This window comes from Vigna angularis, chromosome 2 (genome assembly GCF_016808095.1).
Source record: "Vigna angularis cultivar LongXiaoDou No.4 chromosome 2, ASM1680809v1, whole genome shotgun sequence".
Lineage (NCBI taxonomy): Eukaryota > Viridiplantae > Streptophyta > Magnoliopsida > Fabales > Fabaceae > Vigna > Vigna angularis.
Window position 1 is genome coordinate 24,176,939 of NC_068971.1, and position 72,089 is coordinate 24,249,027.

Genomic DNA, 72,089 nt, shown 5'->3' on the forward strand with positions numbered 1-72,089 from the left:
TCTTCACTCAAATGATTAAAGTAAAGATAAACCAAAATAAGTAATCTACTTGTTTAAAAGCGAAGATTTTACATTAATACTCTCCTTATAAGAATTTGATCCTTGAAATCACTTGGTTGCAAAGTGTTGAGGATACACTTCTTGCATCAATGTATCTTTCTTGGCTTCACAATCTAAAGCTATATCCTTTCTTTGAAGTCGTTTAATTCTCTTACCCGATTATCAAAATAAATATATCATATTTAAAGTCGTTTAATTCTCTTACCCAATGTTTAAAGTTTAATCACGTAAAAATAGTCAAGATTATGAAATTGGGATACATGAAATATATTATGAAGATTTGAAAGGGTGTGATGTAAATCAATTTAATAAGCGACGAAACCAATTCACATAAAGATTTTATTAAGATCAATTAATTTGGATAAAATTTTACTAAATTTGAAAATTCTATCAATCCTAATTACAAGTGAAGTTTTCAACAAACACATAATCCGTTTTGAAATTTAATGGGTTTTCTTAATTTGTTATAATATTTTTTTTTTGCCTATCTTGAAATATTTTCATCCTTTTCTTGGTTATCTTAATAATGTGAAATGCATGTTGAATTATATCTAGACCTAAAATCGAGAAAATTCCATTGTCATACCAATATAATTTATTCTAAATCTTCTATGTACATACTCACATGGAATTATTAAGTAAACTCTAACAATGATATTAAATTGTCCAACTTTTAGTCTATTTTAAGACACAAGCTCTTAACATGATTTTAAAGATTAGATAGTTTTTCCAGATTATCCATTTGCGTAAAGGTGATAAGTTAAATTAAGCCTATTTGTAGTTCTAAGGATTTTTTATTTTATAAACTATCCTAATATTTAGAGATAAAATAAGGATCTCTATTAGAAAATGATTCTATGCATCCTAATAATTTTTTATATTTATAATTTAGATGATTTTTCTAAGGAAAGTTTGACTTTAAAAGATAGAAAGTGAGTATATTTTGTTAATTTGTCTACTATTACCTCTATTGCATCATAATCATATATAATTTTTGGTAAACCTGACACAAATTCTATATATATATATATATATATATATATATAATTTTTCATTTCCCTTCTAGAATATTTAAAGACTTTAGTTTAACATAAGATTTCTTATTTTCTACTTTTAGTTTTTCAACACACTAAACAACTACTAACAATCTCTATCATTACTTTCTTCATCCTAGACATATTTTTCATGATTTTGACATCTCAATAAATACTTAAGCTACTCATGAGTTTTTCTACCATATTAATATTTTCAAATGTTACAAGTAAACAAATTTCATCTATAATGATAACTTCACTCGAATTATTTTGAAATTCAAATTCCTTTCTTTTTATTCTTCATGTCAATCTTTTCTTCTTGCAAAACAATAAATCCATTTCCAAAAGCCCAATTGGGATCTTTTAACATCTTCAAATAAAAGTCATTGTATTTTAGTTTCAAACTAAATTCCGGTTTACTTATTATTATATGAAATATTTTTTCCTTTTTTCTTTGGATAGAAAACAAAATCCAAAACTCTCCTGCTGAAAATCATTCATGTTATCAAATTTGTACCTATAAAAGCAATAACCCGTTCTTACCTGAATTTTTGATTAGGATGAAAAAGTAGAGTTCTGAATACGAAAGGTTGAAAAGCATAAAAGCATGATAACTATTGGAGTGAGATGATAACTTTTTGTTACAAAATAAGCCACTGTTTGTCGGTACTTTCTTCTCCATTTATGACCTTGCCTGTTTATTATTGTGAAGCCACTAAATGACTTCAAATTTCAACCATGTCTTGCATTCTCCTTTCTAATTAGATGCTGAAAATAACTGATCATGGTGCTACAATTTCTTGATGAAAAAGCTGGATCATATCAGAACATGTTTTATGATATCACGCATGACCATTTTTTATAGTAATTTCAATTAATTTCCGCATAATCCTTAAACTTTGGATATTTTGCTGAAAGAATTTAAAGTATCGTGGTAATAAAATAAATGTTGATAATTCTAAACATTCAGGATATTATAAAATATTTTAAAAATATTTATATTGAATATTTTATAATATAATAATTTATTATCATGTTATATCTTTAATATATTATTAAATGTTTTTAATATATTTACGGTTAATATTTTATGATATAATAACTTTTTAGTTATATTATCATATTTGTTTAATATATTTTGATATAATATTTTTAGTTCAGATTGATTTGAGACGACCTTAAATTTAAGTTGACTTAGTTTGATTTTTGGTATGGTCTAACTTAACTTGTTTCTTAGTTCGGGACGACACAATTTGACCTTTGACAATGATTGATTTGACTTGACTTTCAGTCTGATCGACTCAGCTCGACTTTCGATTTAGGCTGACTTAGCTCGATCTTCGATATGACCTGACTCGGCTTGTCCTTTAGCTAAAAACGATCAACTCGACCTTCGATCTGAGTTAACTCGATTCAAACTTCAATTCAAGTCAACTAGGCTCCATTTTCGACTCGAGTCGACTTGACTCATTCTTTGGCCTGATCGACACAGTTCGACATTCAACTCAGATCGACTTTGCTCAACCTTCAACTAGGCATGACTTTTAACTTGGGCCGACTTGACTCGACCTTTAATTTATGTCAAATCAACTCGACTTTCGGTTTATGCCTTATTGGCTCAACCTTCATTTTATGTCAAATCGGTTCGACCTTTGATTTATGCCAAATTGGCTTAAGTTTCGACTTATGCTGACTTGACTTGACCTATTATTTGATTCATCTAACTCGACATTTGGCACAGACCAACCTGACTTGACCTTCAACCCAGATTAATTCATCTTGAACTTCAACTCGGACCAACTTAGCTCGACCTTTGGTTATTGCCAAAACGGCTGTAAGACCTATGAAAAATATTTACCTTAATAGTAACAATTTTATTACTAATAGTAATAAATTTTTCTTTATGAATGAAAAATATAATTAATAAGTTTATGTAAAAATAAAATGTGGAAAGCTAAATAAGAAATTTTGGTAGCTTAAATGGTAGAAAATTGTGGTGATTTCAAGAACATGGGTTCAAACTCTTTTCTACCTTTTTGTTTAAAAAAAACAAATGGACAAAGAAACTTTCGGTGATTGAAATAGCAAAACACCAAAACATCTTTCGGTGATTGAAATGATAATATATATATATATATATATATATATATATATATATATATATATATATACATACCAAGCAAGGGGGAGGGGGATTTTGCACCAAGAAGTAGAGAGAAATCATAAGATTAGGAAGAATTTAGAGTAAGAAGGATTTTAGTGTAGAGATTCTGGAAGTTTTCCGGGAACAACCTCTGATCAAGAAACCAAGTCTGGAATAGAGGTAGGGGAGCTAACTTTTCTAAGCTTTTATATTATGATTTAGTATTGTTTTATTACTATTCATGTCTTGAAATTCTGTGTGAATACTGTTAATGAAAAACATATGTGCTTGTTATATATCTATCTATATTGAATTTCTGTGTTAATATTATATGTTGTTGTTTTGAATCTGTAAATAAGAAATTTGTTTAAAACTAGTTGAGGAACACTTTGGCTAAGGAAAGACTTGCTACTTAAGTTGTCCATTGTGACGCACCTCTCTTTCCTGGAAGTCTACTCGACAAGTTTTTAACTTAAATCTTATTGAATAGATTATGTACTGTTAAATTATTGTGCAATATATCTTGTTGGAATGAAAATTTCTGATGAATTCATGTTATTGTGGTGGATATGGAATTATGAATTTGAGCATGGTATGAGTTGATGAATATGAATATGACATGAGTCTCGTGGAGAGATTCTGTAATGATATGGTATTAGTGTATATGTTGATGTTGAGGGTCCTGTTGTTGGAGGTTATCCTGATACTCTAATAATCATCCAGTCTCAAGTAGAGAAGGATGAATTATGTTGTGAGAGGGACAGGAGGTCCTAGTCTATGTGCCGGTTTTGGACATAATGTTGAGGACTAACCTTGTGGATGGTATGGAGTATTTTGGAAGTGTATTTGTAAGAAGAAGTAGAAGTCATCATAAGTGCATAACCTCCCGTGGCCGCTCATCAACGTATCATCCGAATGAGTGTCTATTGGGTATTGTGGAATGAGTGTCTATTGGGTATTGTGGAATGAGTGTCTATTGAGTATTGTGGGATGATTGTCTATTGGGTATTGTGGGATGAGTGTCTATTAGGGATTGTGGTATGATGGGATGAGTATCTATAGTGCAATTGTTGTATGATGATATGAGGGTGTCTAACATAATTATTATATGATATTTGTTGAGTGTATCAAAGTAATTATGCATGTTTTATAAATTATTTGTTGCATGTTAGCTCACCCTACTTGTTTGTGTTTGTGTTTGTGCAATGATAGTATAATTCGTTATACTGGAGCAGATGAAGGAATGTCGTCTGATTCAGTACCAATGAAGAAAGAGATAGAAGAATAAATTAGAAGAATTCGAGTTATATTTATGAGTTTGTAGTTGAAATATGAGTTTAAAACATATATACATATCAACTATGAATTATCAAGTGTGAGATTATGGAATGTTACCTTAAATGTAATGCTACAATATATCAATTATGAATTATCAAGTGTGAGATTATGAGATGTTACAACGGCTCGACCTTCGGCTAATGCCAAAACAACTCGACCTTTGGATTATGCCAAATCATATTGACCTTATATTTATGCCAAATTGGTTCAACCTTTGATTTATGCGAAAATGGCTTGACTTTTGACATGTGCTGAGTTAGCTTGACCTATAGTTCAATCGACTCAACTCAACATTGTGCACAAGCCAATTCGGCTTGACCTTCAACTCAAGCCAATTAATCTCGAACTTCAAAGCCAAATTGATTTAACTTTTAGCTTAAATCAACTCGATTGACCCTTTAGCTTGAGTCAACTTAACTAAGCATTCAACCTAGATTGACTCGATTGAGCCTTCTGTTTAATTTGACTCCACTCGATCTTCATAAATAATGTAAAAGAATAAAATTTTAAATTTCTTATATTTTTAAAGGTATTTAAAATTCTTCCATTTTATTTATTTGAAATATTTTTCAATATTTCTTGAATTTAATTGTTTTATAGCTAATTTATCCAAACAAGTCGTGTCAAAAATTTTAAATTATTCTAAGTGAATTACCTTATCCAAATGACAAATAAATTTATATTCACAATGTCTCAATTCATTTTGGTATTTATATTAGATACATAAATTAAGGATTTGAATATAAATATAAATAATACTTAACATTTTAAATATAAAAAAGAAGTATGTATACATCCACTTGGTCTCATCTTAAATTACAAAAATTTGATACTATAGTTTTAAAATTAGGCAAATATAATTTTTTTTTCTTATTTGACATTGAAAAGAATAAAATGTATAGCTTTTTATGTAGAACTTTTTGCAATATCGTATTTCTTTTATTATAATTTTAAATTTTCGTAAAACAAATTTTAGATTTAGGTACAGGCATATGTTCTGTTAAATGCGAATCAAGCACAAATTTTATGTTTCTCAAGATTAACAACGAAGACTAAAACAAACATAGATATGTTATCATTCCTCTCCAACCATACAAAACTTGTTTATCAAGTAATAATTAATGCTACTTATATAATTTCTTTTAGACCCTTTCTCTCCTCAATGAGAAACTTTTAAGTTTTCATACATTTTACATTTAAAATTTAGTTTTCCCACTGTATTCATCATTAATCATTTTTATCTTTTATCACAAAATTTATAACCTATACCAAATTACTTTAATAATTTCTTAAAAGAAATTTATGTTTCTAATGTGTTATTTTAAGAACTCCTTTTAATTTTTTTCATCACTTAAAAACTAATTATCATCATACACAATTATTAAAATAATAATTATAATAATTTATATTCAACAGTTAATTACGCTACCCAAATCAATATTTATTTAATTTAACCAATTTATTTTATTATTCACAAATAAAAAATTAAAAGTATATTAAACATTTTCTATTATATATTTTAATTTTTAAATTTCTTCTTCCCATCCTTTGTTAATTTATTTTGCAAAAAATAAAAGTAAATTAAACTAGAATACAGTCTCTGAGGAAATTAATTCCCAATTGCGGTTAAGTATATTTTTTCATGATCTTATTTTAAGTTCAAAACAATTTATAACTATTTTTTTCCCTCAACCTCGTATAACTATTGAAAGAAAAAACATTTCCCCAGAAAATTTAAGCAAATCGAAACACGCTTGAACCAAAAAACATTCATATTCACCTAAAAAGAAGAAAACTAACATCCATGCAGTGGAAAATGTTTGCAATGACTGTGCTAAAGACTATAATATGATCTAGAAATGGAAAATGCCATTCACAAATGTTGACAATCCATCCATCAAATTTAAAACTCAATAGAAAAATACTTACACTGAACTAATGTATATGCAGAATTTTAGAGCTTCACAATACCTTAACTGATGCTGCTACTTGTATTTTTCCATTATCTTTCTAGCTTCTTCCACTGGATCATCCATAGGAGTGGAGGTAGTTTCTTGGTTCCTTCTAGGTCCTTGATCTTTATTGAATGCTAGGTATGCAAAGTATGAAAGTCCTATAGTGGCCTACAAAAAAGTAATTCAAATCTAAAGCTTAGAACCATCACCAAAATTTAGGATACATTCAGAGTTTTTAATTTTGTGAAAACACATTCAGCTTAAGAGACAATTTCAAGGGGAACAATCATCCCTTTTTCTTTGTAATGTTCGCTTCAAATACCTTGGTATGGCTTGTATTTAATTGTCAAAACTGCTATCCATAAACAAAATAACATATAGACTTTTGATACCATCAGAAGAGAACCATGTACTCAACCAAAATGGTGAAAATGGTGAATGATGGTGTACTGATGACAACATTTTTTTTTCTGGAAGACAAGACAAGAAAAATAAAACCTCAATTTGCCACTTGTATGGCATGGCTGAATAATGCAAGCTGCACAAATTGATAGATATCATTTTATCCGGAAACATATATAGCTGTACAAAATTGCACATGCAACTATACGAGTTCGGCTGCTTACTATTTAAACATTTTTTTTTCAATAGTTATTTATAGCTAGCTACCTATGTAATGGATGAGAATTGTTGAAAGTATAGTGACAAAATAGGTCATTAATTGTTGACTCCTATGCCGTAACTTGAGGGAGATTATTGAAGGTATGACTTAAAAAGATAACACATTGAAGATTGATTATCACTTTGACAAAAGGAAAGTGATGTCTGGGAAATATTTTCTAGCTTTGTCATTTTTTAATTTTTTCAGTTGGCTTCATGATCACTAACTCTCTCAATTTTTTATTTTATTTTTGTGTTGATGGCATTTGTAGCAAGCTTATTATACATATGCTATAGTTTGAGGGAGATTGTAAGAGAGATAATTTAATTAGGTTAGACTATGATCTGATTACATTTCATAGGAAGATATGATATTATTTAATAGGGAAATCTCAGAGTAGTATCATCCTCTCTTACAGTTTTGCCAGTGATCCTTTCATCATAATTGATAACCTCACCCAAAATTCTTAGACTATAAAACATGATTTTGGTAATGCTGAACCATGGAATTGATATTGTGAAGTGTCAGTGTGTTTGTTTATGAATATTTAAGCAGCAGTAGTAAGCAAAAAATGACTTCACCAACATGCATGAGCATGAAAACTGATTTCATGCTAAGAATCTTTATTATAAAATAAAATAATAATCTTCAATTTTAATTCAATAAGGAAAACAAGATGACTTACCAATATAAAGAAAGCCGTAGAGAGGAATGCCTTGAGTACAAAAAGTGTAACACTTAGAGCCACAATTGTTACTGAAATCCTAGCTATTGGCCTTGGAACAGAATTCTAGCATCAGAGTAGAGAAGAAAATAAGAGAAACATAAAAATCAGTATTTTTAACAAATTTGAGAGAATGGCTTGAATATATATAACAGTAATGTAATGTTTGAAGGAAAATTCTGACTTACAGGAACCAGATTAGTCCCTGCCTCAATTCCATCCCTTCCAACTTTCCATGCATTCTGCAGAACTATTGCATAATCACAGTAACAAATGAAACAAAAGAGAAATGATCAGACATCTTAGAAGAAAGTAGGCAAAATAAATTGACCAGAATTGAAACAAAACAGCCCAGCCAAAGGTCAATATTAGCCATTCAAAAGGGAAAAATAACAAGATACTCTAGACATGGAACAATTCATAACAAAATGCTGTTTTCCTTTCAATAAAGATGACACATTAGTTGTTCATCAACTTAAGACCATTTGCCAGCATCATGTTGAGACCTCATGAAATTACAAAAGGGCAATCAATTACCAGGTTTAATCAATAACAGTTGCTATCATAGAAGGATCATGTCATCCACTTAGTCACATATGTAGGAAAACTATGTGAAAAATCTCAGTAATAAGTTTTGAATTTTGAGCTACACCATTTTAGGGAAATTTGGCATGTCATATGGAGGCAATGCATCCTTTCAAGAAACCACAATGCTGTTATAAGGTAACCAGCTTTCTATATCCCAAAATCATCAATATATTTAGATTTGATAGTTTGGTGTCATTTAAGCCCAATAACACTTTGTCATTGTTATGCATATGCTTGACATTGGAAGATAGAGTATAACATAATAGATGAAATTTAAACCAAAACACCTATTTGTTGTTAAAATAGCTGCAACGAACAAAATAATCTGAAGATTATATTGATAGATGTTACTCAAATTTTAACCAGAAATTGGCGAAGGGGAAAAATCATATGCATTAGCAAACTCATTTAGTATGCCATTTGACTAAACAATTATCTCATTTTCAATATTTCTAACTTCAATAATAACACATTCTTCACTGACATGACATCCAACAATCATCTCTCTATCCACGAAACTTTCTGCTAACAACAAAACCCCTAAACCTAACTTAAAAATCACCACCCTTCACCTTTTCTAAACATATCCAAAATAATTCAATAAAAAACAATGGAGCCAACCTTTAAGAAAATTTGATTGTGCTGCGAAAACTACAAAAGTGGGACGAGGCTTCTGAGTTCTTGAACTCTTGAGATGAGTGTTTGAGTGGAAAGGTTGCTTCTTTAACCTCAAAAGGGGATTGCGTAACTGAAACTGATGATGGGTAGGAACCAAGGTTTGGTTTTGGCGGCAATTCGGAAAACCAGAAGTCACAGAACAAAAATTGCGAACAACACAGGAAGCAGACATTTTATTCACTCTCAAATATATTAACTGTGAAAAAATGAATTACTTAAATTGGTTTCAATAAAAAAAAGTTGTGGTTTGTTTCAGGTACACATTGTGGAAGAAGGAGTCAGTGCAAATTGAAATGAGATTTTGCAACGAAGTAGAAGAAAGAATACGGTAGCATTGTAGTCCTTTGTTCTCAGCCTCACAAAGTTGGGCCCATAAGGTAGTCTTGAAGCCCAAACATTTGCCTGCTTTTCATGAGTGAATGAAAACTGAAAGGTTGTTTTGCTATGCATTTCCAAGGTTTCATATGTATCTAAATTTTTTTGAAATTTTAAAATATGATTAATTTTTAATAAAATCAGAATAATTTTTTGACCAAGATTTTTTGACCCAGATTTTCAATTTCCATTAAAAATATTGTTTTTATAATTTTAAGATATATAATTATTTTTTAATGAAATATTAAGATTTTATAAATATATAAATATTTGAATTAATTAAATTAATTATAAATTAAATATTTTTTTGTAAATATTTAATATTTATCTTTAATTATTTTAATAAATTAATAATACTTAACACGACCTAAAAAATATTTTAAAATTTTCATATTGTTTTTAAATAAACTTATCAATTTAAAATAAATTTATTTTTTCATAAATTAAATTAGTTCATACAAATTACCTAATTAAACATTTAAAAATAATATAATAAATATTTTAAAATAGTATAATCAATATTTGCAAATAATATAATTAAAAAAATTATCAAAAACATTGTATCATATGTGGAAATTTAAAAGAAGAAACATTAGATCTCGAATCCGATTAAGGGAGAATCGAATTTCAAGATCTGATGTTTCTTCTTTAAGATATCCATATCCGAAATAGTGTTTTTGATAATATATGTCTTTTATTTATGAACATTAAACATACATTTTATTAGTTTCATTTGTCATTTATTTTTTTAATTTTCCAGGATAAATCAAAATAATAAACAACACAAATGTTAACTTTAATATATGATAATAAAGTCATAAATGAATGATAATAATAATAATAATCAATAATACAATTATTATAATATTGTTCATCAAACTTGATTAATTAGATGACAAATATGAAATTTGAAGATGTAGGGTGAAACCCTTAAAAGTGTAAAGTAAAACATCTAAAATCTAAAACATCTAATATATATATATATATATATATATATATATATATATATATATATATACTCCCATTTAAAAATCATAAATATATATCAAAGCAATTATCTTATACTCACATTCCTTTAATTTTTTAATACACGTTTATATATGCTAAGTCTTTAAGAAAATAATAATCACATCTTATATGTAGCTTTTAAAAGGTATTTACCTTTTTATATTTTAAATAAAATAAAATTTATTTTTCTTATGTTTTAATAAAATAATTTTCATCTTCATTATTTCATTTTAAAATAACATATTAATAAAAAGTTAAATAGAAGTTAATAAAATATAAATATTACACATCTTTATAAAAATTGAAGTATTTTATAAAAGTTAGATATTTTATATTATTATATATTTATAATTAGTTGTTTTTGTTTTGGACTTAATCTATATTTTCTTTTAATAAACAAAGTATTCAATGTGTATTTTCTATACAAGGGAGATTAATCTATACATAATTTTTCACTACATTCAATATGGTATTTAGAGTCTAAGGTTCTTTTGAAAACTTTTTGTCGTCCCTCTCCATTCTACACAGTTAGAGTTGTTGTTACTGTCACTGTCGTCAAAGCTGTAGTTTTGATTGACGACCACACGGTTCATTGTAAGTCACCATAACCAGAATCCATACACGCTCCCATGTGCTGGTTAAAGTTTTCAATCATCATCTTTTCCAACCATGCGTGCGTCCTCTTCTCTGACTCTAATCATCGTTGTTGGACCTCTTTGGATCTAGCTTTGTTGCCTTGTTTGGATAACATTGGACTTTTAGAGTTTCGCTCGCTCTCGTATTCATATATAGCTTCTTTCGTTGTTGTCTCTTTGTCTGACCCGTCCATATATACTAATTATGTCAATATGCATTTGTCTATTGGTAAGTTTGATGATTCTAATTATGTGACTTGGGTATTAAACATTAAACTTTGGCTTAAGAGTCAGGTGGATGTTGATCATATTACTAAAAAAGTTACTAGTATTGCTTCAATTGAGGTTTCCTGTTGGAAGAAAATTGACACTTAGTTATGTATCATTCTCAAGGATACTCTCCACTCTTTTCTAAAACAAACATACTCTAAAGTTTGGGAAGAATCCAAATTATTATACACCAATGATACTCAACGTTTTTATGATGTTTGTAATGATCTTTTCAATGTTGTTGCTTCTCGACATCAGGACTGTATGATTGATTATATGGGTAAGATTCATGATTTTTTAATGAATTTAATGAGTTATTGCCTTTTGTCGTTACTCTTGCCCAAGAAATAGAGTATGGTTAAAGTTTTTCATGGGACATTAACAGAATTACTGATAAATATTTCCATGTTCGTGATCAGATTTTTGGTTCACTTATTGTACCCAATTTGGCTTCTACTTTCCACTCTTTTATGCGTACCAAGTACACCCATCAATGATACACTTACTTCTATGGATTATTCATCTATAATAGCATCTCAATGTGATGATTGTAATCGTTCTCAAAAGCCTAGAAAAGGATGTCACAAGTGTGTCCATTGTGGCAAGTTAGGTCATAAGATTAACAGGTGTTATGCACCACATGAACTTCCTCCTCAAAACTGTTGTTATTGTTCAAATTGATCCTTCTTCACAATCACCTCCTATGAATCCTCCTTCATCTTATATCACCGATAAATCTATTATTATTAGTAACTTTCTCAAATGGTATGATGATCAACAACCTTTTAATTCCAATGCCTCTATAACACGCACATGTACATCAATTGTTGGTTTGACGCAATCTTCTTCTCTTGGTCCTTGGATTCTCGACTTAGGAGCCACATATCACATTATTGGTAACAAATCTTTGTTTTCCTTTTTATGCTTTCTTGATAATTTACCTTCTGTAACAATGATTGATGAATCTAGGGTTTTAGCTCGTGGTATTGAGACTATTAACCTTTTTCCTTTTTTATCCATTGATAGTGTTCTTTATGTCCTTATGCCTCCTTTTAACTAATTATCCATTAGTCGTTTAACATGTACTCTTGATTGTGTTATTTCTTTTACCAAATATTTTGTTTGTTTACAAGGTTTGAGTTTAAAATAGGTGATTGGCACTATATGTGAGTCTCATAGTCTTTATGATCTCCGTTCTTCTACACATGTTGGCACAATTATGGAATCTCCCCTTCTTCATCCTCGATTAGGTCATTACAATCTTGCTATCTTGCAACAACTTGTTCCTAACTTATCCAAGTTAGCCAGTTTGGAGAGTCATGTCAATTAAGCATAGTCATATTTGCCTTGGTTCACTCTAACATTTGGGGACCTAGTCGTGTTAAGTCAAATTTAAGTTTTCAATATTATGTTACTTTTATTATGATTATTCCAGGTGTACTTGGTTGTTTTTAATTAAAAATTGTTTTAAATTATTTATATATTTCAATATTTTTTTTAATGAAATTAAAACTCAATTTGATGTCTCTGTTAAACTTTGCAAAGTGATAGTGGTCGTAAATATCTTTTCCATTTTTTAAAACAATTATGGCTTCTCACGACATTCACCATCAAACTTCATGTGCTTATACACTTCAACAAATGGGGTAGTTGAATGCAAAAATAGACATCTTATTGAAACAACTCACACTTTTTTAATTCATAGTGAGGTTCCTCAATAATTTTGGGGTGATTTTATTTTTACTGCATGTTATCTCATCAATCACATGCTCTCTTTGGTTTTAAATGATAAAATACCTCATTTTATTTCCTCATGACGCTCTTCATCCCTTGCCTAAAAGTTTTTGGGTCCACATGTCTTGCTCATAATTTTAGTCATGGTCTTGATAAGTTATGTCATCGATCTCACAAATGTGTGTTTTTAGGATTTACTAGATCACAAAAAGGATACAAGTGTTTTTCTCCTTCTCTTAAGTGTTATTTTGTTTCTGCAACTATCATTTTCAATGAGTCTTCTCCTCCTCCTTCTTCTGATATGTTTCTGTCTAATATAGTCAATATTCCTAGTATAATTCATATTCTTGTTATTTGGGCTCCTTAAGTTGTACCTAGTCCACTATGAGATTCTTTTCCTCCACCACTTCAAGTTTATAGTCACAAACATCGTCTTCAACAACCATCAAGTGACTCAATTCAAGTGCCAATTATTGTGTCTCATCTAGCCCAAATAACTAAGTTTGGCCTCCCAATGGCCCTTTGTAAAGGCATATGTTCTCCACATTATATTTCTTTAAGTTATCATAGATTATCTTCACATTTGTATATCTGCCTTTCATCTATTTCTTTTATGAACATTCCAAAATATGTTAGTGATGCCTTAGCCTATCCTAGTTGGTGTCACGACATGCTTGATGAACTAAGTGTTCTAAAAAATAGTGAAACTTCTGAGCTTGTCCCACTACTATTTGATAAATCTGCTGCTAGTTTCATGTGGGTTTTTTCTAACAAAGTTGGTCTTAATGGTACTATCGATGACCTCAAAGCTCATCTTGTGGCCAAAGGTTACACACAAATTTTTGGGTTGGATTATGGTAATACTTTTCTCCAATGACATCTCCTAAATATGGGAAAAACATATTTATCACCATTTTTATACCAAAGATCTTGGAAAAATCAAATATTTTTTTGGTATTTAGGTGAAAAAATCCAATGATGGTATTGTTATATCTCAAAGGAAGTATGCATTGGATATTTTGGAGGAAACTTGGCTGATGAATTCAAAATTTGTTAACACACTTACGAATCCTAATAGAAAAAATCTATAGAATCAAGAGGGTCATATGTTAAATCCTGAGCAATATAGAAGATTAGTTGGGAAATTGAATTATCTTACAATTACTCATTTTAACATTTCCTTTACAGTCAGTGTGGTAAGGTAAGCGAATTTTGTAATTTCCCATGTGAAGATCATTGGAATGCAGACATTTGTATATTAAAGTACATTAAATGATCTCTTGGTGTTATATAGTTCCAATAACCATACACAAGTTATTTGTTATTCAGTTGCTGATTGGGTAGGATCTCCTTTTGGTATAAGATCTACTTTCGAATATGGTGTCTCCATTGGTGGTAACTTGATTTCTTGAAAAGACAAGAAACAAGATATTGTGGCAAGATCTAGTGCAAAAGTAGAATATATAGCTATGACCTCAACCACTTGTGAGCTTGTTTGACTTAAGCAATTGCTTAAAGAGTTACAATTTGGATATGCCACTCAAATGACACTTATATGTGACAATCATATTGCTATTAATATTAGTTCTAATATTGTATTTCATTAGAGGATAGAACACGTTGAGATTGATTGTCATTTTATTCGAGAAAAAAATGCATCTAGTGATATTAAGAGTGAGTTCATTAACTCAAGTGATCAACTAATAGATATTTATACTAAGTTTGTAGGAGATCAACAACTGATTATATTTGTAACAAGTTTAGTAGATACAATTTATATGGACTAGCTTGAGGGAGTGTTAAATATCTTATATTTATTACTTATCTTTTGTTACTTTATTATTATTATTTAGTTTGTATTTTGGAGTTAACTCATATTTCTTTTATTATAAATAAAGTACCTTATATGTATTTTTTATACAAGGAAGATTAATATTATACATAATTTTTTATTATATTTAATAAAAATATAAAAAATTATATTTTTGGAAAATGTTATTTTATAATATAATAAAAATAGTTGTAAAATATATGATTAGGTTTTTCAATACATTATTATATTTAAAGATGATTTTCATACAAATATAAATATGTTTTCAAAAACATACAAGCATAAATATAAATCAATAATAAAATAAAAAGTATGAATGTCATATAATTAATTAAATAAGGGGTGAGGACATTTATTTTAGAACTGAAAACAGATAAAAATATAATTTTAGAACGGGTAGATATAATATTTCTATAGTTAAATTATTTAATTTTTATTTATGAAATTCTTAATTTTAAATTAATTTATCTATCTTGGTAGATATAATTTTCAAAACTTGAGAATTGAAAATAGAGATGTTGATGGTGTTATTGACTATATATTGTTTGAAATCCCGTGTCGATTAGAGATAGGGCTAAATTATTATAATATATAAGTGAAATGCAAACCTGACCTTACAAGCCAATTTTGTGAGGTTGAGTTAGGCTTAAATTCACTTCTTAACATGATATCAGAGTCATCATGGTTGGAGTCTTTCCTAGTGAGATCTATGTGGGCATTCTGTTACACCTGTTGTCAGTCCATTATCGGACTACCCATTAATTCTACTCTTATCTTACAAGTCGATTTTGTGGGGTTATGTTAGGCTTAAAGTCTACTTCTTAACATATATAAAGCCAATAATTATTCACGTATATGAAGAATTGAAATGAAAAAGTAGTTTCATTTTTTAAAATCTAAAATAAAATATTATATAAATTATGTTGCAAAGTACATTAATTGTCTTGTATAATAGGTTACTAAGTGACAATTGAATCCTAAAGTCTGGGCTACTATATTATTAAGTAAAATATTTAAACTATTTGCTATGACTTTTATTTTAGTGGGATCGTATTCGATTCAGTAATTGATATGTTCCTTATTAAATTAGATGTACTTTTAGAGGAAAAAAAAATTCTCGACCATGTAAAACATGAGTTTATTTAAAGATAAATTTTAAATGGATAAAAAAAACAGAATGTTTATAAATAGAGGATGAAAGCTTATTTTTCATTTAATCGGTTATTTTATTTTTCTAAAACTCTTTTCTCTAAACTCTTTGTAAGTTAAAGAAGAATTTGACTATTATTGTTTTGTTGGTTACATTTAAGGAGACCATTAGATAAGGAGTAAAATAGACCGACCAAAGTTAAGTTTTGTTAAATGGTTCAATCCATACTAATGAATTTACTCTATTTCTTCTCCTCTTTGAATGCTTGGTAAATGAGAGATTATTTTGGTTTAGGAATTGATTGTTGGGGCTTTATTGAATTTTGGAAAGTATCAAGAAAAGTTTAAGCTTGTAGGCCATTACATTCAAATGGGAGAAGTTAATGATTATATAGATTAAAATATGAGATGGTGAGAAGCTAAAAAAATTTACATGTGTACATCAAGCTTGGTAACATATGCTTATACTAACTTGACACATGAAATCAAAATCAATGTTCAGATGACATTTTTTATGTGACAATTGCTTTGTATATTAGAAATGTGACTAAAATTTAATATCTTATAACACAATAATTCAATTGACATTATTTATCAAGAATATCGTTAAGGAACACTTTAAAATCTTGTTGACAATACAACCATGTAATTTATGATGTACAATGTTAATATTTAAGATGAAATGTGATACATACATACATGTATTTCATATCATATACTCAATGTTTAAAATTAAATTAGTACATCCTTACAATTTGGAGTGACTTGTTATAATCATACATGTTATGTTACAAGAGTTAGCAATAGACTTACCTAAAAAAATGGAACAATATTTTAATCCTTTATATTTTATTTATATTCGAGGTAACATTAATTATTTTAAAAAGTTAGATGAATCACTATTGATACTTGTGTTACTCTAATTTTGTTTTGTTTAATAATAAATGTTGGATCTAATAATTGATACCATAACCAAAATTTTGTTGGAGAACCTATATCTTTTATCATAGAACATACTTGCTTTGATTAAAAAAGTATTATAATACTCAAACTTTGGTTTACAAATTCTAAGAGGTAAATCCGTACTTGTAGTAGTTTGACTAATCTCGTTGATGAATAGAATTATAAGCATAATGAAATAATCTTTTCATTGAGAAAAAGATATATGTAAAAGAGTTTGAGAATAAAAATGAAATTGTTATAATTAATATTTGTGTGATGGTGTTTTTCAGAATCTGAATGGGAGAGACACAACCAACCTAAGATGTAAATGATGCATTGATAATTTGAAGTTGAAGAAGTGAAGTCAACATCATGTGTTAATGAGAAGGGTGGAATGAACAGTGAATGTTGGAAAATTGCCTCTGAAATCAAAGCATGAAAGGGTAACAACTGAAAAGACACTTCTAAACTCATCATGGGTAACTAACACATACTCACCGGTTCTCTGGCTTTTTTACCATCTAACCATTAAATGAAAAAGTAATCATAAGATAAATCAAATACGTTTCCATTTATTTTATGTATATTATAATAATATAATAATTATAAAAAGTAATTTTTTACTTTATAAAAAAAAAATAGTATCAAATGAATACAAACCATTTATATGTGTTAAACTATTATGTTAAGTGAAAAAATATTACTTTTTACACTCCATCAAATTTCTTCCTTCACTCTATTAAAAAGTTTTTCCATTTCCGAAAAAAAAATCAAAATTATTTATTGTATTCCAAAAGATAAATCTCGAAAATAATAGGAAGCTAGCAGAAATTTGATAGGTACAGAAAACAATTACCTAAATAAAATCCTCTGTTTTAAGTATATACCCACTCTTGATTTTTTAATATTTTTTAAAATATACTGATTTTAATAAATTAATATTTTTTAATATGTTTTAATATATTAGATTTAGTATATATTAATGTATTTTAAAGACAGAGCAAATAAATAACATTCAAAACTCAGTAGAAAACCCTAATTCGTATCATATATTGAAAATCATTATACTTCTATTATACTCTTACTCTTCTACCTCACTAGAGAAGATAGTTTTCATCTCTAATTATCTTATATAAAAAAAATATCTATACCCTAAAAAGTAGAGTCATATGGCCACTATTGCCTATAATAATTATTCTGATCTTGTTAACTGTGTTGAGAGGTTATGGTTCTTTGTTTGAGAATCAAACATTGATGATTAGGTTAAAAGGTGAAGAGGTGAGAGCAATGCATGTCCAAATCTACCTTAAAAATGTCACCTAGAAAAGTGGATTCCCTTATGAATGCCACTGCCAGTTATCAACAACACTCATATGCTTGCAATTATTGGAAACAAAAGGACACAAAGGAAATTTTTAAAATAATTTCAATCACAAACTTTCAGCATATATATATATATATTTAGGTCTCATAAAAAAAATGGATCCAGGTTGAAGATAATGTTTGTCCTAAGTTGAAAACTATTCTCATAGTGTGATAATTGGAGTGGAAGTAATAAAATTGAACTGTCACTATCCAAACTTCGGATTTTTTTTTCATTTAATTTTTTTTGTACATTTTTGTGGTACAAATTGTGTTATGATTTGAAGATATTTGTCTTTTTTTAATAAATATAGTTCTAAGCAAAAATAAATTTACGATGAGTGGTCATATCAAGACCAAGACTTCAAAGAAAAGAAAATTAATTATTAGGTGATCTTAAAATAATGCCATCTAGATTAATTACAATATGGTCCACAATTACATATAGTGTAATTCTTCTTATGTTACATACCCTTTCGTTTCCATTCTAAATGTCATATTAATTTTACAAAAAATTAACTATTTTTTAGTTATACATCTTATTTTAATTATATAGGAGAAAGGACAATCAGTAATGATAAAAAAATATATAATGACATGCAAATATATATTGAAATAAAAAGACTGAAAAGAAGTATGTTAATCACTTAAAATTATACTAAAAATAGAAAATTAAATAACTTTCTTAGTTAGGGTGAAAAATATCCTTCAACTCCTAAAACAAAGGAATAAAAGGAATATATGGGATGTTGATTAAGAAAAACACATTATCTACAATATATTACTATCTTAATTTTCTAAATAGGTAACTCATTGAGATTATATTATAAATAAAGTATTAAACAGTTTCTTTAGTTTTTGATGAAAAAAAAGTTCATATTATAAAGAAATAGAGTAAATAATTAAACTCAAATAGTATATGGTTTCATCTTGTAGCAGTAGCATTTTTTTATGTTGACGAAGATGCTTGAAAAACAATTGTAATAATCTGGAAAATGCAAGGGGAATCTGATTTGAATGAAGGTTTGGAAAGAAGGAGCAAATGGCAGAAAGTAGAGCAACAAGTCTTTCAAATTAAAGAAGAAGCTCGTTTATCAACACAATATATAAATGATGCAGGCCAAGTTAGTGACTAAGTTGAGGAAAACAATGCAATAACACATGGGTTATTAACTAGTTTAGTGCCAAACAAGTCATGCACAATTCAATGCCAGAGAAAATATTAGGCAAAAGAACAGAACCCCGAGGCAGAGGGGATGGTGCTTGTTCACTTCAAAATCGTATAAAATAATACCCTGTCTCCTTTTCTTGCTTTACTACAAAGCAAGAATAATAGTAATCCTAGAAACTATGGTGGCACAAGAGTTAGTGAGTCTTAAAAAAGAGAGAGAGAGACCCAATGCAAAACTAAGAGTTTTTGATGCTTGATATGATATGCTTGTGGTTGAGTTTTTGAGGGAATTGCCAATGTCAATGCCGAGGCAAGCCTTGAGCAACCAAAACCACAACCAAATGTCGAGGCAAGCTTTCATCACAAACCATCACCATCACCTTCTTCGCCATCTTCTTCTCTTTGCACTTCTTCTTCCTCTTTCATTTGCTGCAAATCATGAAGTTACTGCATTGTTTTCCTGGATGCATAGCTCTTCCAAAACTCCTTCAGCCTTTTCTACTTGGAACCCTTTGGACTCCAATCCTTGCAGTTGGTCTTTCATCAAATGCTCTTCAGCAAACCTTGTCACGGAGATAACCATTCAAAATGTTGAGCTGGCCCTTCCCTTCCCTTCGAAAATCTCATCCTTTTCTTTCCTTCAAATATTGGTCATTTCTGGGGCTAACCTCACTGGGACTATCTCCCCTGACATTGGAAACTGTTCTGAGCTTAGAGTCCTTGACCTTAGCTCCAATGGTCTTGTGGGTGGCATTCCTTCTAGTGTTGGGAGGCTCATAAACCTCCAAAACTTGAGCTTGAACTCCAACCATCTCACAGGGTCAATCCCAAGTGAGCTTGGTGATTGTGTCAATCTCAGGACCCTTGATATTTTTGATAACAGTCTTAGTGGGGATCTTCCTGTGGAGCTAGGGAAGTTGTCAAATCTGGAGGTTATAAGAGCTGGAGGGAACAGTGGCATTGTGGGGAAGATTCCAGATGAGCTAGGAGATTGCAGAAATTTGACAGTGTTGGGTCTTGCCGAGACAAAAATTTCTGGTTCATTGCCTGCTTCAATAGGCAAGCTAAGTATGCTTCAGACCTTGTCTATTTATAGTACTATGCTCTCTGGTGAGATTCCTCCTGAAATAGGGAACTGTTCAGAGCTTGTCAACTTATTTTTTTATGAGAATGACCTCTCTGGTTCCCTACCAAGAGAGATTGGTATGCTTCAGAAGCTGGAAAAGATACTGCTGTGGCAAAACAATTTTGTTGGGGACATTCCTGAGGAAATTGGTAACTGCAGAAACTTGAAGATTCTTGATGTCTCTTTGAATTCTCTCTCAGGTGGAATACCCCAAAGTCTGGGGAAACTCTCAAATCTTGAAGAACTTATGTTGAGTAACAATAACATCTCTGGTTCAATACCACCAGCTCTGTCCAATCTCACAAACCTCATACAGTTGCAGCTGGATACAAATCAGCTGTCAGGTTCAATTCCACCTGGGATTGGAAGCTTGACAAAGCTAACAGTCTTTTTTGCTTGGCAGAACAAACTTGGAAGTGGCATTCCATCATCGTTGGGAGGCTGTAGAAGCCTTGAGGCTTTGGATTTGTCATACAATGCACTCACTGATAGCTTACCCCCAGGCCTGTTTAAACTTCAAAATTTAACAAAGCTTCTGCTAATATCTAATGATATTTCTGGCCCTATTCCTCCTGAGATTGGGAACTGCACTTCCCTCATTCGCCTCCGGCTTGTAGGCAACAGAATCAGTGGGGAGATACCAAGAGAAATCGGCTCTCTTAAGAGCCTTTATTTCCTTGATCTGTCTGAAAATCAGCTGACTGGGTCAGTACCATTTGAGATTGGAAACTGTAAAGAACTGCAAATGCTGAATCTAAGCAACAACTCCCTTTCTGGAGCTTTGCCTAGTTATTTGTCTTCTCTCACAAGGCTAGAGGTCTTGGATGTTTCTATGAATAACTTCTCCGGTGAGGTTCCAATGAGTATTGGCCAACTCACTTCACTTCTTAGACTCATCCTAAGTAGAAACTCTTTCTCTGGGCCAATTCCCTCCTCAATTGGGCAATGTTCAGGTCTTCAGCTGCTAGACCTTAGCAGCAACAATTTTTCAGGGAGCATTCCACCAGAACTGCTTCAAATTGAAGCACTTGATATTTCTCTTAATCTGAGTCACAATGCATTATCTGGAGTGATCCCACCAGAGATTTCTTCTCTGAAAAAGCTGTCAGTTCTAGACCTTTCACACAACAATCTTGAAGGTGACTTGACGGCCTTTTCAGGGCTCGAAAATCTTGTTTCTCTAAACATTTCCTACAACAAAATCACTGGTTATCTTCCAGACACCAAGTTATTCCATCAACTATCAGCAACAGATTTGGCTGGAAACCAAGGTTTGTGTCCTAATGGTCACGATTCTTGTTTTGTTAGCAGTGAGGCTATGACAAAAATGCTGAATGGTACTAATTCTAAAAGGTCAGAGATAATCAAACTGGCTATTGGGCTGCTCAGTGCCTTGATTGTTGCAATGACAGTCTTTGGAGTTGTTACTGTCTTTCGAGCAAGGAAAATCATTCAAGCAGACAATGATTCTGAGATGGGAGGAGATTCATGGCCTTGGCAGTTCACCCCATTCCAAAAGGTAAACTTCTCTGTGGAGCAAGTCTTAAAGTGTTTGGTGGAATCCAATGTAATTGGAAAGGGGTGCTCAGGGATTGTTTATCGTGCCGAAATGGAAAATGGGGATATCATTGCTGTGAAAAGACTATGGCCAACAACAATAGCTGCAAAATGTGATGATCAAAGCGACAAGTTAGCAGTTAATGGAGGGGTACGTGATTCCTTTTCAGCTGAGGTAAAAACTCTCGGTTCAATTCGGCACAAGAACATTGTAAGGTTCTTGGGTTGCTGTTGGAACAGAAAGACAAGGTTGCTTATGTATGATTACATGCCAAATGGGAGTCTAGGAAGTCTGCTTCATGAACGAAGTGGAAACTGCTTGGAATGGGACATAAGGTTTCGGATAATACTAGGAGCAGCACAAGGTGTGGCTTATTTGCACCATGATTGTGCTCCTCCTATTGTTCATAGGGACATCAAGGCCAACAACATTCTCATAGGCCCTGAATTTGAACCATACATAGCTGATTTTGGGCTTGCAAAACTTGTTGATGATGGAGATTTTGCTCGATCTTCTAGCACACTAGCTGGTTCCTATGGTTACATTGCTCCTGGTTAGTATAGTACTACTATCCCAATACTTCAATTAAATATTGTGTTACTTTTATCACTCACCATTAAGGAGAGTCTGAACTTTTATTTAACATTCTTTGTCTGAATATGCTATCTCTCATAACTGTATACTGACATCTATACATTATTACCTTTTTCTGTATCTGGGGATTGAAGAGTATGGGTACATGATGAAAATAACAGAGAAAAGTGATGTTTATAGCTATGGCATTGTTGTGCTAGAAGTCCTGACAGGGAAGCAACCAATTGATCCAACAATACCTGATGGACTCCACATTGTTGATTGGGTAAGACAGAAAAGAGGTGGAGTTGAAGTGGTGGATGAAAGCTTGAGAGCTCGGCCAGAATCCGAAATTGAGGAAATGTTGCAGACCTTAGGAGTGGCTTTGCTGTGTGTGAACTCAAGCCCAGATGACAGACCAACCATGAAAGATGTTGTAGCAATGATGAAGGAAATTAGGCAGGACAGAGAGGAATGTGTTAAAGTTGACTTGCTTCTTCATGCATCTTCTGCAAATGATCAACAAGAAAGAAATATTTCAAATAGCCAACATAGCAATGAGGCTAGGCAACTAGGATTTTCTTAGCAAGAATTGTTTCTATCATGTTGTCATCAATTAATTCTGCATCGTAATTTTGGTTTCCTTGTGTATAATGATAAAGGTCTAATAATTGTGACCAATGAAGTAATCTCTGTTTATTATATACCATTTTTTTTTCAGTATTGAAATACATATAAACAAACCAGTATAATCTACTTGTTACTTTATGAGGTAGTTCCTTTGTAAGAGAGTGTAGTTAGCCGAAGAAAATATTATAAGTTATAGTTGAACAAATTCAACTTGTTCAGTGTGAAGTGAAGTTTGTCTTTCACCTTTGTTTGTTGTCATCACTAGTTAATATGAATTGCCAGCATAAACCTTCTTGTTCACGTGTCTCTAAATGTACTTGTAGTGCTATTGGTAGTGTTACAAAGTACAAGTAATTAGATTCTTAAGAAGAGTCAATGATAACTATTAACTGTAAAGACTTTTTAAGATGGATTATATGTCATTATTGTATCAAGTCTTCTCCGAATTTGGATTCTCTGTTAGTTTTCTCTATTTTTGTTTTCAAAATATACTGATTGACACTTATTTGATGTTTTAAAATATATTAAAAAGAATTATAATATACTAACATTAGTGTATTTTTAATGTTCAACAAAGACAAACACCAAAAAGTCCAGTATAGAATCTGGACTCATTTTTTTTTCACGTATTTTCATTCACAATAAAAAAATCAGATTGGTGGAAGTACTAAAATGGAACAAGACTGAAAACCTATATATACATATTGAATATATTTTTTGAATTATTTGAAAATGGATGTCATGCTAGCCTGACAGACAAAAAAGAAAGAAAATATTTTTCATATTTTTTATTTTTTGTATTTTTTAAAATATTTTTTGTATTATTTAAAAAATTGCATGAACACAAAAAAAAAATGAAGTTTAATTAAAAAGAGGATAAAATGGAATACAAGTGTGAGATGGATGAATAATGAGTTGGGGAAGTAAGGAAAAAAATAAGGATGGTAATGCAAGCTAGTTTCACCAATTTAGGTCCTTTCTCTAGTTGACTCTTGAAAAGTGGGTTGGGTTGGCTCGTCCCCGCTTTGGAAATGCAAACTGAATATTCTGGTTCACCCCCGCATTGCATCTTGGTCCGTTTGTCCATAAACCAACCCTTTTTTCATGTGTAATTAAATGGATACAATGAGAAAAAACTAAACATTAAAAATATAAGGAGGTGCATATAAGAGAAAAACGTGGTGTAGGAGGTAAACCATAGTCTAACCTACAAAAGAAATAAAGAATGTGTGAAGATTGGCCATGGGGTGCAAAAGGTGCGAAGATTGGCCATGGGGTGCAAAAGGTGTGAAGATTGGCCATGGAGTACAGAAGGTATTGTTGGATTTGCCTAAAACCTAGACCCATTCATCTTTATCTTCTCCAAAGCACAACACTCCATAGGTTTCCTCCATTTTCATCTTGTTTCGCCTCCCTTGATTACTCGAAACACCACTACACCGTCCCAATTCGCGACTCCATTGGTCAATACCATTATCGTGCAACTCCAACACTGTCAAGGCCATCACCGCCAATGACACCATAATGCCTGAACGAAGTTCCCAACCTTCTTTCCCTCATGCACAACCAGCTTACGACACCATCAATCAGAGCTAGCTAGAGAGTGAAGAAGGCACCGCTAGTTGGGGAGGAACTCAACAATTGCTAGGATTGTGTCGTCGTTGGGTACCACCGCTTTAGGACCCTAGGACCCCTGGAAGGCGAAAACAATTTAAAAAAATAGAGTCACCGATAGGGTTGGCAGAAAAGACCGCGGGTCGCTTCAGGTATTTAATACCTGTGGACAAGAGATATCTATATAGGTATTCTAATACTTGCTTGTTAACAGTCGGGTTTGGGTATTACATTATCCATATTTACAGAAACTTGTTATCTGTTTGAAAAATAAAATTACAATTTTGTTTTGATTTTTTTACTTATTTTCTCTATGTTGTCAAAGAAAAAACAAACCTAAATTTTATTATTTTTTCTCATTCACTCTCTCTGCCCTGCAACACTAGCAAGATCCACCTGTTTGCTGAAAAAGTGATCATCCAAAAGTACCCTCCACATCTCAGTACCCTATCAACATCAAACAACATAAACTCCAACACCACTTCATCGAACAACGGCAACCGTTGCTGAAGCAGCACGTGCAACGACACTAGTCCCCACAACGCCACGACCTCGTTGTTCAGCGTCGCGATGTTCATAGTCGTGGTCACCACCATCACGTTTTGCAGTTTCATGGCGGTGACAAATGATCTGGTGCCGCCGCCTACATCGAGGCCGAGCCGGAGCACCGACTTTGTTGCCTTGGCGATTTGGAACAGCTAGTGAATCGGGAGATCCAAGTCGCTCTTGTAAGAATTGAACTTAAAAACGTTGTGTGAGGGTTCGAAGCCGATGTTAGGGTTTTTCCTATTGAGGCAATCAAAGGATTTGTAGGTGTAGTAGTCCCAAACGACGACGTTGTCGGGGAGGGAGGAGGGAAAGGGGTTTTGCGGGAGGGAATTTGGGAGAATAGGTTTCTGTGGCGTTTGGGAGGAGGAGGTCTAGGTGTCATCTTTTGCTCACATAGAGAAGATCCATCAGTTAACTCAAAGAAACTGAATACTAACTAGGTATAACTAAGAGTACACAATAGAAACACGATGCACTCATAACCTACAAGATTCCTAAGGAAAGAACATACCACAAATGTAACATCCCAAAATATAATATAAATACTATAAAAGAGCTATCATTAATTTTAATATAATAGATTAATCAACAAGATAGAAATATAAAGTCAATTACAATCATCTAAGTAACCATAAAAGGAACTTTATATACAAACCAAATAAACAAAACTATATACAAATAGCTAGTCTAGAATAACTAAGCATCTGATAATCCTCCATCCAATGCTTGCTCCAAAGAAACATCATCTCCCTCTGCTCATACCCACCAGATGATTATAGTCGATGCACGAACAAGCCATACAATACAAATACAAAGAAAACAAGCAGGGTAAGCTAGTGTAAACAGAATCATTCTAGAGCATTAAATATTTCACAATAGCTACAATTTCAATCCAATTAATCACACACAAGACATATTTAAATAACTAGACTTGACTCATTCGGATATAGTATGAATGTCATACTATGGTTAGAGCTGTCAGTTTCTTTTCCAGCCCCAAGGCTAACCCTGGCCCTTTTTATATTTAGCCCCATTTTTGTTGACCCATGTCTTGGGGGCTTTTTTTAAAGCCCCTGGCCCCCAAAACCCCATCCAAGTGGGTTGTGAATGAAGCAGGGCCGGGTTAGCCCCCTAGCCCCAAAACATTATTTTTGACCCATTTTGTTCTGAACAACCACTCGACTGACTGAGCATTTGACGGCCTCCCCTCAGTCTCGCCGCCCCTCCCTTTGTCTCCTCCCGCCGTCTTCCCCCGCCATGCTGAACCTCGGAGGAAACCTCCGTCCTCATCGACGTCTACCGCGACAAGTGATCCTCCCTCGGCCGCACCAACCTTAAAGCCACCCACTGGCAAGAGGTCGCCGATTCCCCCACTGCCAAAACCGCCATCTAGTGCCGCCAAAAAATGGAAAAACTCCGCAAACGCTACCGCACCGAAATCCAACGCCTCCGCTCCCTCCCTCTCCCTCGCCTCATCAACAACTCCACCACCGCTTCACCCTCCTCCTGGGTTCACTTCAAATCCGTGGATTCCATGGAAAAAGGCCCCAACAAACCCACACCGCCACCGCCACCAACCCCAACACCTCCACCAACAACCTCAATTTCCCCGACGAATTCCAACTAAATCTCTAACACAATCTAATCTCGTGGGTTCATCTTTAACGCAATCTAATCTCGTGGCTCCATCCCCTCCTAGATCTACTCTTTAATCGGTACCAATTTTACATTTTTGCTTTCTTCGATTCATTGCAACGAATTCCAATCTCAATTGTTTTTTCATCTTGTTTCTCCCCCCATTTCACGATCTATGCTCAATGTCTCTACTACGTTCGATTTCAATTGAACTCACTGTTTGAAATGTCGTTAGTGCTTCTGGTTTTCTACCTCCATCAATTATCCATCTGGGTCATTTCTAATACCCTAATAAATTGAATGTTTAAAGTTGTATACTTTCATGACTGTGTATGCTCCATGGATGGATTTTTCAATTGGGTTTTGATTAAGCTCTCTTTATGTGTTTGTGCATCATGTCACTTATGTCTTCTTTCTTCACAGGCTGTAGTAAGTTGTGGCTAGCCTTCCCCCTGAGCTCCTTGGAGATGTTATTAATAGATTGGAAGCAAATGAGAGTACATGGCCTGCTCGTAAGCATGTCGTTGCATGTGTTGCCGTGTGCAAGTCCCGGAGAGAAATGTGCAAAGAAATTGTTAGCAGTCCTGAATTTTGTGGGAAGATCACTTTTCCTATTGGCCTGAAGTAGGTACACCTTTTGTTCTTCTATCATGTGCCTAAAATATGCGTAAAGTATTTGCTTTATGTATCAAGGATATGAAATTTTTACCATGACCAAAGTTTACATTTTTATGCTTCAATGACTCTTGTCTTGTCTGTAGCCTATGCATAGGAATGGAACCATCCAGTGTTTCATCAAGAGAGACAAATCTAAGCTGACATACCATCCAGTCCTGGTAAGCTTTCCTTTGTTGACACTAACATATATGAATTTATCTTATCATCTTGTTTTTTTCTTTCTTTAATTTGCTTTTACTGTGTAATTTTTGTGCTTATGGCCTCTGGTATTGATATATTTATTGACTTTTTCCTTTATCAATATGAGCTGTGGTCACCTTTGAAAGTAGAATTTATTGTTGTTTCTTTGATTTTTGGTTCAACTTAATTGCTTGTTATGTTCATTTCTATGTTTGGATTGGTGAAAATGATGGAATGAGGTGGTTGTTTTTGAAATGTAAGCTTTGCTACCTTAAACTCGATCTTACAGCTTCCTTGTGGTGTTGGGAAATGTTTTTAATGCAATTTAGATAGTAGTGTTCGAATATGATGGTCAACTTCTTTGTTGTGGCCCACTTACAAACTTATTGTGTCGTTTTATTGAAGTTTATGAAAGTAAGTAATAACTACTGGTGCTCAAGTTACTTAGGGTTGGGTGCTGATGTCACTTCTAGTTTATTTTGGTCATATGATCCATTCAAATAATTCAACCTTGTCCCGAGCATCATTTCAACTTGGTGCGTGTTTGGCTTGTTAGCTTTGCTAAAGTTTTAATGGTGTGTGATGCATGTCTATTATGCTTATGTTGACTTTAATTACAAGAGAATAGCTCATGCCTTGCCTATCCTATTTGTTTTATTGGTTGAAATGTATTCTATGCTAGCACGAGTATTGAGTTGACAAATGTCTTGCTGTTACAGTGTGTTGTATAAATATACATTTAGGAATTTATGTTCCTGGCTATCATTGTTTTTGGGGCCTGTTCTGGACTAATAAATGTGTTCCTACAGCCTTGCTTATTGTAAATGGAAAGTTTCTTCTCTCTGCCAAAAGGACCAGAAGAACAACTTGCACGGAGTATATTATATCAATGGATGGAGATAACATATTGAGATCTAGTAGTACGTACATTGAAAGTATAAACTAAGCTCCAGGAAGTATATTACAGTATATGTATTTACCAATTGCTGTATAAATTTTTTGTTTCTTTCTATTTTTGTATCTATTTCTGGATTATAATTTTTTTTCTCTACATAAAATTTGGTAAAAAGGAAGGCCCATGGGCTGGCCCTGACCCACAGGGCTTTGGGGGTATTTAGCCTTGTGGGCTTTTTTAATAAAGGGCTTTTTTGGCCCTGTGGGCTTTTTTGGCCCCAACCCATGTGGGCTAGGGCCAAGTCCTATTATGGGGGCTTATTTGACAGGTCTAACTATGGTAGTTTATGCAGTTGTAATGGTAATACAATTGACTCAATCCAAGTTACCATATAAGGTTAGTCAATTGCAGTTGTCTTTGGCAAAGATAAAGCCTCTAGACAAGAACCTCCTACTACTTTTCACGACATAACCATCCATCTCTATTTGAAATTAAAGTTATTGAGAGCGTTAGGATAAACCACCAGTACAAAGCTCCATACATTCATACTCACAATACTTGGTAACCATTAGTAAGAAATTCCTCCTTGGAACTCTTTCCACCACTTTCAATCATATGTATAACATCAGATATAATCACCTACAATTACATGAAACCACTCAACATCCATCAAAGATCATAAACCATCCATCAAGAAGTATCAAAACATCATAAATAACATTTAGCAAATCCCCTAAATTGGCGCTCAAGCACCCAGAGACCGGCACTCAACGCCCAAAAATAGAGAGCTGGCGCTCAGGCACCCAAGAAGTGGTGCTCAACGCTAGGATTCTAGTGAGTTAGTGCCCAAGCGCCATGACACAGAAAAACCTCAAAAAACACTCCTCTAACTCAAAGTGACTACTTCAAATCAAATCGACTACTCCAAGTTACCCAAAATCATTTCTACTTCTCCTAACACCAATTTCAATCAATCAATGGTACAAACAAGTCATAAATGACTCTATAATAGACCCCAAACCATCACATCTAGTTCAACCTATCAACTATCAAATGATCTTATATAAGATTTTATACCATTCTCAAGGTGAAAACAAGTTTTATATACCCCCAACAAGAGTCTTAAAGGTTCATTTCAGATCATACTCACTTCCTTTAGATTTTACCTATTCAAAACCTTTAAAATCCTTTTGAAACAACAATGTAAACATGCTAAAATCACTACCATTTCATTCTAAACCACATATCATCCAACTCTCATCCTAATTAAGTTACTAAAGACGAAATAAACTGTCTTAAACCACCAATAGTCAAATTAAACCCAGATTTCAATAATGCACCCCTCAAACCTACTAAATTAACTATAAGACACATAATTTTGAGCTCTCACTAGCCTTTGCACAATTCAACCAATTTCAACCATCAACACAACTTCATAACATGAAATTCATCTTCATAATAACATCCCAACATATTTAATCAAAAACAAATTCTCAAACAAGCACATATACTTATTTAAATGAACAATCATTCACACAATATCAAAATTTGTAATTTAAGTCAATTTAACATACTAGCAAGTACCAAACCTATATAATAAACATAAATTAAAGTTCAACATCTAGCTTCCCTTTTACCTCACAAATTTTCCTATCAAATTTTAGAATTGTACCCTTGTTGCTTCAGACTCAAGGAACTCTAAATACACCTATGAAACACCGAAAAAAGATCAAGGAGAGTCCTTAGAACCTCTGATCAACAGGAAACTAGGAAAAAACATCACAATACACATGCAACAAGAGATCATGAAGCATGATCACAACTAAGAAGAAAATAAAAAAAGGAGTCGAAACTTACTTACTCTATAGTAAAAATTGATCGATAGATATTAGAGACAATACAACTATGATCTCCTAGAAACTTCCTAATCATCAAATAGATGATCGAGGAGTGAGAAAACTTAGAGAGAATATAGAGAGAACTGAGAGGAAGAGTTTTAGAGAGATGAATTGTGTTTTAAGTAATGAGACAAGTTTAATTCTATTGATATTATTGGATTATTTTAAAATAAAATAATCGGTCTCATTATTTTAAAACATCAATTAATTCTAATACTCTATTTTTTAGGTTCTTATATTTATGTTAAATTTTATGAAAGCTTGTATATTATTTCTTCCAATATGAGATAAATTCAAAGAGTGGTTTTGATATATTTTAAATATGAGTTTAAATTTTGTTTTCGTTTGTTCCAAATTAACAATTTGTTTTGTTTATACTTTAAATAGTATTAACGGCACAATTTTACATTCATTATATATATATATATATATATATATATATATATATATATATATATATATATATATATATATATATATATATATATATAAAGGTAAAATGATTTGTATTTAAAAAAAAAGTAAAAATTAAGAAATGATAGTGTGAAAAATTTGTATGTGTCAAATTGTATTTTTTTCATAATATATTTTAATTTACGTGCATGTGTGATGTATCTAAGTTAATTTTTTTTTTTTTGCATTATAGAGACTACATACATTTATTTTTTATCTTTGTATCAATGTTTTCTATTTTCTACATGTATAAAATAATTAGTTCTAATAAAAAGGAGTTGTAACATTACTTGAATAAAAAAAATTTGGCTTAATTACCTACTTAGTCCCCATGTTCGGAGGTAATTTGCTGTTTAGTACCCGGTTTTAAAAATGTAGGCATTTGATACCTATGTTTTGAAATTTGTATCAATTGAATCCTACCCACTTAACGCCGTTATAAATCTAACGTTTTTCTGACATCAACTTTGAATTGTGGACGAGCGGTAGTGGACGAGCGTCCGAGCATCGTTGGACGAGCGTCCTCTTCTGTTGGACGAGCGTCCTCCACTGTTGGACGAGCGTCCTCCACTGTTGGACGAGCGTCCTCCTCTTTTTGGACGAGCGTCCTCCACTGTTGGACGAGCGTCCTCCACTGTTGGACGAGCGTCCTCCACTGTTGGACGAGCGTCCTCCTCTGTTTGGACGAGCGTCCCTCACTGTTGGACGAGCGTCCTCCACTGTTGGACGAGCGTCCTCCTCTGTTTGGACGAGCGTCCTCCACTTTTGGACGAGCGTCCTCCACTGTTGGACGAGCGTCCTCCTCTGTTTGGACGATCGTCCACAACCGCTCGTCCACAATTCAAAGTTGATGTCAGAAAAACGTTAGATTTATAACGGCGTTAAGTGGGTAGGATTCAATTGATACAAATTTCAAAACATAGGTATCAAATGCCTACATTTTTAAAACCGGGTACTAAACAGCAAATTACCTCCGAACATGGGGACTAAGTAGGTAATTAAGCCAAAAAATTACTACTTTTATCTCCAATTTGCTATAAAGATACACATTTAAATATAAATATACATGTTTAATTTAATTATTTTAAAATCACCTTAACAAAATAAATCTAAGAACATTTTAACAAATGATTATATTAAACATATAACTTTTGTTTTTTTTCACTTATATCAATCATATTTTCTACAAACTTTTTACCCATCTTAGTTTTAAACCATCATTTTCTGTTCTTTTTCCAATCCTTTGAACTCTCACTTCCATCCAAACAAAGCCAAATTTTGCTTGGTTAGGGATGTGAAAGGTAAATGATTGATTTGTAGTAATTTGAAGAAACAGTAAAGTAAATGAAATATTTTGATTTAATAGAGAGAAACTAGATTTCAGTAGAAAAATTATTTTTAGATGTGATTGATTTAATTGAAGTAATCAAGGTTGGTAGATTACTTTTAGTGTCATGTCAGAATTATCATTAAGTATATTTCTTAAAATATAAACATTGTTTATTTAAAGAATTGCTTACGAAAATGAAAATAAACAATCTCTTATTTTTCAATTTCTAATAATAATTATAACAAATTTAAAATATATTTATATTAAATTAATAATTTACCAAACAATCTCCAGCTAAACCTACCTCTTTCTCCTTTGTCCCACACTTCATTTTCTCATTCGCAGCTTTCTTTATAAATCATCACAAATCACTTAAACTAATTTTACATATTTGCCCATGTACCTCATTTGTTTATCTCCTGAATCTTTTATTTTATATATTTCTCCTTCATTTATTAAAAGTTAAATGAAAATTAATGATGAGTTATTGATTTCCTAACTAACAACAACCCTCCTAACCACCAACAACTCTAAATGGTATAAACCCTAAATATCATCTATTGTCCTACATGCATCCCTTCGCTCTTGTTATTTTTTTGACTTTCATTCTTCACTTCTTCACTTCTTCACTATATTGTTATATTGTTTTCTAAATTTAGAGTTGTAGTGGTTGTACCTGGTGGTGCTGTGGACAATAGTAGAGGAGGAAGAAAGCAATATTGGTAGTGTTGTGGACAGTGGAGGAGGAAGAAGGCCGCGAGAGAGCTCATAGGTTAGTATATTATTTGAAGTAAACACATAAATCGTTGTTGGAAATACGGTTAATAGTGGCGCAGTTGGAACGCCGGTTACACCAAGCCGAAATTTGAATTTCGGCTCACCCCCAACCGCACTTCGAAGGGGTGTTACACTTCCAAGTGCGGTTTCACTGTGCAAACGTTTTTTTTAACTGAGCCTTCATATGCTTATCATTTTATGTTTATTAGGACATTGCACTCTGAATCCTCGCTCATTTTTGTTGTTTGTTTATTGTGATATTATGGTTTATGCTTGCTTATGATCTTTATTTGCATATTGTATTATGAATCAATGTCTCCTTGTTGTTTATTGTTATATTATGGCTTATAGTATGTTTGAGTACGTATGATATTCAGTTTAATTTACATCATGCGAATGTTAGATTGAAGTTGAGAGCAATAAGTTTCAAAACAGACCTAAACATAACTCTTCTGTTACCATTTTTTTATCTTGGCTTCATATCCAAGACTTATTCATACCTGTTCACATGGCTAATCTCTAGATGGAATGTCATAGTCTTGTTAGATTAGATATTACAAATACATTTTCAGAAGGTTAGTCATCTTGGTTATATTTCTTATTGGTAAATTTGAAGCAACTAAAGAAAACAATGTTCAACTATTTTTTTTGACGTGGTGTTAGAAACAAAAATTCATTTACCAAATTTTGATAGATCTAACATATTAAAGTTATTTTAAACTATATTAATATTAAACTATACGTGTTAATGAACTATTATTTCATTTAATTTTTTTATTTAGTATTTAGTTTATAAAATTTTATGTTATATTGTATTGTAATTATTTTTTTATGTATTAGTTTGTAATTTAAGTGTATTTTTTACGTAATAGTTAATATATTTTTTGAAATTTTCTTATTTGTTATTAATTTTTCAATGTTTTATACGTGAAATTATATTTAATTTAGAATAAGTTTAATTTTTTTATTTAGTATTTAGTTTAGAATATTTTTTGTTATTTTTTATTTATTGTATACATTTTTTATGTGTTAATTATTTTTAAGTTTTGATTTAATTTATAAGATGTTTATATTTAGTAAATTTTATTTAAATTTTAAAAGTTTTCGTTAATTTTTTAATTGTTATTTGTTAAATTTTAATATTGTAATGTTTATTATAGGTCATATTTAATTATATAAGATGTATAACTATTCATTTCTCGATTCTCAAATAAATTATAATTTTATGTCAAAATTTTCGTCTTTTCTAAATGAAGTCAGTGAGGGTGATTACACATACAACTTTTTCACTGATCAAATCTTTCCATCACGCGCCGATTTAATTGAATGGGTTCGAAAGATTGCATTCGACCTTGGATTTGTTGTCGTGATTATAAGATCTGACACAGCAAATAAAAGAAACAAATTTGATACGCTGTCGTTGAAGCTATCAAATTAATACTACTTTTCAAGGCAACTTCAGTATTGCCAAGTAGTATCCAAGAAAGTAGATAGGGCTAAAATAACCCTGAGTGGTCTCCCTACGAACACGGAATTGCTTTCGAATATCTGACTCTTATGAATGTTATTCAATGCTTATGAATAAAAGTGAGAATGTTTAAAGAATGTTGCAGAACAAATAGGAAACTTAAAAACAATTATGAAGAAATAGGCTAATTCCACTGCTTTTCCAAGATAGATTCATCATCGATTATTCAGAAATCATTGTTCAATTGACTATTGTTCAATTTTCAAATTAATTAAAGTACATTCTTAATTAATTTGAGGGCGATCATGCAATTAACCAAAGTAAATTCTCAATCAAATGCAAAACCTTTCTAGATTATTTACAATAAATTCAACCAAAGTACATTCTCAATCAAATTATATTGTGTTTAGTCATGTCTATTCTTAAATCTCCTAACCAAGTTAAAAGCTACTCAATCAAAGTAAATTCTCAATTGATTATAGTTGAAATTATTATTAATCATTCAAAGTACATTCTCAATTGATAGTAAAAACCATTTAATCATATGAAAGTTCCTAAATTAAATCAAAGTAGAGTCTTAATTTAACCTAGAAACCCTAGAACTCATATAATCAATATCCATGTAGATTCAAACACATTATGATGAAAAAATCTTTGCTTTTAATTTGATAAAGAGATGAAAGACATAAAGAAAGAACAACTTAAATCAATAATCAAAATAAACAATTGCATTAACTCAATATAACATCAGAATCCATAATGAAATTACAGCAGAATAGCCCTATAGATGCTTAGCTCTCCATGAATGGAGTTGAATACAAGATGAAAGAAAAGTGAGAGAAGTGGTGAATGAAAGAATGAATTGAAGTGAAGTCCCTTTTCTGCCTCAAATCTGTTGAACAGTTTTGACTAGAGAGGCATGCCCAATGAGGGACTGACACGTGTCATCCCCTTTCCCACCCAAAATTAGGGCTTCAGATTGGGGGGAAATGGAGCTCTTGTGCCGCCGCGAGAATGGGAGAGGGGTTTCGCTCTCTAGAGGCGCTGGTCTTCTCATTTTCGAATTGGTTCGAGCTCGCCCTTTGTTGCCTCTGCTTGCGCCGCGAAAGGAGAGGATTCATGTTTTCTCTGGTGTGTTGCGAAGAAGAAAATGTCTCGCTATTTGGCTCTCACCAGCGCTATTGATTTCTCTGCTCCACGATGAGGATGCGTGAGACGCCATTGGGTTCTCTATTTCTGGGTTTGTTTGTTGCAGGTGTGGTGGAGAAATTCGCGGGGTTGATGGTGGATGGAGGCGCGAAGAAGATGATGGTGGTCGTGGATGGTGATGAGCGTGGTGCGGGAGAAGCGTGGATGAGAAGGCCATGGTCGATGCGTGTTGATGTTCGACGGAGGCGCTACTCTTACAGTGGCGACTCGACGAGGAAGATGGTGGCCTGAAGATTGATGATGAACTCGCAGTGAAGGTTGATGCGATTTGCGTCGTGGCAGAAGTGACTAGCGGCTGGCAGTGCGGCGGCGTGGAGGACTCGCGATGGTGGCGGCCTGACGGTGGCGGTTGAAGATGGCGCCGACACCAGGCGGCTAATGGCAAGAATCTGTGGTGGCCTGTAGTGGCGTGACGACAAGGTGGTTGCTGGTGGCTGCCGACGCCTAGGGTTTAGATTGGGAATTAAGGTTTCAGTAGGTGGAAGATGATGATGTGGCAGAGGGAGGTGATGTGGCAGCATTTGGTTGGCTAAATATGTGTGTGGAGGATTTGGACACGTGGCATGATCTAGTGAAGTCTGACTAGTTAGTGGTAAGATGGGTATGGGTAGGAAAATTTAGGAGTGTAGGAGAAATGGCTTAGTGTTTGGGCTTACTTGTTGGGCATGTTTCAGAAATAAGAGTGTATGTAAGGAAATTTAGGAGGTGCAAGGGTAAAGTTTGTCTGTTTGGCCCATCTGTACATTATTTATCAAATAAAATATGATTTTGGGCCTTAATTTGCAATTTGGACCAATAAAGCTTTAATTCCAGCTGCACAAATAAACATTAAAACATCCAAGAATAATTTATGCGCTAAAACTCACTTTTTACGTCTCTTAAATTCCCAAACCCAATAATTCCAATTGTCACAGATCCACTTTAAATCAACCATTTAAACACAAATATCCCATAAAAAAATTTGAGTTTGAAAGCATAAATGTGGGCATAAATATGCACTCATCACAAAACATACTACGAAAACATATTAACAAAAAAATATATATTTAAAATATTAAAAAAAATTACTTTAATATATTAACTTAATTTTTCATAAGAAAAGAAAACCCAAAAAAGCTTCACCATAAGCCAACTTGGCCCAACAGCAACCGCACCTCCAATTTCGGCAAATCACAAGTGCACCTCCAATTGCAGCGCTCCTAAGTCACACTTCACGAACTTTGGCGAACACCAGTTGCACCTCCAATTGCGTCGCTCCTCAGTCGCACTTTGCAAACTTCAGCCAACAACACCAGTCGCACCTCCAACTAAGGCGCTCCTCAACTGCACGTCGAAGTGTGGCTCTATGTGAACACTAAGTGCACTTTCATGTGAGGCGGTGCCTTAACCGCAGTTACAGGTGCGATTAAGGCGTCCATCCTCTCGTATACTCTTCCCACCCCAGATCCAAACATCACAACCCAGATCAATCAACCCTCAACCCCAGATCAAGCATCCAACCAGCACGTACTGATGGAAACCCATTTATGGCATTCCATTCAAAGGAGTACGAACTTAAGCTAAGGCTAAGAAAGAAAAGTTGGAGATGAACTTTTAGAAGCTCTTTTTTGATTTTCTTCTCTAAGTCTTAGTAGGATTTTCTTTAATATGTTTATATGCATTTTGTATGGTCTAATAAAGCTAGGAGATCATGGATCAACTAACCAAGAAGCTTGATAAATCAAGAAGCAAACATCAAGAATGAGAAGCAAGCCAGATCTTCACTTGGAGGAATGTTGGAATCTTCACTTGGATGCATAGCAAGCTGCTTTGGAAGCCCACATGAGTCACATTCCAACCAGCAACTTGGTTGAAGTTGAAGAAAGCCTAGTGCTTAGCGGATGAGGATTTGAGCTTAGCGTCTGAAGATGCACCAGCTGCTCGCGTTTCTTAACCATCAACTACTAGCTTGATTAACCACGTGACTCTTCACGTTTTTCCTCCTTGCATCGCTGGCATTTATTCAATGCATCCAACGCTGTAACTAGGAATTGGTTTTCCTCAAAATAGCTTGCTTCTATGATTGTATGGGCACCTTTGAATTAAATGAAGAATTAGAATCTGTTGATTTCATTCCAGATCATTCTTCCGTTTGAAGGTCACCAAGAGAGAGCTTGAGAGTTTCCTCTAGACTGTCTCCCTAACTAGGCTCCATTCCTAGCATTCCTCAACACCATCTGCATCACATTTCAGCACCCAAATCTCTTCCCTCATTCCATTTTTCTCCATCACTGCTTCATCAATTCTCATCACCAAACCAATATTCGTTTCATTTTCCCTGACATCCACTTTAATCTCCAGCCACCAAACACCTCTTGAGAGTGGCTTCCTCATTTTTTGTTTCCTCCGGCCATCAACATCATTCTTCAATCCATTCCGCTGTGTTGACCAAGCACAACTTCTATTGCTGCGTGCTGCTATTGTCCATTCAGAGAAGGAGATCTGGTTGATTACTTCCACCACCAGAATCAGCTGGATCCTTCTTCCATCACGTACCATAATAACAACAATTAACATAATCAATCATGCATTATACACAAGCAGTAGGACATCATACAACAACTAACTTAGACGCTAAAGCTAAGCTCAAAGAAAAAACAACTACTGATATGCTAGAAAAACCACGCAACCACCAACACCACACAACCACCACCAACAACACCAAACAGCCACCAAACGAAAAACATGACAGGAGGGGAGGACGAGTTCAAATTAAATGATCAAAGTAATGAGAGAGAGGAGGGGAGGAGGAGACGACTATTGGAAGAGAGAAGAAATAAAGGAGTATAGGATGAGATATGAAATTCGACACACAAGAAGAAGGGAGGAAAAATGAGTGTAGGATTTTCAAAATGTGAAATGCATTGGAGTGGAAAAAGAGATATAGGGTTTGCTTCTTTTTATTATTTGGATGACTCATTTTTTTGAAAATCAAAATATTTCTGATATGGTTGAAATTGGAAATACCAAAATAATGGATGGTGCAAGGTGAACTCAACTCCAATTAGATTAAAAGATCTATTTCGATTTGATTTTGCAACATGAAATAGATCTTGATACGATGAAGGGATATAAATAAAAGCTGTACGAAAATGTTTAATAGAAAAATAACAGAGTAAATCCTTTCACTCATTTATTTGAAAGCATTGCTGATCGGTGCGACAGATCTGCAACAAATGAACAAACAAACGAGAACAAAAATTCGATGCAAATAAAATTCTGAGGTCCCTTTATAATTTTAGCATTTTCGTTCATGTTCAGATTTTACCTCTTTTTCTTCCCACAGATAAAATGAGAGAAATAAAGAGAAAATGTTCGAAAATGACCTGTGCTGTTTTTGGCTAAGAATCCATTCCTGACATCAAATCATCATTTTCCTTCAACAGACACTACCCACACGGCTCCTTCATCCTTAAACCCAAAACAAGTCATTTTCTACGTCACATGCACCACTTTCTACTCTTTTTCACTCTTTCTTTCTTTATATCTTTTCTCTCATATAACAATTATTACTTTCTTCTCTGCTGTAGCTTGAGTCAAGAATCCAAGATATTATTTTCTATCACTTCCTGCTTCTGTCATCAATCTAGTTAGACTTATCCACTCCAATATTTTTTTTCACATTAAACCTATTTTAAAAGCTATTCACCATATCATAAAACAGCTGAATAATTTAAAATTATTAAACTATATACTTGTTGATTAAAATTATATAGATCGGATCCAAATTGCGATTTTCGATTTTCTATCAACTTTAATACAAAATTCGAGCCATAATGAGATATAATATAACGTAGATCGCTATCAGAGTAAGATATAAATCCATACACAAACGTTAGGAACATGATACAACATTTTCACATAAAATTGTATTTAAATACGAAGAGAAATATAACTCAAAATACTGTTATACAAATCACTGTTGACAGCCTCAATTGCAGGGCATGCTGAAACCCCACAATTTTATGTGAGCACCGTGTTCAGACTTATAGTCTTTTATTTTAGTATGATATAATTCATATAGTAATATTGTACATACATACTATTCTAATATTATATATTATATGTAATTATTATTGTACTAATTTGCTACTTTTTTTCAGCTTTTGGTTTCGGTGGCGATGACCTGCCATTATTGGCCGCAGTTCCAGCTGTATTTGATGCATTAGTCCCATTCTGGTTTTTCTGCGATTTTCCTGCTTTTTTGGTTTCTGGTTTCAAACCTTGTTGCCTCACTTTCACTCCTCTTATCATCTGTTTTTTTTGAGAAAAAAAAAGTAAAAATCAAATCCCACCCAATTAATTCTTAACATTTTGAATGAAGGAAAACAAATAATGTATTCATATATTCTCCTTTAAAAATTTGTAGAAAGACGTAAGTATAAAGGATTATGTTATCAAAACATGTTAAGATAATGAAAAATGGAAATCAGAAAAGGCTTCTTACATATTTTCCACACTTCACATCTGAGTATATGACTATGAAATCTCCTTCTTGGAGGCCATTGGCTCTCACAAAATCACCTGCAAAATGAGAATATAAATATGTGAATAACCAAGGTTCTTGAAAATGGAAGAAAAATTAACGAGAGGTTATTATTATTATTGTGTGAGACTCACCAGTGTTCTCGAGCAAATACATTCTGCTTTTGTTGTTTGGCCAGTATCTGGTGCTCCAACAAGAAATTATTCGAAAGAGAACATTTTAATCTCAACTTAACACAAAGGTGAAAGCAATAGGAAAAACAGAAAAACATGTCAATGGATGTTGGAATACCTATAGCGCATGTTCCAAACACGTGAAGTTCCAATGTCTTCCATTGTTATGGATATTCCATCTCTTGCCTCCAGCTCTGGCAAATGAGTTTCTGCTTCTTTCTGATCAAAATTACAATTCAAATCTAAGTTAACAAATGAAGTACACATTTCTACCATATAAAATCATAAACAAAAAAGTACTTGCAGCAAGTAATTGACAAAGAAAAAGCCAGATAAATTATTACTTTTGGCAAAACTATTCTTCCCAAACTTCCCACATCGCTTTGCTTCAACACCTTTTGCAGAAGGAATCTCAAGTTCTTCTCAGGCTTCCAACCCTATCAATCAAACACATAATGACTGAACGAATCACATTATTCATAACGCGATGAAACTATTGTTCATTATCAAGAAATTCACGATAATGATCACATTCTGAACATACGTTCTACGAATCACACATCAATCATACTTTAAGCCAAACAAATCATCTAACATCAATATCTGATCAAAGTAAGGTTCACCAACCTGTCTCCTATCTGATGCAGCTCGATTCTGATGAGAATTCTGTGTGTGCATGGTGGACCGGTCCACCACCGTTTGTCCGGCCAGTGGATCGGTCGGTACCACCGGTGCCATAGGACCAGCCGGGCCACCCGCCATGGCCTGCCAGTACATCCAATTGGCTGCTGCAGAATTTGCTTGATGAGGTGCAACCAAACCAGTGGTGCAATTATCACTTCCCAGTCTTGTATGTGGGTCAGACCCTTGATTCTGGTGGTGATTACCGTTGTGATTCCTGTGATGAGATAAAAACCTTCTCTGCCTCGCCATTCTCTTCTTCCTTGCTTCCTTAGTTGCAGAGGGTCCTAACCTCATCGACCTATCACCAGGACCATGAAAAAACTGATAAGGATACTGGTTATTGCCATAGCCGCCAAAACTCCCAGGTGTGAAAAGACCGTTGTCCCCATAAGACTGGCTATAAGGAGAAGGAACATTGAACTGAGAATGAGGCCATGAATGTGCTGATTCCATCATGTTGTATTGGTCCGTGCCTGGTTGGTAAGGGTTATTGTTATGGTTATGAGTGGCTGTGATGTTATTGGAAGGAGAACCAGTAGTGTAAGGGTCACCCACATACCCCACCATGGGTTGTGAATAGGGCTGATTTGGAACCATGATAGGGCCCTGATCTGTCCCAAAAGTTTGAGGACTCAACCAGGGTGTCTGGTTGTTGAAACAAGAGTTCGATTCAGGTGCAAATGAGCCACTGGTGTGAGTGTTCTGGTTGTTCTGGGCACTGGGATCCTGAATCTGTGCCTGAAGAGGGTCGTTAACATTGTCACTATTCTCCTTGCGCCGCTTATTCTGAAGATGGCTGGTTTGAACCCACTCAAGAATCAGCTTCAGCAACTGTTTCATAGCTTCTTTTCCTCCCCCTAAACGCTTTGCTGCGCTTTCAATTGTTGACTTCTTGAGCTTCACATTCCTCAAGTCATTAGCAGAAACACTGTCCTTGTTAGACTTGAGCCACTCCAAGAAGACATTACTCATTTCATCATCTACTACGCCACCACCACCCTCACCACCTTCTTCCTCTCCTTTTATCTCTTCACACACAGGAACCTTGCGATCGTCTTCAATGTTCTCTCGCTGATGCATCATTTCCTGTTGCCCCTCTTGCAGTGACACCTGTTCCTCCAGTGTGCCAAATTCTATTAAAGGGTTTTCGCTCTCCTCGTTCTCAAAGATTGAGGCAGGATCGAAGAAGTCATTGGCTTCTAAAAGCTCCATGTACCCAAAAGTGTCCATAACATCCTCCATGCACTCTCCAACAGAGCCACCAAGTCCAGGATCAGGGTTTTGCTGTTGGGAAATCTCCATGGAAGCGGTGGAAGACAAAGCTGTTGCATCAAACTGGTCATGCATGTAGCCGTTGCCATGATTTTTCTCTACATCTTCCTCAACATCTGACCTCAACACGGCCCATGAAGAGGATGAGGAAGAAGAGGAAGTGGTGGTGGTTGCTGTGGTTGTGGTGGAACTCGTCATGGTCTTCAGAGGAAGCGGTGGCGCGGAAGATGAAGAAGACGATGACGACATGCAAGGGAAATCAGGGAGAGTAGGGAAATCGGCGTAGAACATAGAAGCCTCGTTGACTCCCAGAATCTCGTCTTGGTCACCATTCAGCCACATCTCTCTCTCGGCAACCGACAAACTGTGTTCTTCTTCCATGTTGTCAAAACCAACAGGGTTTGGTTCAGTTACCACCTCTGGATGCAGATCTCCCCCTTGTAACTTCACTTCACACTCCATCTCAACAAATTCAAGATCTTGTAAAGGGTATGCAGAAAATTAAATAAAAAACAAAAAAAGAGAAGAAAACCACTATCAAGGTTGAAACTTTGAAAACCCTTCTGGGAATTCTGTTGGCTTCAGATATGGTGTAGGTATGGGGTATATGGAGTGAAATAGAGGAGAGAGAAAAATAGATAAAGACGTACAGATAGAAAGTACAGGGTAGGAGAAAGATAGGTATGGTTTTTTTTCTTTTCTTAATTTTTTATGTATGTGATATGTGTGTACTTAGAAGTGAAAAAGGGAAAAGATCTGCTATTGTGTGCTTGTTTCCAATTAAGGAAGCAAAGGGATAAGGGCATCTCAAATCCAACAAAGGGATGCAACATAAAACATCTGGTTTTATATATGCATTATCACCCTACACACAAGAGGATCATCAACTTGGATACCGCAAACCTCTCATAAAAGAAAGCGACCACACTGTTCATGACAATTTAACTTAATTTTTTATTCCCAATTGGGTCATGAACGTACCAACTACAATATTCAATACAACAATGATAATCATACAGCACAAAGGAAAAGAAACACACTTCTCACCACTGAATTTACATGAAGAGGAGATACAATAAGAGGAAAGAGTTTACAACAGATGGGGCTAATTACATTACAGAGAGAGAGAGAGAGAGAGAGAAGGCTATGTATAAATATTACACAGATGAACAAAAGCAAAGTGAGAGTTCTTCTCCAAACCCAGAAAGTCAATCAAGACCTTGGCGTGAGAATGGCAATTTGACGGACACCCAAAGGGTTAAATTGACTAAAACTTAGACCTAGGAAAGCCCCCATGTGTGTATGTTCTGGTTTGTTCTGGGAAGTTTCACTTTGCTTGTCTAAAGTTTAAAATTTTTTAGAATTTTTGTTTTTCTCTTTCTTAGATAAGTTCAAACTGGCATAGGGAGATTAAGTAAGAGAGAGAAGTTGGTGGGTTTGTAGAGAGAGAGAAAAGCAGTTTTTGGAAAGAAAAGTGAAGGCATCAATGAAAACAAAACCTCGTGCCGCTTGCTTCTGAGTCTCACCTCCGGATTTTGTGCCTACAGCCATTGGTTCTATCCTGAGTGGTGCAACTAAACGGTGTCACAGTCTTTATGACAAAGGAACCCTTCCTCAGTAAAACATGATTAAACAATGCCTCTCCAATAGAAATTCAGAGAGAAACTCCACTTTACGTGCAAAAATCATATAACTATTACATTATGATAAGAGAAGAAAAACTAAAAACGTATACTATAACATGTTTTTATTATATATAATCTTGCAAGGAATTGCAGTAGTTGAAACTGGTATTAGAATGAGAGTAAGTATAGAATGTATATTATATCAGTTTGTTGATAAAGTAAATTCAAACATTATAGTATAACTAACACAGTAAAATGTTGTGTTCCAACTATTACGTAAATTATAAAACGTGGGAAAGAATCATATTTATGTAATTTATTGACATTTGTTTGTATTCGAGTTTGATATAAAAGTAAGAAGCTATGAAATTAATTTTTTCAGAAAAACTGTCTTGTGCATAATAGGCTTGTTAAAAGTTTTCAGATTAATAATTAGATGGAGTGAAAACTAACTTGCAAGTAGTGATGATATTGATAGTTAAAAATCCAATGGATAAACAATAAATTTAAATTACCTTTATAATTTGAATATATTTTACTTATGATATATTTATATTTATTAAAACAAAATAATGCATTTGTATCATACTTTTAATTATAAAATTATATAATTAGTTTATAAAGAATAGAGAAAATCCAAATTAATAATCATATTAAAATAATTCATATTTGTAAAATTTTTAACAACTTTCCTATTAAAAGATATTTCATAATTTTTTTAATAATTTTAGTATAACAAGAATCAAAAAAATAAATTAAAACCAAACTTTATTATGAACTATATATACAATTTAAGTTGAACTATAAAAAGGAAAAATTACCCTAGTTTTTACTTTTATTTTTTACTCACCTTTCTTTCCCAATCTTTACTTTTAACCTCTTCTTATTTTCAATATTAAATTGTACCAAGTGAAATAGAATAATTAAGAAACATTTTGGACTGAACAACTTATTCTTTTAAATAAATTCATTTTCTATTTTTTTTATGATAAACTTTACAATATTACATTTCATATTTATTATTTTCATATTTTTATTTCTAGTATTTATGTGCTTGTTTTAAATAGAGAAAATGAAAAAAAATTTAATTAAAAAAATTTTATACGTAAAAAAAATATAATTTACCTTCAATTTTTCGTCTTTATCCAAGTTTCGTCACTTAATTCAGATTCAACCTACATTATATATATATATATTATTTACATTTAAATACTACATTTATCTTATACTTATATTCATTATAGGTTAAAACAAAATAAAAAATAAGGGGTAAGTTATTAAAAAAATATATAAAATAACCATATAAAAGGAACAATTTTATTATCAATCCACAAACAGTTTAATTTTTATTAAATACTAGAAGAATCATTTAAATTACATAAGGATATAATACATAAAAAATATATAACTTTAATTAAATACAAATATAGAAGAATCATTTAAATTACATAAGGATCTCATACATAAAAAATATATAACAAGTAGAATATCAAAATAAGTTTTTTTTCAAATACACATATTAAGTATATTGTATCATACAGTGGCATCTTATCTAATCTAATATTTGAATTTATAAATATGCATATTTATATACATATCACAATATATAAGAACTCTTCTAGTTAATTTAGGTTATCATTGAAGCTAAGAGATATGTGTTATTTAATACATATATTCATATTAGTCTTATCATCCAATAATAATTTTTATATCACATTATTTACTGAAGCGAAAATGCATTCACTTGAGTTAAAATTGGATAGATATTTATTCAAACAAATTTTCATCACTTTTTTTTTTCAAAAGTATTTTAATTATACAACTTCAAAATGAGTAATTCAAAATAATTAGTTTAAATATCATTCTTTACTCATTTCAATCAAACATTGCTAGTTTGTTACATCCTATTTTAATAGCAAAACACCACTAAAATAAAACATTTAATTATGAATATTTAGAAGATAGATATTCAATGAATATCATATATTAGTACAATTTTACAAGAAAGGGCTATAGTAATATCACCCATATACATTCTCAAGCTACATACTATGATTTTATTATAAGACTGTGACTAAAATGATCTAATACTTCTTAATCGCCCATATAACAGACTCCTTAAACATAAGATGTGCATCTATCACATGTTTCTCTATTTGCTCACACCAATAATGTGATAATTGCAAAAGAAGAACATACCACATAACAAACAAACAAGTGAGGCTAAACTAATTTACAAAAAAAGTATTATAAAAAGAACATATAATTTATGTTATAAGATTTTATTAATCATTCATCAACACATATAATTCATAAAAGAAAACTATAAAAGACTCAATTATCTCGATAAAGCATTAATGTATAATTTTTGGTTGATTTTACACTTGTGATGACATTTACTACCTTAAGAGACATTGTCAATGAGTTTAACCCTATCACACACAAAGTTAGTCTTTTTAACTGTCATAAGAACCTTAGGGTCGTTCTTATTGACAATACCTTATGCCCCTCTTACCATATAACCTATTTTACTCTACATGAGACTTGAATGGATATTAGAGTATTAATATAAACCTCTAGTATTGAAGGAATGCTACCATAGAATCTCCCTACAAGATTCTTGAAATTATGCCAATCTCATTCTTTCACCCATAAATATTATTCACATCAAATTCCTAATACCACCGATATTTGTATTCATCCATACTAAATAACACCATGTTCTTGATCAATTAAAATAATCATATATTTTAATACATGCTCATCTCCATTAACAAACCCATCATCATCACAGTTTCATACATCATTATATACATCCATAATCATCAATGAGTCCATCAACAATTCTATAAACAAGCATATACCTTCTTTTATTCCAAGATCAAACCATAACCACAAATAAGGAATGCTTTTCACACAAAAAGAAAGAAACCTAAAATACGACAAACATAAGAGACTAAATTTTCTAACTACAAACCTCAAATAAAAGATCCCACCACTCAAAGTAGCAATTCATGTGTCAAGAACCTACTGTGAAAATTTCAGGTTGATTTGACAGTGAATGAAGCGTGAATCCCATTTTTTCAAAGACGACATAGAATAGAAAAATAGGGTGGTGCTCGATGCTGGAAAAGTGACACATGAAGCTAAAACACCCTAGAACCCATTGATTTGAGTGTGCCCGACGATCCAAAAGTGGCGCCCAGCTCCCCTAAGTTAGTGGCCACTTCCTTAGTGGCACCATGCGACATTGCAACAAGGTCTGACGATGTATCAATCCCATGAACTTCCTAGTATTTTGGCACTCTTGAGTTAATTCTCAGTTAATAAACCCTTAAATCCCTAAACTTTCAGCTTCATAACTAAGGAAGTGTCATATTCCTTAATTTAAGACTCACACATAGCTATTCTCAACACTTTGTTGGTATCGGAGGGGGTATTTTTCGAAGAGTATAGCGCAGCGGAATTAAAACTCAGAGAGTAGAAAGCGTGTTCGATCACAATTAAAATTAATTTGGTCCTTTTAGTAAAAATAATTTTCTTTCAGAAAATTAATCAAATAGTTGATATACGTAAAATAAAATGAGTGTAGGGAATAAGAAGATCAACACAAAATTTTTATCCTGGTTCGAATCAAAAGATTCTACGTCCAGTCGTTAATCACTATAAATAGTGATTAACCTTTTTCACTAAAAATGGTTTAACAGATTACAAGATAATGAACATGAATAAAATGAAAAGAACCACTCTACCAACTTGAAGAGAACCGCTCCAGCAATCGACCAACGATTCACAAGCTTCTCCTTTCAGAAGACCAGGCAGAGCACCTTGCTAACTTGAAGAGAGTCTGCTCCGACTATCGACACACGATACGCGAGCCTCTCCTTTCACAAGACCAAGCAAGGGAACAATGAACAAAAAGCTCTCTAAGAACGTTCCTCTGATACACAATGTTATAAGCTTTCTCAGTTCAAAAAACGTTACCTTCTGATTTCTCCAAATCAAATTATATAGCCAAGTACACTGAGTACCAAAGGTCAGCTCTCAACTGCCATGAATAATCGATTATTGTAAGTGATAATCGATTATTCAAGTCCGTTACAGGTTTTCAAAAATGTGATAATCGATTATATGAAGTGATAATCGATTATTCAAGTATGACTTGTGATAATCGATTATTGCTTAACCATAATCGATTATACTAGTAAAAATTACAATGTTTAACATTTTCCTACTACATTCAAAATCTACAAGTTGCTTTTTTAAATATTTTCCTACTACATCCAAAATCTATAAGTTGCAGCATCATCAAAACACATCTTCAGGTTTTACCAATACTCCTTATTGGTAACACACTTCATCAATCAATTTTAAAACATGTCATTAGTTTTACCAATAAGGCCAATTGTCCAAGTTTAATTCTCACATTCAGTTATGCACCAACATTTAACAATTTTAACTCCAAAAATCTTAGAAATTGTGGCAATTCACAATCTAAAATTAGTCTCACTTACAAAGGTCTCATTTAACATTTATCATCATACTAATCATCAAAACAACTCAAAAAAAAAAACAAATAGAGAAAATTCAACTCAATCACATGCCATAACTCATAATCGTTCACAATTTTCTCCAAGAAGAAGAATCACAAAATCAACATGCACACAAATTATATTCCAGAAAGTCAATCATGGAATTTGTAAAAGCTTTTAGCTTCCCTCACCTTTGAGAAAACTCTAAGAACCCCTAAGCCTCTGAACTTGCGAAAGCTCTATTACAAGCTCAAGATAACATGATGATCAGACCGAACCAAACATACCATATTAGCAAAGAGTGAAATTTAATACTTTGGGAGCACATACAACCCAAGAAAGACCGAAAACAAAGAAAAAAATAATTAAGAACCAAAGGATACCAAAATTACGACTTACTCAGATGTAGAATCTGTTCGGTTAGAGTTAACGAGTTTGTCACTATGAATTCAACATCAATCTTTGATCAAGAAAAGGATGAGATTTGTTTGAGTTCTTAAAGATATAAGAAGAAGATTTTATTTTTAAGAGAAGTTGTTTGAGAGAAAAGTTAATTATGCATTTATGTTTTTGAATAAAAGAAGACAAGAAATGAAAAAAGTTTTACATCATTCGAACTCATTATTATACTTTTATATATATATATATATATATATATATATATATATATATATATATATATATTTATTTATTTATTGCTTCAAGTAACAAATTACTTGAACTAAGTTGTCTCAAATGCAATCATTTAATACAACATTGATAACTCAATATATTTTATTTTTTCAAACTATCAATTCTTATTTCAAACTCAAAATATTGAGAGCTGAAATAACACATATCATGCACAAAACTCAAGATATTATGACTACTTTATTTTCATATAATCATCTAACCTAATGCTTTATAAAAAATATAAATATTTTTTCTTATTGCAATGCTTATATTCAAAAGTAATGTCTATAATCAAACAATATGATTTGTCAAAGATCTAAGGACTTAGAGTAAAATATCTAAACATAATAAAATTTTAGTATATGATTAAGACAAATAACTTTTTTCGACCAATTCCACTAAAATTGATGGAAAAATCATATAAAAAAACAAAACATTAGAAAATCTTTAAAGTAAAGAAAAACTTACACTACAAAAAAGAAGGGCATTACCGAAGGTCACAAGCCCTCGGAAAATGCTAGAAACCCTCGGTAAAGGGTATTTACAGACGGCTTATCGACGGTCAATAAGCCCTCGGTACGCTAACATTTACCGAGGGCTTCTGCCCTTCGGTAATTACCGAGGGCCAGAAGCCTTCGGTAATTACCGAAGTGCAGAAGCCCTCGGTAATTTCCGAAGGTCGGAAGCCTTCGGTAATTTCCGAAGGGTAGAAGCCCTCGGTTATTACCGAAGGACTGAAGCCTTCGGTAATTAGGTAACGTAGATTTTTACCGAAGGGCAAAAGCCTTCCGTAAGTTGGAGGGAAATGTAAGAGACAATTATATTTCTTATGAAACCAACAACAGAAACAGACCTGCATTGTCTTAATATACTTAGTAGTCATTTCTCCAAATTACTTTTACTTGCTTTTCTTTTTCCTTTTGCAATTATCAGCTGCCAGGTCAGAAAGCTAAGTGGGTTTGGTGACTATTTGTGCCTATTGTGATGACATTAGTTTGTCATGATTTCCCATTTATATCTCTAATAATGCAGACGGAACGCCAGATCCTAAGAATGCATACAACTCTAAGGAATATCTTAAGATTACAGAGGAACAACTGAAGGCATCTGCTGCACAACAGTAGGAGCAAACACCTCCCAAGGAACGCGAGGACGAGCCTCAAATCAAGCAATCTGGTTAGTCTTTTATGTAGCATATTTTTTTTATACTTTTTCTCTCTTTCCACTCTCTTTTCTCTCATTATTCTCGGGAGGCAATATTTCTGGCCTCTAATCCAGCAACTCTACCCAATCACCTACACATTGTCACTACACCCCTAGCGAAAATCACACGAAAGTGACTGAACCTAAAGGGAAGGGTCTAAGACAGGAGCCCTCAACCTCAGATTGAGAAGGTGAAATGCATGGTCAGCTACAACCACTATAGCTACTTTTCAGCAGGCAATTGCCTCCTATTTTTGTGATATTAGATCAAATTACAACGAACAACATTAACTTTTATCTTATCTTAGGACCTAGTAATCTAGTTCTCATTCCAAAGAAATTAAAAAAGATGAGTAAGGTCCACCACAAACCCTATTGGTCCAAGCCCACAGTTTCCACCAGATAACTCCCTTTCCCCCCTCAAATTTGGAGTTTCAACACATAGGGTCAGGTTATACTACGGGGTAACCCTTCAGAAAACTCAAGGCATCTCAAGCACTCAACCCTTAAACATAAAGGGAAGAACAACTCTTTTCATATTAAAAACAGGCATTTAAGACAAGAATCACTTACCAGGGAAGCATATGATTTTAACAAGGGTTTGGCTAGCTGCCAAATTGGCTTAAAAACAAAAGGTGAATCCACAAATAGTTTGAATTATTTGTCTAAGTAGTTTTTATTTCCTAGTTGGAAGCTTACTCAATGCCTTCTCAATTAAGAAAACACACAGCCTGTGACAAAATTATTTGTCCACATTGTCACAAATAGTAATCCAAAGGTCACGAGGCTGCCAGTTATATGTGAGGTATATACATAAACTAAAAAAGTTAAGTACACTATGTAATATGTAATGTAGAAAGTGAGATACTTGACAAAAGTTGATCTTAGTTATTCCAATAAAAGAAGTTGTCTTCACTCTCAAACACTGGGTTAAAATACGAGTTTATTTTATGACTCTCTTCTGTCCTATCCTTATCAACAATTAAGATTTTATCTACAAGGACAGTTTATCAGAGAAACAGTAAGATATAATATATATTTTTTTCATCCTCATTCCACAACACACTTAATTAGCTTTCATAATTATTATCAATTTAATCTTATGATGGAATGAATCCTAGCAATCTAAATTGTATTACTCTATTAAAATATAAAACATAATTATTAAGCATGTGAGTAGTATAATGCGAAAGGAAGGGGTTGCTTAGAACGTACAGAGTGGAAAAAGAGAAAAAGCATTGCAAAATGGGATAATTGGATATGATTTTTTGCAATGATTTGTGATGCCGATACTTATCACTTTGTGTGGAAATAAGTAATTTAGTAGTTTGAGAAGGAAATAAAAAGCAGAATGTTAGATGTATCCAGAAGCAAATACAAAACAGAAAAGATACTCATTATATTTGATATCACATAATCGTGGAGAAGTTGATTTGATAAGAGATGATTGACAATAGTACTTTTATTTTTTGAGGTCAGATTGAATGAAAAAGAGAGGGATATAATGATGACATCACAACAGCTGGGAATGATGAAAAGGAAAAGAAGATTTGATTCAGAGACTGATACAGGATTTCTAGATGAAAGAATTGAGAAAATTGAAGCGGCACGCTCCACCAAAGAGATCTTCGTATTTTCACAAAATGAAACAGATTTATGGATGGAAACAAAATAAATTGGATGCAAGCAAGTCCCTACTCCATTGATCTCAAGCATAAGCTATAGGAAGTTAAAGTAAAACCTGCAGTAGACAAAAGAATCAACCAAAGATGGCTGGAAGACTGATCTTGTTTAAACATTGCCAAGGCATATAACATCCAGTTAGTCTCATTACTCAATTCATGCTCAATGCAAGAGAACCTCACCTTCAATCTGCAACATACAGAGTTTTAAGCACTTCACAAGGGAACCCCAAAAATAGTCTTATTGTGATGTTAGGATCCAATTGCAAAGTATGGGAGTTCCGTCCCATATTTCAAGTAAGGACTCTAGTATGGACTGTCAGGTTCAATGGCTCTTCAACTACAGTAGCTAGATTTTGTGGTATGATTCACCAAAGGTTCTTATTAGTTAGTACAAGAGTGTAAAAAATGTTTTTCAACAGCAAACAAGCTAAATAGGTATTACACTACTCACCAGGGTAGTCAAAGGAAAAGTGCATAACACTACAAGAAATATGTTTATTACCGAAGGATTAATACCGACGGTCTTTTATCCTTCGGTAAGGTAGTGACAGTAGCGAAGGAATACGCCCTTCGCTAAAAGGTTCAAGTGAAATGAGAATTTGGGATTTCGCTATCCCATTCTCCCAAATTCAGTATTGTGAAATCTTCTCCCTCCCAAAACCTCTCGCTTCTTCCCGCTTCTCTCTCGTCCCCTCGCCGCCGCACACCGTCTCCCTCCTCTTCGCCAAACTCCAACACCACCCCTCCCTCCTCTACGCCAAATGCAAACCCTCCGATGACATCGACACCTCCGACAACGTCAACCCATTGGAAGACATTGACTTCAAGCCTCGGAGCCTGCGGAGGGATTTGTCGCTCCTCCCTCCTTCGACGATGGCCCCCTCAAGACGGAGGACGAGATCGCCGCAGCCTACGAGGAGCTCTACGGCCCCACCTTCAGCGGCGTTTCCATGCTCGGGAATGACGTCTTCGAAACGGACGCCCTGGTGAAGCAGGACACGGGGTTCGGGTCCAACACGAAGAAGGAGAAGGTCCGCGACGGGTTCGAAGATAGGGTGGTCCAGGTGAGAAGGGTGACGAAAGTTGTTAAGGGAGGGAAGCAGTTGTCGCCGTCGCCGCCGTTCAAAAGTCCGCCTCCAATGCCAGGAGGAACATCGTGAAGGTTCCAATGACTAAGTACTCTACTTTTCCCCACAGGTACACACTCAGTTTTTGCTTAGAATGTTATAGTTCTTTTGCTTCCTTGTATCTTCTGGAATTGGAGACTGAGATTAAGATTGAGATTGAGTTTCAGTTTGCTTCTCTTGTATTCATCATGTTTCCCCTTGTTGGTTCATCCCAAGAGCACCAGAAAATTACAAGCAGCCCTTCACGAACCAAAGATAATAACCACATTAAGATAGGGTATTTCATCAAATTCCATATTCTGAACTTTTATTCAAGAAAATTAGCAGCATAATCTGTTCATGTTTCCCCTTGCCTAATTTCCAATCTTGCAAGTTAAATCCCTTGTTTATTAAATGTGAGTTCTGTCTCTGAAGCGAACTCTTTTTCTTCTGTGATTGTTTAAGATAAGTCCAAGACTTCAGTTTGAGATTACACTACATGGCTTTCTCTTATGGGCTTCAATGGGGTTCTTGATGTCTGTTGGTATACTTGCAATTAGACTATCAAACAAAGAGGAGAATTCAAGAAGGCATAGAATTGTGTTCTATGTTCATTCAATTTTACAGGCAAGTATATCTAAGCCCACATTACATCACAACTCCAAATCAAATGTAATAATTGATTGTTTCTACTGTAAGTTCTTTTACTTTAACTTGAAAAACAATGATTTACAAAATCATAGAACAAGAATTTACGGTAGTGAGAAAATAAGTGATGTGGAAATGGCCAAAAGAGTTGTAAACAGTATTTTCAATATGGTCTATGTGCTTGTTGTAATAGTATTTTCAAAATATCTATCTACTTTTATCTTCACCTTACTCAATTGAATGCATAATTAGTACTGTTAGTACATGTCTATATGAGTTGAAGGGGATATATAAATGAATTCAGAACTTGTTTGCCCTTTTTAACCTCTAACTTTAAATCCAATTCATTTGGAAAGCCTCTGGATCTGTTAATGGCCATATATTAGTTTTATAAGGTTAGTTGTAGCATTGATTTACTGTTAGATTCTGAATTTTAGTTCACTGTAACTCATTTTACATTTGATTGACTAAGTTCTATGGAAGTTAATAAAATTTCATTTGCTTGGTGTGAATGTATAATTACTGAAAAGATTGCTTTATTTTTTACTTGCATCTAAACTCTGTTGTACTCTATACAGCAGGATCATTCTAGACATAAACATGTATATATATATATATATATATATATATATATATGTATGTATTTGAATGGAATTATATCATGTTACAACATCTTGTTGGTAGTTTATGGTTAATGATTGAATCTTGATTGTCTAGGGTGTGATTATTTCACATACTTAAGAGTTTGATATGTGGCTCATTACTTTCTATGGTATTTAAGTTGGTATGAATTACTAAGTATAACTTTCGGTCAAAGCAAAGATAGGTATGTTATGTTGATCATGTATAATATCTAAGCTAAGTTAATTGTATGGAATCAAAGCATGAGAAATGGTTTAATTAGGCATGAAAAATTGATATAACATTGAAGTAAATGATTTTTGCACTGCACTTATCTGTTTGCTAAATGGGAGTATGATCTTAATTGCTGAATTGGAGTCAATATATGCAGAAAACCTTATTGTTTTAGTTATAAAACTCTGCAGAAAACCTTGTTGTTTTAATTATAAAACCTGCAAAAAACATTTGCTGTCTTAGTTACAAAATTCTGCAGAAAAGCTTTGCTGTATTGTTGTAAATTCTGCATAAAATTCTGCATTGCTGTAAAATTCTGCATAAAATTCTGCATTGTTGTATTGTTGTAAAATTCTGCATAAAATTCTGCATTGCTGTATTGCTGTAAAATTCTGCATTGCTGTATTGCTGTAAAATTCTGCATAAAATTCTGCATTGCTGCATTGCTGTATTGCTGTAAATTCTGCATAAAATCTTTGCTGTTTTGGTGTAAAATTCTGCAAAAATACCTTACTATTTTGCTGTATAACCTGCATAAAAATGTGGTTGTTTTGATGGTATATTCTGCATAAAAATCCTTGGCTATTTGACCATGTGGGAAGAGCATGCATGTGGAAGGATTTCTTATTTTATTTCTGTAATCTGTGGGTGATGTGTTTCAATAGAAGAGCCACAGTGTGGTGGTGATGTGAAGAAAACAGAAGAAGAATAGACAAGAGTGTGTGGTTGTGAAACTGTAGAGTAATGGTGTGTGAATAAAAAGAGAAAGGAGATAGAAGAGGTTATGGTTAGGTTCAAAAAGAGGAAAAACAGGGGAGTAGAGAATGGTGGCGTTAGGAGGGAGTATACGAAAGAGAGAAATAGAAATGAGAGTTAGTTAGGTATTATGAGTTTTAATTGAAAGAAAGAAGAAGAAAGGTGTTCATAAACTAAGTTGAGGTTGCTTAAAGTATCCAATTTCCTTTCCACAATATACAAGATATTTTCCTATAGTAGTTGGTAAAGGCTGCTGATATTTTCCTATAGTAGTTGGTAAAACCAAATCATTTCGTCTAATGCACCTCTAGCTTTTGATTCTTCTACAAATGTTGCTATACTTGGAACTTAACCATTTCAACAAGATTTAAACATCATAACAAACTTGTTTGAGCTGCTAATGGACACTAATTCAATGTAATTCAAAATCTACAAACTACAAACATTTACCACTTCATATAAGCTAGTTGGTCATTTACCACTTCATATAAGCTTCCCCTGTGATCCAAAGCTACAAACTAAAATAGAGTAATCTGTGATCTTTTTTAATTACCATTTTCTTGTCCTTCTTCATTTTCACTTGGTCCAAGGCAAGAAGTTAAATTGAGACAGAGGGTTTCACACTCAGCTGCCAATACTTCTTAAAGTTATTACATTGTTTATTGGTTTAGTGTTAAGATTTGGATTGATGTTTATATTGTTGGTTTGTGCTGATCTTAAGTGTTGTGGTGCAGTTTCCAACTTAGAGACCTTATTCATTTGAGGTAGCATCTTTAGGAAGAGGAGCTGAAACAGAATATTGGTTGAATAGGGAACTTTCAGGCAGCTGTAAGTGCTAACTTTAGTTCAAAAATATACAATCTGTGAGTTTTTTTTATTCATGTCATCCATAATGAATTTCCTACCATTCTAACTCTGCATTATTGAACTTGATCATTCTTGACTATTGAGGTTGAATTTTAATTATTTGTTATGATTGGTGTTTTTGCTTCTGGTTCAAACATTCCTGTAGACATAGTGAAGGCAACACGTGAATGTAAACAAGGTATAACAACAACCCAACCTTTTAACATTTAAGTACAACCAATTTCATTACACCAATTCATGATGTAAGAAGGTAATATACCTATGTTGATGTTGGTTTTAGTTCTCTTCAAGTTGCAGTAGTAAAATACATAATCCAGATTGAGGTTTATATCTCTTAATTTTATTGTATAATATCTCTTAATTTTCAATCATATGTTTAACACTCTAGCATCACATTCTGCAGCAGCCCAGCGCCCTGTTTTTTTTTTCGCCCTTCGGAAATTACCGAAGGCTTTTGGCCCTCGGTAATTACCGAAGGGCGAAAGCCCTCGGTAAATGTTAGCGACAAGGGATTTACCGAGGGCTCTTTGGCCGTCGATAAGCCTTCGGTAATTACCTTTTACCGACAGTTTTGGACTGTTTCCGAGGGCTTCTGGCCTTCGGTAATGCCCTTCTTTTTTGTAGTGTAACAAACCAACATGATTATAATGGAGTGTGATGGGATGTTAGAACCCAGTTGGTATAGGACTTGAGTCCCACAAACGTAAAGGATTTTAAAGCTGGGTTAGCTAGACCTTGTTGAGCTTTCCAACTACAACAACTAACTTTTTATGGTGTGGTTCTCCCATGATTATTAACACACCAATGCAGGCTATACAGGTTCACTAGTGGATAGAAGATCAATGTTTACATATTGTGCTTTCCTACAAGGAAATTTAGTTAAATGAAAAGGTAAGAACACAACACAGTAGCTAGATCATCTACGTCATTATGGAAAAGCTATAAGAAAACTTAGTGTGTTTCATACAGAGAGCAAATAGCTCATGTCCAGCATAAGGGTTGAAAGGCTCCAGTTTCAATGATCCAATTACCAAGCTAACAATGGGAAGACTTATAATTAATAAAACTTGGGGAGAGGGTGTGAAGTTGAAAATGTGGATATTGTAAATTAGATGTAAATCATTTCAGTGTGTCAGGTTTGAAATCCCTTGAATTAAAGGAATTTGTAAAAGAGTCTGTCCAGGAAGCTAGACCTGATTATTTGGATATAATTTCTGATTATTGGGGTGATTTATTTCCTTACATATAGCCTTGCACTATGCTAGAAATACCTGTGATATTATTTTGAAATATCAATGACATCATTCTATTGACTTTTCAAATTGCAATTTTCCAGTTATTGAAAGTCAATACTAACATTATACACAGAGCAATAAAAGCTCTTAGCACTACAGTAAACAATGAATATACTAGTTAGTTACTCACACTAGTGGTGCCTAAAGAAGGAAGCAGTTGAATTTAATCACAGTTTCCAATTAAGCATCCAAGAATCTATTCATTCAAATATCCTCAATGACAAATATCCAAAGAATGTTGGCACCTTCAAAAACTCTAAGGCCACACAAAAAGAACATAATTTCTACCACACACACAATGACAGAGACAAAACAACATGAAAACGAAAAAAAAGAAAGAAAGCTAGCATCATTCAAGTACAATTTCTTCTCGACAAAAATTCAATTTTGAAAAAAAACTTACCTCAAAAGCAAAATGGACGAAGATGCCAGCCTCTGCAGACCATGACCACGAACTTAATAAGCCCACATCACCTCGCTGCCGTCGAGCCAACCTCGATGACCCATCACCACTACCGCAAAAAGCCGACTAGCACGACCTACCACCCTACCGGAAACATCAGACCACCAACGACCACAGCTCCGCGGGAGAACGCCTTAGTGTGATCAAAAACGGACTAGGGCTTTAGTATCGCTGGACGAATTTCTAAAATTTGGCAGAGGAGAGGGGGAATTTCTGAAATTTGGGCAGAGGAGAGGAAGATTATGGCTTTGGTATCGTTGAAGGAGCAAAGGGGAAGGGTTGGAGGGAAGGGTTTTGGGCGACGAAGAATACGACGAATAATAGGGCTGGTGGGAAAATGAATTGCAGAGAGGGAACAACTTAAAATTCTTCGAAGACATAACCGAAGGCCTCTAACCCGTCTGTAAATGAATTCACCATTGCATTACCGAGGGCTCATAAGCCGTCGGTAAAAAGCCGCCGGAAAAACGCGCATTTCCTGTAGTGTTAATCCGTTTAAAACTTTTATTGGAAAGAAATGATCTTTGACTCCTTACTCAAGTTGTATTAAGATTTGAGAAAAAGATATGAATAGAAAAAAAAAATCTAAAAAAAGATATAATTTATTTAAAGAAGTAGAAAGAAGTAAAAATAAAAAACAACAAAGGAATGTACCAAAGGACTTTTTTAACGAAAATGTTAATCGGTTTATACAAGATTCCATAATTTCTTGTAATGAGTGAGATTGAAAATTATGTATCTTATAAAGTTTCACATCTCTTAGGATAAGTAAAGGAGTGAGTGTTGGTGGCTATATAATGAAATCTAGGTTCATGGTTTTAGTTACCTTAAGTCTAAGACATTTTGAGCTAGTGTTTGGTTTTTCTTCTGGTCTTATAGTAGAGTGTTGTAAGGTGTTGTTAAATTCTTGCTTTGAAGAGTGTGGGAGTACTTAGATACAAAAAGTTTGCCAGTGTTTTCTATGTGTTGTATAAATTTTCACATAATATTATTCTACGATCATGTATTTTTTTTTTTGGATTTGGAGTTTTCACTTTATATATTTTTTTATCCTTGTGTTTATTTATTTATTTATTATTAGGGTGATTCTCGAAATAAAAAGGGTGCATTTTTTCCCAACACATTTTACTATTATATTCCATCTTAATCTACAGATACTACATGTGGCCTAGATTTGGAAAATAATTCATGCATATTAATTTTTTATAATTCTTATTACCAATATGTTATTATCAAACTTCTTTTAAACAAATTATGTTTTAAAAAAATTAAGTTATTTTTATTTCGATTTTCATGTTTTATATGTAGTACACAAAGTTTTTAATTTGTTGTATTTTGAATATTTGAAATAATAATAACGAAACCACTTTAAGCATAGCACATTTACATTTTTAAAATTAATTTAAGATATTTAAATTGAAAATTTTTTTGAATCCCAAGTTCATTGAGTAACCTCATTAGGGTCAATCATCCCTTATTCAAGGTATTGTCACTTTGGAATGTAGAGCTCTGAGGTTTATCCTCAAAAGATGACTCATAGGGTGAAAGGTGAAAGGAGTATTTAAATTGCCTTTGACCTTGACCTCTAAGCATGTGGGATTATTGAGCCCAAGTTCATCGAGTAACATCGTTAGGGTCAATTACTCGTCATCTGAGGTATTGTCCACTTTGGAGTTTGTGTTCCATCACTATTTTATCCATAAAAGGCTCATTTGAGGGTGGAAGGAGGAAGGAGTATTTAAATTGTCTTAGGCCTCAATTCCTAAGCGATGTGAAGTGTGATAGGAACATAAGCCCCCAATCGAGATTCAAGGGGAATGAGGGTTCATCCTCAATGGATGACTTAGGGGAACGATGGTTCGTCTTAAAATATTGTTATCGTCTCCAAAGATTTTATCCAAAGTCCAACGAGATAGCATCACTAGGATCAATCACCTTCATCTGAGATATTGTTAGCTTTGGAGTTTGTGCTCCATCACACTTTTATCGGTACGAAAAATTATTTAAACTACCTTAGGTCTTCACTCCTAAGCTATGCAGGACTATTAGACGTGATAAGAAAAAAATGTTCTAAATTTTTAATGTAAACTGATAAAATTCTATTTATTTTTAGTTAAAATAATTTATTTTTAGTTAAAATAATTTATTTTTTATTTTGAAAGTTTCATAGAAAAACTATTAAATTCATATTGATGATTGATTGTCTTATTCACTTAATGAGACTTCAAGGAAAGCTATTAATATTAAAATTATGTAAGAGTTATCGGAATGAAGTATTTTGGCATTAAATATACCAATAGATGAATACGTTAAAATATGTTTTTATTTTTCAAATGTTGATCGTGAAATTAAAATTTGATTTTGTTATAAATTTTAATATAATTTAATGTCAAAAACTTAAAAAATAAATAAATATTACGTTAAATTAATATTATTGATTAATGATTATATATTATTTTTAAAATTTAAAATTAAAATATATTAAAATTTGAAATGAAAACAAATTTTTAAATTAATGTTATTAATTAGAATGATTATAAATTAATTTTAAAGTTTAAAATTAAAATATATTAAAATTGAAATAAAAATAAATTTGAATGTTTTACATAAATTATGAGATTATAAACATATATAATTTTTAAAAAAAATATATTGTTACAAGTATATCAAAGCACCTAAGCTCACGTATACCATAAATAAAATATTTAATAAATAAAAAATCTACTGAAACGTGACAAGTTGAAATGAACAGAATATTGAACAAAAATATATTGGAAAATTCAATTTCATCAATGAAAGAATATATTTCGTTTTCAAATCAATTAATTAAACAATATATACCATAATTTAAATGTAACATAAATAGTGTATATATATAAATATATATATATATATATATATATATATATATATATATATATATATATATATATATATATATATATATATATATATATATATATAAAAGGAGAGACAATAAAATCCGTAATTATCACATGTTTTTTATTCTAAAATGAGAATTCTTGTTCTGTGATCGAAATTTATTTTATAATTAATTTAGATTAATTACATGGTTAATCTGTTGTAGACTTAACTTCAATAAAATGTGAATATTCTAGTTCTATGAACAATTGTTTTCAGAAATGAATTCTTATAAAAACATGTCTAGTCTTGTAAAGAAATACAGATGATCATGAAGAGCGTTTTTTTCTCTAATTCAGTGATAGTAGAAATCACAAACTACTGGTGCTGAATTCAATCACAATAAAATCCTTAGTTCAAAACACGCATTTTATTATAAAATAGTAGAAAATATAAGTGAATCAGGAACAGCAACATAGATTAAGAGATCCTTGCTTGAGACAGAAGCCGTTCTTAAAGCCGTTCTTAGTGCAACCTGTGTTGCATTGTGGAGTGCATTGCCCTATGCAGTGAAAGCCTGGATCAGTAATTCCTGTTACTGCTTCTGGTACTGCATTCAGATCACAATTTCAGCATAAATTGAAAAATAAATATGGATTTTTGCACTTGTGAAAAAAATAAAAATAAAAACTTCTTTCTTCCAGTTACCTGACGTGAGAACCAAAGCAACAAGCAAAACTCCCAAGATGAAAGATTGACACAAGCGGGAATCCATTTTAAGATAACTTTAGTTCTGAAATTCTGATATTTCTTTCTGCTGAAATGAATATTTCATATGCTGCTGTATAATATATATAGAATTTTGTTTTTAGGAAAACGGTAACATATGACATATTTTTATCTTCATTTGGTATATATAGGTAAAATAATTATAAAAGTGTAAAATTTTGTATTTTTTTAAGAAAAAATGAGAAAAAGAATAAATAAGAATAGTATCAAATGGATATAAAAGATTTAGTTACGTTAAAAATTATTTTTTTTTCAGGAATATCTGTTGAATTAAAAATGTTTTTTTTCTCTGGTCAACATAAATCACAGGTTATTTAATAGTTTTGAAAGTCAAAATGTACTTTAAATTTTTTTACTTTAAATCTGTATAATATTTTACATGTTTAATTTAATCATAGGTTCAACGTTCAAATAAAGAATGTTGCTTTAATTTTTTACAGAAATTATAGTTACGATTTGTAAAATATTATTCTTAAAAAAATTTGAAACGTATACTTGAATCATTTAATTAAAAACCATAGGTAACTTGAACGTTTTTAAAGAAATGTTTGATGAATAATTTAATTGATCGTATCTTAATCAATAATATTATTTAATTATTTGAGTTTTGAATTTGAAAATTCTTCTACGATGAATTTTAATAAAGCTAATTGTAAAACAATTTAACCTAACCTACCCTAAAGATGCTAACATAATTTAATTTAAGATGCTAATCGAAGTTAATTCATGATTATAAAGATATTCAATGAGTATATTTGAATATCAATCACACTATATAATCCCAATGAGTATATTTGTAAAATTAAACCAATTGGGTCCTCTCCGCTTAAGTTTCCAAGATGCGTTAAACAAATGTTGAGGTGTATTTTTTTTACATGGCGTGACATTGTCTATTAAATTGAATAGGCGATTTGTTGTACAATCAACAATTCCACGTGGATGTGCAAACAAAACGTGGATGTGCAACCAAACCCAACAAGTACTACTTCTTCTATGACCACTGGAAACCGTCCCAAAATCGGCCCACCGGCTGCGACGACTTCTTCTCCAGCCACCACCCATCTTGTAGATCTTGAAGCAAAAACCAGCAAAACCAATGGCTCAACTCAATCTCAGAAAGGTACTATTGTTCTTTGCATCAGTTCTTCTTTGGAACCTCACCACTACATCCACCAAAAATCAGACCAAACTCATCAAACCCACTGCTCTATCTTCAAAGCATCAAACCAAGACCATCAAATCCAATACATTTCCTTAAAAAATCAAACCAACAAAAGCAGATCAAACTCACGAGGCAACAAACAAGAAACAAAAGACTCCACAACAACAATCCAAGAACAAACCTACGAAACAGACACCGTTGAGTTGGAATATTCTGCACGAGGATGACGAATTGGTTTCAGAGTTCACAGATCTACCAAATAGATTCCACCAAACACTCCTCCCCGACCTCGAACGAATCTCAACCACTTCCAAAGCCTACATCACAACGGACCTAGATCCTCTGGTACCCACCGACCTCGACTGCCGGAAAGATTTCTCGGTTGTATCTCGTCGATGAAGTGTTCCACCGCTGCCCGTTTTCTAAGCCGTTTGGTCTCTCCACTAAACTAGCCTCACAGACCTAACATTGTTCCTTGGACCATGCATTGTTCTCTCTCTTCTCTCACTGGAAAGGAACAATATTTCAACAATTTGGCTTGAGATACAAACTGTTGTCGCCTTTGCTGGTTCACTAGATTTGCAGAGGGGTGATCTCGCCTTCCTGGTGCGTTTATCGCGTGGGAAGTGAAGGATGGTTGTTTGGCTGCGCATGGTGGAGCTCGTTTTGCGTGGTAGAGGCGATTTGGGCTCACAATCTCGCCTGACTGTTTCAAATTTACGAATAATAGTAAATTTGGGTGAATCACCCAACAAAATTCCACGTAATAAAACACTCCTACATCAGCATTTTAAGAGTGGACCACGTCATCACAATTAACACTGTCTGTCAAAATTTAACGGAGATTTAAAAAACAAGAACCCACTTGAAATTCTCCAACAAATATAAAGACGATCCGAGAGTTTAAACTTATTATATAACACTCCTACAAAATAAAGACTAAGTTTATGGCAGTTAAAAATATTGTTTCTTACGGTTGTAAAAGGTTACAAATAATTATTTTACTGACACTAAATAATCACTTTTAGCGGTTTTTATCTCTGAGCTGGTAATTTTGCAACAATGAATACCATTATTATTGGCGATTAAACCTTTATTCTTTTTTTGTATTTACGATTTTAGCTACTACACATATTTTTATTTGAAAAATAATCAATAGCGTATTTTAAATGTCATTATTATTACTTTTGTAATTTTTAACCCATATATTGTCCAAATATAAAAATTTAATCATACAAAAAATTTAATACTTTCAAGATAAAGGAATTCAACGGTCAAAGATTAACAATAAACATACAAATGCATCAATAAAAACTTTACATAATTATATCATAGTATATTTTCAAATAAAAAGTATATTGTACCTAGTAGAGACTGAACGGTCGTTCACTCAACACCACCGTTCGGTCTAGTTACAGTAAAAGTACCCGTCAACCAGGTCAAATGGTTTTATCAATATTGGGCCGAAGTTGGACCAGTGTTTAAGTTATGGGTGTTGCTCCCTCCACCACCACTTGCTTCCTTCACCACCCGATTCCTGTTTTACTCTTCTCTTTATTTTTCCATTCCTATTTTACCCTTAATAAAATTTTAGGGTTAATATTTTTTAATCTCTCTACATGTATGAAGCGCAACAACTCTTCTTCCTCTTTATCATTCGTCCCTCATTGTGTTCTTCTTCCTCTCACGTTCCACTTCTTCCTCTCGTTTATAGAATGTGGTGTGTGAGAGTGTGGTGGACTTTCAGTGTGCCTAGTGAGAGATTGCAAGTGGTGGATGCAATTGATCAGCCGTGCTGTGTGGTGGTGGTGTGGTGATGCTTGAAGGTGCAGGTCCAGAGATTCGTCGTGAATGTGCAAAATAACCCTAAAAAATAAACGTATAATCTTTAAACGGATGTGAGCATCCGTCAGCAGATATCAACATCCGTTTAAGGGAAAATGGATGTCGATATCCGTTTTTCCTTAACAGATGTTGACATCCGCTGACGGATGCTCATATCCGTTTAAAGATTATACGTTTATCTTCGAGTTATTTTTTTATATTAATTTCGGAGATATTTTAACAATGTAATTTATATGTTTTGATATATTATATTTGAATATATTTTGATGTATTTTAATAATGTATTTTTGAAGATCTTTATTGTATTAGTATATATTTATATTTTTTTCCTTTGCACGTTATATATAATTAGTTTCTTATTTTAATGTTTTTGTATAATATATATTTTTTATATATGATTTTTGTATTCTTTAACAATTTTATAATTATATAAAAAATTATTTATTAGTTTAATGATATGAAATATATAATTTTATTATATTAATATTTTTATATTTGTTTGATTAATTATTAATTATATTTATAAGACTTATTATAATTTTATAGGTGATTATTGTTTAAAATGGATGAATATCTTCATATGGATTTTCAAGTTGGTTCTAGTTTGATATCCGATTTCTCTTCATTCATTAGCAAAGTTGGAGAGGGGGATTTGACAAATAAATTTACCACAAATGAAATATTTCGTTCACGGGAGCACTTAATTGATTGGGTGAGAGGGATGACTTATGATTTAGGATTTGTTGTGGTAATAGTAAGATCTGATATAGCTACTGGTGTACGGGGAAGAAAAACGTTCATCATACTTGGATGTGAAAGAGGAGGGAAATATCGGAAATACAAAGCCGATGTGGTGCCTAGTGTATACGACACTCGTAAATGTGAGTGTGCGTTTAGATAAAAGGGTAAACCATGTTCAGACGGTGATGGATGGGTGTTGAAGGTGATGTGTGGACATCACAACCATGAGTTGGCTGAAACTTTAGTTGGACATCCTTATGCTGGCAGGTTAAATATGAGTGAGCAGTCATTACTTATTGATATGATAAAGAGTAAAGTTACACCTGAAAATATTTTATTAACCCTCAAACAAAGTAATGATCGAAATGTCACAACGATTAAACAAATCTACAATGCAAGGCAAGCGTATAAACGATCATTGAGAGGGTCCAGAATTGAATTACAACAACTTATGATGTTGTTGGACCGGAGTAAGTACATTCATTGGAGTAGGTGTGCCGACGATTTAGAGGTTGTTACTTACCTGTTTTGGATACATTCTAAAGCGGTGAAATTGTTAAACTCATTTAATGTTGTATTTTTTATGGATTCCACATATAAAACAAACAGATATAGACTTCCATTGCTTGAGATTGTGGGCATGACGTCTACAGGGTTAAACTTCTCTACAACATTTGCTTTCTTGTCTACTGAACGAAAGAGTGATTTCACATGGGCTTTGGAAAAGCTGAAAGGTTTATTTTTAACATCTAAGGGTGGTCCTAAAGTCATTGTCACTGACCAAGACTTGGCTTTGATGAATGCTATTGCAAATGTATTCCCTAAGTCATATCAGATGTTATGTCAATTCCACATCCTTAAAAATGTTAAAGCTAAATGAAAAATGTTAGTTCATTCTACTGAGGTTTGGGGTGTGTTGATGGATGCATGGCAAAATGTGATGGATTGTGCTGATGAGAGCTTGTTTGGTGAGTATATGAATGGTTTTCAATACGCAAGCAGTTCGTGGCCTTTGTTCTTTGAATATGTGAATCAGACTTGGATTATTCCGTACAATACATACTTTGTAAAGTTTTAGACGAACATAGTAATGCATTTAGGGAACACAACCACAAATAGGTATGTTATAATGTTATTTTATTTATTAGTTTTGTAGAGAAATATTTATTTGCACTTGTTGATGGTTTTTTTATTTATTTCAGGGTTGAGTCTGCTCATTGGAGTGTGAAGAAAGTTCTGGGCAATAGTATGGGTGATTTGTGCTCTTGTTGGGATAATATTCATAACGTCGTTATCCTACAACACAACAAGATTAAGGCGTCATTTGAAAGAAGTCTGTTGCTCACGAGTGACCCTTTTAAAGGATACATATATAAAAAAACTTATTGGGTGTGTCTCTCGATATGCATTGGATCTCATTGCTAGGTAATTGGAAAGAGTGCAGCAGATAGGATTGGACTCATCAAAGTGTGGATGCGTATTGAGACGTACATTTGGTGTCTCCTGTGCATGTGAATTAGCACGATATGATGTTGGATTGATCTCTCTGGGTGAATTTCATATCATGTGACGAAGATTGCATTTCTCAAATGTTGAATTAAATGAAACCGAGCTTGAGTTATCCATTAAAGATGAGTTGAAACAAGCAAAAGAACGATTCAATGAGGTTGACATTGGAGGTAAAGTCATCATCAAGCAGAACTTACTTGAAATTACTTGTCCTACATTGACATCAATGGTCCCTCAATTACATAAAGTCAAGACAAAGGGTGCTCAAAAGAGTAAAGTTCAACGAAGAGAAAGGTTTACTACGCGGGATCCATCATATTTTGAGTATGTCGATGCCTTTCATTCAACCATAGAATCTTCAACTGTGAAAAGTAAATTACAATCAAAGCCAAATGTAGTGAAGAAAAAGAGAGTTCCAATGATAGACCAGTTTCATTCTATTACTCATCCCTTCATTGTGGACGTTGTTGATGTTGTGGTTGATGGTCACTGTGGATATAGATGCATTGCTGCGTCGTTCGGACTCGGAGAAGATTCATGGCCCGTTATCAGAAATGATTTGTACAAAGAACTCAGTCAATGGCGTGATGAATACGTAAGCCTAGTAGGAGGGTATGATAGACTAGAAGAACTGAGGAACTCTTTGTTGGTGCAGTCACAGTTGATGGTAAGTGTTTCCTGTTTTATGTATTTTATTTATTATATTTATTTTATCTAACAACTTCTTTTATTCATAGCAGGCTAACAGGAATAAGTGGATGACACTACCAGACATTGGTTATGCAATTGCTAACCGATATAATGTCATCGTAGTGTGTATGTCATCATCTCAAAATTATATTATCTTCCCACTACGTTCCACAACACCATATGAAATAACTCTACATCGGTTAATTTGTATAGGACATGTTCATGGATGTCATTTCGTGCAGGTAATTGTATTATTTTGTGATTTCATTTGAAAATTACTTATAACTCAATAAACTATTGTAATTTGTATTATGGCAGGTTAAGTTACAAGAAGGTTGTCCTTTGCCCATGGTGAATATCATCTCCTCAATCCACTGTTATCCTGAGGCACGAGCATAGTCATCTATTTATACTAGTAGGATGCAATCATTTGCACAATTGATGGGCGTAATGACATCTTATGTTGACTTGGGTGATTCGTGATATTTATAAAGATATGTAAAAATACACTATTACTTTTTGTTAAGGTGTATTTTAAGCTTTTTATGGACCCACACCCTTCATTCAACTAAAATACTAAACATTTACTTTTCTATCTTATAAAAAAACTCCTAGACGTATATCTCTCCCTTCTTTTCCTTTACGTAACTCCTAATATAATATTATATATATATATATATATATATATATATATATATATAACACCTAATATAATATATTATATATTTATATATACATATGTACGTAACTTTTATAGCATGCATATCAAAGCGGCCCCACTTCAATGCCCAATGCTAAAATCACTAATATACCTGGCATAAAATCACTAATATACCTGGCATAAAATCACTAATATACCTAGAAGAAAAGTAAAACTTATGTACTCTATAAAAGTAATGTGATGAATGACAATTGTTTTGAAAGGAATCCATAAAAATTTCATAATGAATGGCATATTACTTTGAAATAAGTACTACATGCAAGGATTCCATATAAAGTATGATTAATGGTGTATATTTAGATTAATAAAAATAAAACGAATAATATAATCTTTGTAGAAAATCGTAGTACTGTACCACATTTAATAATGCAAGTTTTATAAAAATTAAATTACAACTTTAAGCCATTAGTTGAAATAAACCTCTGCACCATATTTATAAAACGAAAATCATATTAAATGAAAATAGGGTGAATGGCATAATATATTACAACTTGTCTAAAAGGAACCTTCCAACATTCATTAAGCATGCACAGACCCAGTAACAACGATGCACAAAAGACTTTACTCTCATAATATTAGTTGCATATTGAGGAAATACAAAAAATTTTAAGAAATGAAAAACATACAAAATGTAGTAATTTACTTAAGGCCAAATTTTGGAAAAGAATATTATTTAACAAACATTTAAGGTAAAAATTAGTGTATCCCAAATAATACATAATCTCGTGAGTCATAACTTGTTAAAAAAATGAAATACAAAGTCCTATCAATTAGACGTCGACCGTTTACCACACATATGCCTCTGCCCTCTCCTAGTCGGAGAATATTCGTCGATGCCCTCATTAGCAATCTGAAGTAGGTCCACCGACACCTGATGTGCAGCAGTACCCTCGGTCACATGACCACACAATATCAACGATTGTAACATTCTCGCCATTCGCCTAAATCTAGCCTACATTATAATTATATCAAACAAATAAATAAACATGGTTAAGAAAATTTAATAACATAATCAATGAAAAATAACATACCACGACGCCAGATGGTGAAGGTGGAGAGGATCTACGATGGGGTCGTGCCTCTTGTGGAACATCGGGGCGCTCTGTAAGCGCAAGAGCCGGTCTCGCATTAGGAGGAGCAGGAATAATATAGGGATGTGAAACCTTCCTAAACCACTGTATGTGATGGAGCCAAATTCCAGAGGAAACCAGTGGCCTGAAGCTCCCAAATCAGAGGTGTGGTAGATGTGTTGGTGTGCAGCGGAGTTGATGGAGTAAATGGTGATGAAGATGTTTGAATGAAGCAAGGTAAAATGAGTGAAGCCTCTCAGCTCAGAAAGCCTTCACATAATGGAAGGAAGCTTGAGAGAAAATGAAGAATTAGCAAGCAATTTTGACTCAAGAGCAGAATGCAAGACTGGAATATATTTCTCAGCATTTGGGCATAGCTCTAAAGTACCCATACAAGGAAGAAACCCTCATATTTATAAGTGAAGATGGGTCTCTTTTCTGAAATGAAATCCTGCCTAATTTCAAATGGGAAGCCTAACAGCAATGCCAAATCCTTCCAGCAAATCCCATGCCTTGCTCCAGGTCAGCTCCTCACGTGTTTGAAGCATCTTCTCATCCAACGCTGGGCTATTTTGGGGTTTTGGCTGGGCACATATGACTTTGGCAGCAAGCTTCTCCAACCAGGCCTTCCTTTCACGTGCCAAATGCCATGCTGGCAGCTGCTCCCTCCAATTTATTTAATCCTACAAAACAAAGTAAACATGCTTAATTAAGAGAAGAAGGTTTAAGATAATTCACCTTCCATAGAAGCAAAATATTAAGTGATCCTTCTTCCTCTTGAACTCTCTTAGCCATGACTCTAGTAAGAGGTCCAATGTATGTCTTAGATGGTCTTCCATCAGTATGTATCCATCAACACATTCAGAAGGCTATGATGCCTGTCTCACATTCATAATAACGTGATTCATGAAGTGCAACCACGCATAATCAACAACGACTACATCTGCATCTGCAACGGCAGTGGATGATCGTGGAATCTCCTGGTATAACCCAAATTGCCTCATCACACGCTCAGGCAAATGACGGGAAAGGGTGTCACCAATCCGAATCCATCCAGAATACATACATATGCCAAAGAATGGACGAATGCCCCGATGTCCCTCATATGGATGCCATATAACTCCACTATATGTCAGGCCATCCAACTGCGACCAAATCTCTGCAAGAGTCGAACTCTGCCGAGGGCTCTACCACCTAGTCGCACGTGGTGTGGTCTCATCATAAGAAGACACCAACCGCCTCCTTCCCATTCTAGGGAAATGCTCGTATATCCAACTCTAAAAATGCAATTATTCAATTAAATATCTTTCTTCTTTGAACATGGAAATAAGTACATCAAATAAATGTGAAGGGTATATGTTTGTACCTAAAACAAAGTCAGAAATCCAGCCATCTACTTCAAGGGTATAAACCCGAGCTGGTCGTACAAATAGGCGAGTGCAACAACACCCCAAACATATCTGCCACATGCGTGTACATCTTTAAATAATAATAGGTAAGACACGCGTATATAAGTGGCACTTTTATTTGCGAAAATAGTGCATCCTACTAGATGCAACAGATATGCTCTGGCAGCATAGTCCCAATGCTGTGACTCACACCTCTGAACATATATCTCTTTGAGCCAGCTGAGTCTGACTTTCGAACCACGTGCATCCTCCATCTTAGCACCAGCTGTGCCACCATCAACGCCGAGCAGGTCTACAAGGGTTGTATGAGCCTCCTCAAACTCCAACTCCTCAAACTCTAACTCCTCCAAATCACATAATTGTCCCAGTACCGAGAGGTGAAGTAAAGTGGAGACATCGTCAAGAGTGATCGACATGTCCCCTACAGGGAGATGGAAACTACTCGTCTCAAAGTGCCATCTCTCTATGAAAACGAGCAACAAGCCCTTATCAACATAATCATAGCAAATATCTGTGAGAGGCATCAAAGAGGAATTCAACATAATGTGTTGAATTCCTTCGGCGCACGGTCCTAACTTATTTAACTTTTTTACCATGGGAGATCAACTTCAGTATCTCCCCTCGATCCTACACAACAATATTTAATATCAATTGTATTCGAAAAAACTTAATAATTAAAATTTAAGTTATGCACTCACC

At 33.3% G+C, this 72,089-nt stretch overlaps 3 protein-coding genes and 1 long non-coding RNA gene across 5 annotated transcripts; 1 reads left to right on the top strand and 3 right to left on the bottom strand.

The window, feature by feature from the left end:
• Positions 1 to 6,329: 6,329 nt before the first annotated feature.
• On the bottom strand, positions 6,330 to 9,502 carry LOC108320057 (uncharacterized). The gene is made up of 4 exons (XM_017551394.2): positions 9,125 to 9,502; positions 8,104 to 8,165; positions 7,877 to 7,981; positions 6,330 to 6,698 (listed from the first exon to the last, which is right to left on the bottom strand). Exons 1-4 carry the CDS (start codon positions 9,351 to 9,353, stop codon positions 6,561 to 6,563), a joined length of 534 nt encoding a protein of 177 aa, XP_017406883.1. The 5' UTR covers positions 9,354 to 9,502; the 3' UTR covers positions 6,330 to 6,560.
• Positions 9,503 to 19,519: 10,017 nt separating this feature from the next.
• On the top strand, positions 19,520 to 23,648 carry LOC108320048 (LRR receptor-like serine/threonine-protein kinase RGI2). The gene is made up of 2 exons (XM_017551389.2): positions 19,520 to 22,895; positions 23,071 to 23,648. The coding sequence occupies exons 1-2, from the start codon at positions 19,922 to 19,924 to the stop codon at positions 23,499 to 23,501; spliced, it is 3,405 nt and encodes a 1,134-aa protein (XP_017406878.1). The 5' UTR covers positions 19,520 to 19,921; the 3' UTR covers positions 23,502 to 23,648.
• Positions 23,291 to 24,984, bottom strand: LOC128195541 (uncharacterized). Its single transcript, XR_008247194.1, has 3 exons — positions 24,753 to 24,984; positions 24,510 to 24,641; positions 23,291 to 23,424 (listed from the first exon to the last, which is right to left on the bottom strand). It is a non-coding gene; the product is annotated as an uncharacterized LOC128195541 (long non-coding RNA).
• A 15,140-nt stretch (positions 24,985 to 40,124) lies between these two features.
• Positions 40,125 to 44,261, bottom strand: LOC108320059 (B3 domain-containing transcription factor ABI3). Of its 2 annotated transcripts, none has more exons than XM_017551397.2 (6): positions 41,557 to 44,261; positions 41,274 to 41,366; positions 41,048 to 41,148; positions 40,891 to 40,937; positions 40,718 to 40,794; positions 40,125 to 40,524 (listed from the first exon to the last, which is right to left on the bottom strand). In XM_017551397.2, the coding sequence occupies exons 1-6, from the start codon at positions 43,345 to 43,347 to the stop codon at positions 40,360 to 40,362; spliced, it is 2,274 nt and encodes a 757-aa protein (XP_017406886.1). In that variant the 5' UTR covers positions 43,348 to 44,261; the 3' UTR covers positions 40,125 to 40,359. The 2 variants fall into 2 exon arrangements, with proteins under 2 accessions (XP_017406886.1, XP_017406885.1); XM_017551396.2 differs by having other exon boundaries at positions 40,891 to 40,943.
• Between the last annotated feature and the right edge of the window lie 27,828 nt (positions 44,262 to 72,089).

What these genes read in the sequence shown, in the direction of transcription:
- LOC108320048 (XM_017551389.2), top strand. Translation starts at nt 19,922, where the DNA reads ATGCTTGTGGTTGAGTTTTTGAGGGAATTGCCAATGTCAATGCCGAGG. An exon ending in CTATGGTTACATTGCTCCTG is followed by an intron (nt 22,896 to 23,070) that starts GTTAGTATAGTA and finishes TGGGGATTGAAG; the next exon opens with AGTATGGGTACATGATGAAA.
- LOC108320059 (XM_017551396.2), bottom strand. Translation starts at nt 43,347, where the DNA reads ATGGAGTGTGAAGTGAAGTTACAAGGGGGAGATCTGCATCCAGAGGTG. An exon ending in GAAGAATAGTTTTGCCAAAA is followed by an intron (nt 41,149 to 41,273) that starts GTAATAATTTAT and finishes AATTTTGATCAG; the next exon opens with AAAGAAGCAGAAACTCATTT. An exon ending in ATGTGAAGTGTGGAAAATAT is followed by an intron (nt 40,525 to 40,717) that starts GTAAGAAGCCTT and finishes CAAAAAAAACAG; the next exon opens with ATGATAAGAGGAGTGAAAGT.
- LOC108320057 (XM_017551394.2), bottom strand. Translation starts at nt 9,353, where the DNA reads ATGTCTGCTTCCTGTGTTGTTCGCAATTTTTGTTCTGTGACTTCTGGT. An exon ending in CAGGGACTAATCTGGTTCCT is followed by an intron (nt 7,982 to 8,103) that starts GTAAGTCAGAAT and finishes CTCTGATGCTAG; the next exon opens with AATTCTGTTCCAAGGCCAAT. An exon ending in CTACGGCTTTCTTTATATTG is followed by an intron (nt 6,699 to 7,876) that starts GTAAGTCATCTT and finishes ACTTTTTTGTAG; the next exon opens with GCCACTATAGGACTTTCATA.